Raw genomic sequence first — 72089 nt, forward strand, 5'->3', positions numbered from 1 at the left:
GATATAAATACTGCTTGACTCTCGTCTTTCTCACTTATAGGTGGGGGTTGCCTGTGATTGTTCTAACCCATAGGAACAAAACTATGATGTTTTAGAACAAAAAAAAAATCCCAACAGCCTGTTTGTCATATCTTGCAATGGACTAGTCAGTCTGTAGAAAAAGACTTCCAATACACATTATAGAAAAAAGAGGGGCTCAGTGCCACGCTAGTGTGGATACTAGTAGAAAGAATTTACCAGTTAGCACATTATTCCTAGCTGCGGCTTTAAAGATATCCATAGCAGTGTCTTTATTATTTTCATGCAAGTTATGATACGCTAACTGTATACACCATGTTATACTCTACATGGAAAACACATAAATGAATACCGGTATACATAAATTGTCTTATGGTGGAGCAGTCAGAGGACCCAAGTTATTAGTTAGAGCTCCAGCATTGACTTGAATAAAATTTCATAGGCTGAACACAGTTTTTGAATTAGTGGCCCCCATTAGTCTAGCACCAATGACTATTTTTCACTTGAAGTTGCTCAAATTACTTAATTTTACATTTAGAGCTATAAAGTTTGCAAAAACATATGTAGATCCACTTCAGCCTGTTTTCCTAGAACATAGATCCAGAGGAAGACAAAAAAAAACATGAGATAGAAGCCAATTTTCCTTCCTGACTCAAATTTCTTTCCTGGCTCTAGTCTGGCAGTCAGGATAAATCCATGGATAAGTGTCCCACCAAAAATCACTACTATAAAGTGTAATTCAGGCTTTTTTAAAAAAAAAAAAAAAAAAAAAACTCTTTTAGAGAATTCCCACTGACAGTTCAATAATCTCCCTGCTATTACAGTAAAAATCCCATTCTCTGTTTATTTAGAAGCCTACTTCCCTATAAACATAGGGGGTCCTCCTTTCTTACTGTTACAGTCTTGTAGCCATTTCCAGCATCATCTCTGGTGTCATGCACCCCAAGGTCACTGTGGGACATAATGTGGAGTTACCAACATCATAATCCAGCTTTGATCCAATGTCATGACCCTGTGGTGACCCTGGGGCACGGACATGAGAGAAGACACTGTAAGAAGACAGAAGAGGTCTCAAGATGATGAAGACTAGATGTTGGGAAAGGAGACTGGATCCCCAGGATATAGATTTTTTTTTTTTTTTAATTCAAAGTTTTTATTGCAAATTTTTATAACACACAAAAACAGTGAACATCAGGGCCAACCAGCGCCCAGAGATGTACAAAGACAATATACAAAAGCAAAATGACAAATAACAACTAAAAAAGAGAAAGCACCGAACAAAACGGAATCATCAGGGAGAATCCCTGGACAAACCAAGTAAGGCAAATTAAGGGATGAAAAGGGGGAAAAGAAAAAAAAAGTAACAAACCATGGCAGGAGAGTAGGAAAGAAAGAGGGGATAGAAAAGAGAGGAGGAGAAGAGAAGAAGAGAGAGAGGGAGAGAAAGAGAAGAAGAAAAAAAAAAAAAAAAGGGGGGGGAGGGAGAATGGGAAGGGGGGGAGGGGGAGTGAGCAGAAGACAAACCCGAAAACCCACGTACCAGCGAGACCTGCAGATATAGTGAAGGTCATCAGTTCTAAGAGAGAGGACCAGAACCCAGGAGCATCCGATACTCTCCGGTACCCTGAAACTGGAACCAGGGATACCAGGTCTTGATGTAAGCATCAGTCGAGTCCTGCAGGAAAGAGGTAAGTTCTTCCATCCGCATAATCTCATTGACCTTGGAAATCCAGAGGGATAGAGGAGGGGCTTCTACACGCTTCCAGAAGAGCGGGATACACGCTCGGGCAGCGATGACCAAGAAGCGAAGCAGAGAACGTTTATAAACTTTCACCGAGGACTCGCAATGATTGAGAAGAAACAGGGCCGGACCCAAGTGGTGGGGGGTATTGGTGAGTTGCAAGGTGACACGTTTGACTCCATCCCAAAAAGAGGACAGAGCAGGACAGGACCAGAAGATATGAAGCATGTCACCGTCTTCTTGACCACATCTCCAACACAAAGGAGACACCTGAGGGAAAATAGCGTGTAACCTCGTAGGGACCCTGTACCACCGTGACAAAAGTTTATAACTAGCCTCCTGGTAGCGGGAGCTGATCGAGGTGGAGTGGGAAAGGCGGAAAATTCTACGCCTCTGTTCCCGGGAAAGAGAAAGAGACAAGTCACCTTCCCATTTCAACATAAATGGGGGCACAAAGTCATCCGGAGGCTCAATTAAGAGTTGATATGTGAGCGAGAGAGAATGACGAAGGGGGCCATCCCCAACCAAAATCCTCTCCAAGGATGTAGGTTCAGAGCGGAACTCCGAGGGGTCGGGAAGAGAAGCCAGGAAGTGACGGAGTTGCATCTCCCGCCACGCATCCAAAGGGGGCAAGTCAGGAGGGGCTCGGGGACCCGACGAAGTATGCCAGCCCGTATCACTGCGGAAGTGGCACACGCGGTGGATCCCTAGGCGACGCCAGTTGCGGAAAACACGATCAACAAGTCCCGGAGAGAAGCCAGGGTTACCCAATACAGGGAAAAAGGATGAATTTCCGGGAAGGAAGGTGGACCGGATGAGACCTCTGGAGCAAACCCGAAGAGTCGGACCAATAGTGGGATGAGAGGAAACGGAAGAGAGAAAGGAAGAAGACAACCAGGGAGCCGCCTGCAAAGGGACCGTGGAAAACGCCTGTTCGATATACACCCAAGGTTTGGACGAACCGTGTCTGCACCAATCAACAACTCGCGTCAGGTGAGTGGCCAAATAATACGAATGCATGTCTGGGAGAGACAAACCGCCACAGTCCTTGGGGCGAAAAAGGAGGGCCTTGCCCACTCTGGCCGGTCTACCTGACCAAATGAAGTTCAGTTGAATAGATGTTAGGGACCGGAGAAAAGAAGTGGGGACATGGATGGGCAAAGCCTGCATGAGGTAGAGAAGACGCGGGAGAATATTCATCTTAAAAATGGCGCATCTCCCGAACCAAGTAAAAGCATTCAGAGACCACCTGAAACAATCAGCCCGGATGGAGGTAAGTAATGGGGGAAAATTGCAACTAAACAAATCTTTTGGGTCTGGAGTAAGGTAGATCCCCAAGTATTTAAGGGAGGAAGGCGCCCAACGGAAAGGAAGAGAGCGACTCAAGGAATCAACCTGATGGGTGGGGAAAGAGACGTTAAGAATTTCAGACTTTGAGAAGTTTATTTTGAAATTGGACAGCACCGAGTACTCCTGGAAAGCAGACATTAAGGCCGGCAAAGAGAGATGAGGAGAGGAAAGAAAGAACAATAAATCGTCCGCATAAGCTGCCACCTTATAGATCAGTGAGGAATGAGCAACACCTGAAATCTGTGGGTTAGCCCTGACCTGCCGAAGGAAGGGTTCTAGAGTCAGAACAAAAATAAGGGGCGACAGGGGGCAGCCCTGCCTGGTGCCATTAAGTATGGGAAAAGGTTCGGAAAGTAACCCATTCACTCTGACCATGGCCGAAGGGGAAGAGTACAAGGCCAGGATCCACTTCATCATACGATCCCGAAGGCCGATATGGAGCAAGGTTTCCTCCATAAAGCCCCAGTTGACCCTATCGAAGGCCTTCTCGGCGTCCGTGGAAAGAAGCACAAGAGGAGAGTTCGATAACCTGGCCCCATGGATGAGGTTAATGGCCTTCGTGGTATTGTCTCGAGCCTCACGGCCGGGCATGAAACCAGCCTGGTCCGGATGGATGATGTCACCCAAAAGAGGGGACAGGCGTGAAGAAAGGATCTTGGCCAAAATTTTCAGATCCACATTGATCAAGGAAATGGGGCGATAGCTCGGGCAAAGGAGGGGATCCTTGCCCGGTTTGGGAATGACTGTAATGTGCGCCCGTAGGGAATCACGACATAAGGCCGAACCACCGGCAACGGAGTTAAAGAGTTGGAGCAATTGAGGCTTAAGTTCAGGGCCGAGCTTTTTATAATAGACAAGAGGGAGGCCATCAGGACCCGGAGCTTTGCCCGAAGCCATATTAGAAATCGCCTGGGAGATCTCTTCCTCCCCGATGGGGGATTCCAGGGACTCCAGATCCTCTGGGGACAGCGAAGGAAGGCCCAAAGAAGAGAGGTAGGCACGGATGTTATCACGAAACTCAGAGTCAGGGGCCGAAGAGGAATCAGGATCAACAGAGTATAAGGAGGCGTAGTAATCTCGAAACGCCGCTGCCACTTCCAGAGGCAGATGCACCCGGGGCCCCTGAGTGGAACGCACACATGGAACATACGTGGAAGACCTCTGAGCTCGCAGGGCCCTGGCAAGTGAGCACCCGCACTTATTGCCGTGTTCATAAAAGTGCCGTCTACACTTAGCCAAAGTCCCCTTAGCCTTATCAAGAACCAACGTGCGCAACTCCTCCCTGGCGCTAGCCAGCTGAGCATATACATCGGCAGTGAGCTGTCGCTTGTGCAGAAGCTCCAGAGTGCGGATCCTTTGAAGCAGAGAGTCAACCTGAGCTCGACGCTCTCTTTTCAGACGGGAACCGTGCTGTATCAGAATTCCACGGACCAAACATTTGTGCGCCTCCCACACAACTGACGGATCAACCCCTGATGACTCTTCCCTCACAAAGTATTCCTCCAACTGGGTTTTAACGTCAGTCAGAACCGCCACATCCTCAAGTAACGAAACATTAAGCTTCCACTGCCGCTGAAATGGAATAGGGGAGGATAAAGAGACCGAGAGCGTGATCAACGCATGGTCTGAGAATGTGATGTTGTCAATTGATGCTGACAACAGAGAGTGAAGGTGTTGGTGCCGGATAAAAAGGTAGTCGATGCGAGAGTAGCGGTTATGCATGGGGGAGAAATAAGAGTAATCTCTGTCTGTGGGATGAAGCAGTCTCCAGGAGTCAACAAGCTGATGGGCATGAATGTCCCTCTTAATTCCCCGAAGAAGCGAGTAAGAATGAGAGGAGAGGCCCGTGGAGGAATCTACCAAAGGATCAAGGACCAGGTTAAGGTCACCCCCCGCTACCAGGAAACCCTCTGTGAAGTCATCCAACAGCTCAAGGTAGGAGCTGAGGGCCCTACCCTGCCCAGAGTTAGGCAGATACAATGAAGCAAAAGTAAAGAGTTGAGAGGAAATACGGCCCTTGAGCATAATGAGTCTCCCCTCAGAGTCCGTGCGAGTCTCCAGGTGTTCCCACGAAAGGGAGCGAGAAATCAAAATACTAGTCCCTCTGGATCTAGGGTCAGGCGAGGAGCTATGATAAGCATGAGGAAACCATGCATTTGTCAGATTAAACGGTCTACTAGAGCAATAATGGGTTTCCTGCAGGAACACCACATGAAGGCGCTTACCTCTGAGCAAGTTGAAGAGAACGGAACGCTTCTCCGGGCTGTGGAGGCCCCGCACATTGAGAGAGCCCACCGAAATGGAGGACAGCTGATCAGGCGGCATAATGGAAACAGGGGGGAGGGTCCTCCTCCGCTCGCTCCCTAAAGGGGAGGGAAAAAAAAAAAAAAAGGGGGGGGGAAGGGGGGTGGAGGTGAGAGGGGGAGGTAGGTACGAGGGAAGAGAAGAGAGGGAAAGAACGAGGAAGAGAAGGAGGAGGCGAAAAGGAATTCAAGAAATGGAAGGGAAAAGTAGAGCAAATCTAGATATCCCTAGAAAAAAACAAAAAACAAAAAACGGGGGGGGGGGGCACAGCATTTAACAGAGGGCACAGGAAGGAGAGCAGAAAAGAGGGAGAAAGGAACAACAGAAACCAGGAAATGAGCCCATGGGCTTCACGAGTGTACCAGAAATGAGAACCCGTGCCCCACCCCCCAGAAACCCGAGGGGAGGGGAGAAAGAGAATATGCAAAGAATAAGTAGAAGGCGGGTGCAAAAGACAGAACAAGGGCATAGGCAAATTAAACAACGAGTACAGTGCAAGTAACCCATATAACGCCAAATCAAAACCACCCACCAAAATAGAGCAGGAACCCAACATCACTAGCTACAGCAGTAATAGAAAACAGTGGGGGCTGTCAGTATAAACAGATTCAAAGGAACTCTGCAACAGACCCCAAAAGAAAAAAGAAAAAACACCAAAAGCTGACGGGAGAGTAACTGACAAAATAAACGGCAAACATCCGGAACAGTCCCCCACGGCTTAGGGTGAGACCACTGCGCTGAGGTAAAGCAGCAGGCCTGCCCTACAAGTAAACAGTCAAACAGAGCACCGACACAGGACGTCACACCTCATTAGGGAGTTGACGGGACAAATCAGGCTGGCTCAACAGAGGTGCAGGTAGATCAACCACAGAGAGACGTAGAGGGGAGAGGCTTCTCCGAGGTCTCTCTAGAGTAGAAGCCGGTGAAGTGCGTCTGGATCCCCTCCTACGACGGGTAGACGGGGGTCGAGAAACATCCAAGGCAAGCCAGTTCGGAACAGATACAGGAGCCACATCCAGAAGAGCAAACAGATCCGGTAAGTCAGCTGGGGAGCGGACCAAGACTGAAGAGGAGCCTTTACGGGCAATAAGGTGAAACGGGTGACCCCAATGGTAGGAACCTCCACTGTCTTTAACAAGGGCCAAGATAGGCTGGAGAGAGCGCCGCATGGCCAGAGTGCGGGATGACACATCCGGGAGAAGCTTGACCGCGACGTCTTCGAACTGCAGGGGTCCCATAGACCAAGCGCATCTGAGGATATGCTCCTTCTCGGAGTAATAATGAAGCCTACAAAGGACATCTCTGGGATTATCCGGGTCAACCGGGCCAGAGCGCTGTACCCGATGCACCCTGTCAAACATATAGGAGGCATCCACGGGGCGCTGTGTGACAATGTTAAAGATGGTGGACACTCTGTCATGTAGATCATCACGTGGGCCTCTCTCCGGAATGCCACGCAGGCGGATGTTGTTTCTGCGACCACGATTCTCCTGATCGTCAAGGAGGAGAGCAATGTTTTGCAAATGGGCTTCGGAACGGGATTGGTTATTCCCCAGGATATAGATTGACAAACTTGAGGTTATTCAAATTAGAAAGAAGACAATTACAGAGAAATATAATTACAATGCACAAATACATGAAGGGACATTACTAATGGAAAGACCTTTCTAATGGTCTTATGACTTCTAGATAGGTGACAATGATAATGGGACATCCTCTACTCCTAAAGGAAAGAACATTTCACCAATATCATATATACTGTAAGAGGAGTGAGGCTCTGGAACTCTCATCCACTAGATGTGGTGATGGTGGATACATGGTGAAAGTTCAACAAGGACCTGGATGCCTCTTTGAAAGAAAAAAAATATTAAAGGTTAAGGGTTTTAGTCTTTTGGCGAAGACAAGATGATCCAGGGTTTTATATTGATTGCTGGATTTGGGGTCAAATTTTTCTCCATGATATAGGGCAATGTTTTTTTTTGTTTTTTTTTACCTTCTTCTGGGCCAAGAGTGTAGAGTTATTACAGGTTATATTTCATAGACCTGTGTCTTCATTCAACCCCATTTACTATGCTACTATATGTGAGTAAAGTCTGCCAGTATCAGTGTTTTTTTTTCCGACCTCCCCTGGATCTCTGCCTATTATATTCCCTGAAGAAGCCTCAAAGTATAATAATACTGAAGAGCAAGTTTAGGCCAAACCAAAACTTGTGGGAGAAACTCAGGAGATGAATCGTAACTTATACTTCTTTTGACCAGTGGAAGAGTTAAATTCCTCGGACAATTACTAGTTACTAATCTTATATAGTTAACATAATGGGAGGTAGTCATCAAGACTGGCATATGTTATGTTGGTCTTGATGTCCTCTGCTCCCGTGGAGAGCACTCTGCTACACATAAGGAGCTTCCCTTGGGCTAAAGTCTAATATCATTTATGTCACTTTTGAGGTGTAAAAGATCTCAAAACTGCTGCTAGTTGAAGCTATGCCCCCAGCCACTTTCCGAAAAGTCCCCGAAGTTCCAAATCTCCCCATCCCCCATGTATTAACAACTATTAAACACAATACTATTCAAGCACAGTGGCATTTTCTTTGTGTTTGACAAATGAAGAGTAGACGTACAAAGATTTTCTTTCCTATGTTAGAGTAGTCAATAGTTTTATCTAGTGAACAGGGTTATTTTCAGAACTTACAGCTGAGGATGTACCTCTTGAATCACACTGATAAAAGACATCCTCTTATCAAGCTATTTCTAAAACAAGAAAGAAATAATACAATGGCCCTGTTTAATGAAAATCTGTCAAACACTGATACAATATCTTACATAGCGTCCAGTAAAACGTGAGAAAAGAGAAGGCACACGAAAACATTGAACTTTAAAACTATATAGTCAGGACCATTATTAACTTAAAGGGATTCTACCATTAAACTACCTTTTTTTTAATGAACAGGTCGGAATAGCCTTAAGAAAGGCTATTCGTCTCCTACCTTTAGACGTGGTCTCCACCGCGCCGTTCCGTAGAAATACCGTTTTTAACCGGTATGCAAATGAGCTCTCCGCAGCAATGAGGGCGGGCCCCAGCGCTGAAACACCGATGAGCACGTCCCCATTGCTGCCCAGAGCTCTTTCCTGTGCCGCCTCCTTCTTCTGCAGCAACTCCGCCTCTTCTGGCTTCTCTTGCTCTTGTAGTTCTATACAGGAGCATAGAGAGGCCAGCCCAAAATGGCCGCCGGCCAGCTCCTGTGTTGAACTGCAAGAGCGGCTACCCCAAAATAGCCGCCGGCCGGCTCCTGTATTGAACTGCAAGAGCGGCTACCCATTTTAGGGTGGCCTCTCTATTCTCCTGTATAGAACTACAAGAGCAAGAGAAGCCAGAAGAGGCGGAGTTGCTGCAGAAGAAGGAGGCAGCGCAGGAAAGAGCTCTGGGCAGCAATAGGGATGCGCTCATCGGCCTTTCAGCGCTGGGGCCCGCCCTCATTGCTGCGGAGAGCTCATTTGCATACCGGTTAAAACTGGTATTTCTACGGAACGGCACAGCGGAGACCACGTCTAAAGGTAGGAGACGAATAGCCTTTCTTAAGGCTATTCCGACGTGGTAATTAGAAAAAAAAAGTAGTTTAATGGTAGCATCCCTTTAACTTCCCACCTTTTCACTTTTTCTTGTCTGCAACAGAATGCCTAGGGTGAGAATTTTCTACTGCTCTCAGGTCACGTGCCGCCCATAGAGCACATATGCCTGTTAGCAGTGCCCACAATGAACGTGTTGTCATTCCTGTACTTATCTACTAGGTCCTTCCTCCCAGTGTTGGCTTCTCATCATGGGGATGGTGCTTTATTTGTCTCAACTTTATCACTCTGGACAGTTCATGGAGGAAGACAGTTGCAGTGCCAATACAGGTGCATGTGAGTGGTCGGTAACACCCTTGTTGACAAGGTGCTGCTTCTCACAAATACACACAAGAAGTTAGAGTATAATACTACACTTCACTTTACATACATTAATGAACTTATGTTTCCTTGGGGAGTGAGAAGCCTGCTCTGGATGCCACACTATACTTAGTATGTACCGTCATGTGGCTTCCATCTGTATATATCTGAGTAAGATATTGGCTATCGTTTATGTTCTATATACCATTCCCCCTGGACCCAGTACAGGTGGTGGGTGACATAAGGATACTGTCCATGGTGAGCTCCATACGGGAGAACAAATCCCACCCCATGTATGGGACCTTGATGGAACTTGGCAGCACTGTAGGTGACCATCTGCTTCACCCCAAGTGTGAGAAGGAGCGCTATCGCAAGTCCTTCTTCCCAAACGCGGTCAGGCTACATAATCTACATCAGACCAAGCGAAGATCACTCCGTACAGAGAACTAAGTGATCCTGAAGTCTTCCTTCTTTCTTTTTTCTCTTCCTTAGCTGCTATGAACTCTTAGTATATCTTCTCTTCTCAGCATATGTGTGTCTAATTCCGTAATATATTACTTTGTATTATCCTGTAACTGTATTACTATGCTGCTATAACATACTGAAATTCCGCCACTGTGGAACTAGTAAAGAATTAAAGGATTAAAGGATAAAGGATAAAACAGTGAATAAGAGATGATGATACTTTTTGACATGCACTAACTATAGACATATTGCTATAGAGGTCATATGGTCCCCTTTTTCCTATCACTATTACAGTGGAATTCGTGTGTTTAAATTTGGTGGCCATTAAGGAGCCAGGTCTCTGGCTAGAAATGCCTACATTAACTATCCCCTAATACCTTAGTCAAAGCTGAGCAAAGTGTCATTTTCCCAGCAAAGCGTTGACGCCGCCTAGAGATGAGCGAGTAGTATTTGATCGAGTAGGTAGTCGATCGAATACTACGGTATTCAAAATACTCATACTCGATCGAATACTACTCGCTATTCGAATGGAAAAATTTGATGCAGAACCAGCGTTGATTGGCCAAATGCTATACAGTCGGCCAATCAACGCTGGTTCTTCTCCTACCTTTAGAAGTCTTCTCCGCGCAATGTCCCCACAGCGTCTTCCGGCTCTGAATTCACTCTGCCAGGCATCGGGCCTGCGCAGAGCTGACTGCGCATGCTCGCGCTACAAGAAAATGGCCGCTTTGACTGTAAGCGGCCATTTTCTTGTAGTGCGGGCATGCGCAGTCGGCTCTGCCCAGGCCCGATGTCTTGCAGAGTGAATTCAGAACCGGAAGACGCCGCGGGGACGCTGCGCGGAGAAGACTTCTCGGAGAATCCAGCCCAACCCTCACTCGTGGACTTGGTAAGTTCTATTTGATCGAATGTTGCCTACCCCTGAATCGAGCATTTTTCCCCCATAGAGTATAATAGGATTCGATATTTGATTCGAGTAGTCGAATATTGTGGCGCTACTCGAAACGAACATCGAATAGCGAACATTTTACTGTTTGCTCATTTCTAACACTGCCATTTTCCCATGTGATCCATTACTATGACAGCCAGAGCCTATTGAAGGCTCCTAGACTTGTCTCCTATTCAGTTCTATTACAGGCTGCACAATGCAGTTTATAATAGAAGTGCTGTCATTTTTGCAATGCATTACATTAGTAACAAGACCCCCTTGGGTTCAAGACCCCTAGGAGGTCTAAAATTTAAATGTAAAAAAATAAACATATAATAAAAATTTAAAAAAACAAGTAAAAATTCTAATCACTCATAACTAAACATAATAACAAGTGAAAGAGTGATAAAATGCAGGATTTCGCAGAAAGTATTGAATTTTTTAAAATAAAGTACATTATAAAATTTCTTAATGACATAAATGCTGCTGGAAAATCAAAGCTATCTGAAAATTTAGTTACACACTAAGGGGGGGTGGGGGGGTTATATTGTTTGTGTGTGGGAATGCCACACTGCTGTGCATTATAAAAAGAAGAGGGTATGACCTGTAACCAGGGGGCATGTAAATAAAAAAAATATTTTCTTTGCTTCCTGATCTAGCCATTACAAAACACATTAGCAAGTAGTGATGCTGATGTAGACGTGTACCTCACCAGTAAGTTTTCTGACAGTATAGAAAAATATAAAACACACAGTAACATCACAGTGGAAGGATAACAAATATAGTGATGTCACAGTATACATAGCAGAGCCAACAATGACCCCACTATGATTTGGCCATTTGAATTTAGCACCAAGACACAGTGTTTTACATTGCAGCTGAAAAGGAAGTTCACACAATGGAATTTGGAGAAAAAAAATTGAGGTGGTCTTCTGTCTCATATTCTTCTTCAAAAACCAGTCCTATGGCTTTCTGCTGTGGAATTGCACACCAATTAGCCTTATGTACAGGCACACTTCAAACTCCTATAGAAAGCTCCCAAATAGAGTATAAGCAAAGGGGAATCAACTCCATATTAATGGATTTAGAATGGGATGACATAGAAGCTTCTTTAGGTGTAATGTATAGGTGTCTCAATACTTATATTCATATAGTGTATAAAGCTGAATAACACATACGAATGTACACACAAATAATCAGGAACTTTGTGTGCTTACGTTGATAAACCTTCCCTATAAAATATTCTATAAAAAGTATCATATGCAAACACATTACACGTATACAAAATAAAGATGCAATGTGTACACACATACTCACAAACATACACATGTTATATGAACCCACCACAAACATGGCATAAAGTACAATACACTCACACATTGAATACACACCATATACTGTATACACACACATCATGTTCAGTACATGCTACAGTACATGTTTGCCGCTTTTGTGGCATGAAAAACTGCACATTACAGGGCCTTTCATAATCCACAACACAAGATCTGGCACATGGAGCAGGTTCCTCAACCCTGACACAGCCATCACCCTCAGCAGAACATGAATGTGTGAATAACCACATACAAGACACACTCACAAATTCCAAATTCTCTCTTCATATTGAATGATCTTGTTTTTAATTTTCTAAACTGATAGTGTGGTTGACAATTATTCTAGTCCATTTTTACCTACGCATCGGATGAGTATTTGTGCTTACAAATAAATTCTCCAGTGAGATAATGTATTATATCTGGTAATTACACATCGCTTAGAGCAGGTATATAGAATGGTCTTGCAAAGGAGAAACAATCAGCCTTAGTCAAAAGTTCCCACAATGCTCCGGCAGATTTTAATTAACTTTCTAGTGCTTTCATGGCCCGCCAAGTTAATGTTTCATTAAACTGCATACTTGACTTAGTAGCTGGAGAAGTGTTTCAAATTAAATGTTTTCATGTATTATTTCATAGAAGCCATGAAGATTTATGTTACAGTGCAGATTCTGCATGACTAACATGTCTTTAAAGCTGAAGTAACAAAAAAAGTAACAAAAAAAAAAAAATGCTTGGTGTTCTGGTTTCAGTGGAAGTTGGTGTTCTGGTTTCAAAAGAAGATGAGTACTTACAAGGAACTAAAAATTTGCAAAGCAATTCAGTAGTTTTAAAGAAAATACACATCATAGGGTTTTTCCGGTCCCAAATGGAGTTTTCAAGATCTTGCCACAATCCAGATGGAGGAGACCAGAGGATGGGAGTTGTAGTGGTGGATGATGTGCAAACTGCTAGGCCTTGTACGTTCCACCAAGCACTCCAGCCCCGCTCCTGGGCCAGACTCCATTGAGGAGGGTCATGCAGCACTACCTGGATGGTGGTGGTAGTAGTTTTCCCTGAGACACTCACAGTTGGAGAGGGGACCTTTCCTCTCTGAGCCGTTGTGATGATGGTCAGAATGGTCCTAATGGTAAGGCAAGCACGACTCAGCATGCCAGAAGTGAAGTTCAACAAGGTAACAGTTTATTTACCAACTGGTACAGATGTAAATGGCAGTAGTAGCCCAGTGTCCAATCCCCCAGCCTCGGTTATAGGAGGGTGCCCAGGGATGCTACAGGCTATATGGTGGACTCCTCCAACTACTCTTCCTCTTGGGCCACTCCCAGCTATGGATACTGGGGATGGTGATACAGGGAGTCCTGACATGGATCTGGTCACCTTTAGGCTAGGCCTGAACACGTTCCTCCTGTCAGGGTCATCTCCTCCTCCTCCTAGGACGACACATAAAATGTCCACTCAAATGTACAGTTCAGAAAAGATTGCACAGGATCACTGCTACTACTGGACTGTGGTCTCAACCGACACCCTGAAGACCTAGCCCAGTGGTCTGTGATTGGCCAAGGCTGAACAAAGGAAAAGGTTTGAAACACTGGGAGGAAAACAGGGAAGCTGCAAAACAATGACATAGAACACAGAGGATGGGATCACGATGCACCTCGAATGAGGTGAAGTGAGGCAGCTGCCTCAGGCGGCACTATCATCACTGCTTGGAGGGGCGGCAATTTTACTATTTCCACACTGCTATGCCCCACTCTCTAATATGCCCCTCCCTCTCTCCCTCTCTTCACATGACCACTGGAAGTAAGCAGAATGAATGAAAGCAAGCAAAGAATCCACAAAATCGTGAGTACTTGATACAGAAAGTACATTGGAAAGTACAATGCATAATTTTTGTCTTTGAATATTTGTCAAACTCTTTAACTTCATACCACCTTCAGCAACAGACCCACCAGAGTTATGACCATTTACACCAGCAATTTCTCATTTTTTGTTGCCATTTTTTGTGCAGATTTTGTTACACTTCTTGAAAAATCCATGCACGAGGGAGAAGTATAAGCTCTTTATTGTTCCCATTCCCTTTGAACCCATTTCTGGCTTTGATTAAAAATCTGCTCAAACCCTTCTTGCTCCCCCCAAAAAAGAAAAAGAATGAAAACACTTCAGCTTAAATAAGTTGTCCAGCTAAAATTTGATAACCATTTAACTTTTAAATCAGCTAGGGCAGTGAAAAAAAAAAAAAAAAAGCATACTCATTCCACCTTCTAAAAGTGAAACACCTCATTGGCTGTGACGTCACGGATCCCTTTAACTGGGGCTGCTGATTGGCCTCAGCGATCGCGTGACTACTGGGACCAACTAGCAGGCCTCAGCAGGAAGACTTCACCATGAAGACTTCGGAGCATCGGGGGCAGGTTAGCATGATTTTTTTTTTTTTTTTTACTGCCCTGACTGATTTAAAAGTTAAAGGGGTTGTCCATTTTTGCCTGTACAGCAGCTTTAAAGATGAAATTAGGCATGCAGTGTTTGTGTCAGTTTTATATTCAGTTTTGATGCAAGTTATTTTTTTGCAGCCAACGCAAGAAATGAATGTAATGTAAATATAAAGGAATGATTTATAAGTCTCCTTCTTGTTGGATGCACTTCTAAAGTTAGGAAGGTTCACATCTGCACTGTGTTCCCTGTTACTCGTGTGTGTTAGGGGACCCAAACGATGGAGAGCCGGACTACCAAAATAGCAATAACCCACGGACATTGGAGGACCCTTTATACTATAAAGCGTCCACAGGCACTGAGAAAGCGACTGAGAAAAAAGTCCTCCAGGCAGAACTGTTCTCTAGGCCAAATTCTGGAATGAAATCTCCAACGAAGACTCCGACGCAAATGTCAACATAGCCGGTTTTATACTTCTTGGAGAGTTATCTTTATACCAAATCTGCTGTACTGTAACTACAGTAAAGAGGTATACACATAGTGATTCAATTGTTCAGTGTGTGTCACTTCCTTACCAGTAGAGCTCCAGGTGGTCTGCAAGGTGCAGAGGGTATGGTCAGTGGTTCCATAAGGGATGGACAGAGAAGAGGAACTTTGACTGCAGTGGAAAGAAAAGAGTGGTGCTAGCCATTAGTGCCATATTAACACCCTGTTACAGAGGAGTGGTGACTGCATGCAGTCATCTTCTGGATTACATATTATGTTCCTAGTGCACTGTCTGCTTTCTTTGTAGGTGCTCCAGTGCTGGAGATATCGGTGCCATTAATTTCTGCACCAATATCTCCACACTGTCAGAAGGGTGGGCCTTAGAGCTTAGCATCTTCGCTGGGATGTGAAGAATGCCCCCTTCTGACTGAACTCTATTAGCCTTGTACTGTCAGAGGATGTATTCCTCAATGGCCAAGCATTATTGCTGGTCGACTTTCTAGCAGTATATAACACTGCACATTGATGAGGAAGGTCTCTCACTTAGTGTAATGTAAAAATTACAATATGATAGCATTCTTGAGGCTTCAAAGTAACTCAGTAAGGCTTACGTTGGCATACGTTAAAACAGTAACAATTTACTTTGGAGAATCCATCACAGTGTGTGCTGAAAACCGCTAGACAAAAAAGTCCTGCAAGTCCAACTTTTTACATCCATTGGTTTCAGTGTCAAAGAATGAACACCCTATGGATCCCATTATAGTTAATGGGACCTGTCAGGCTCTATATGTGACCGCCTCCAACGGACCAGAACAAAGGCAAAGTTGATGTTACTGTGAACCTAGTGTAATGTACATGCACACTATTATATATCAAATCATTTAAAAAAGATTTTGGATTTAGCCTGACTATTGGATTTTGTGCTATCATCACATTTTATAAGATATGCTAAAATCAATACCATAATTGATTTAAACTTACTGTAATATGACTAAATAAAATGGTAACCATTTAATATCAATGGCCCCTCTCTATAAATCCGTCTTTATTTGTAATGTGCATATATGTGTTCAGTGTGCGCCATCTGCTGGCTAACTTAAAGTGTTACAATGTATTTGAAAAGAAAGCATTTACATGAAAAGTAAAATGTAGATAACTGGCTTAGAGAATCTCTCTGTCCTAAGCCATAGGTTTTATAATGTAGACATCATTTTGCTATAAATATTTGACATTTTCTGCATTATTTCAAAGCTTAAAGGACACTGTAACAGAATCTCTAGTTTGGTCAAATGTTCCTGTTCTACTTGTTATATTTTGGTTAAAAGTATTATGTAGTCAGACAGTCTGCAGTTATGGCATATTATATTATTGTAGGCATGACAAAGAGTAATCATCCACAACTGACGATGTGTTACTTAGGTACACAAAAATAAGTATACATACTAAAAAGCTAACAGTTGGTTCACACTAGTGTTCAGGAAATTCATCCCCCATTCCTCCGAGAAAAGCAGGACTTTTATCGCTGCCGATTTTAGGTGGAAATGGGGCAGAAACCCGGCGGACTCCATAATAGTCTGCTTTTTAAGCAGATAGGGTTTCTATTTTTCGGGCCCCCAGGTGGAAGAATGGAAATCCGAAAGCTAGTGTCAAGAGAGTCTATCGGGGCCAAAATGTCTCCCAAACCTATAATAGTCATGTGTAGAGGCCTTTAGCAGCTGGAACATACTATTGTGGTCACAAATATATACAAATCAGCCTACAAGTGCATCAGGGGTGGTCTAATTTGCTTATATGAAACAGCTAGTATGATTTTTATTCCCGCCAAGTGCAATTTTTTTTACATTAAGACACCTTACCTATGAAACCTTATCCTATGTCAATAATAGATGTATATGAAAAAGAATATTACCCAGGGGAGAACCTCATGGGCAGGGACGGATCCAGGGCCGAGTGAGCGTGGCCCGGACCTAACAAAATGGTCCCGGTTGGTGGGAGGTATATCCCAATTTCAACTCATCGGCGTCCGTAGGAGCTGAATACAGGCGTTTAAAGCAGGAGCTGTCACAGTTCAGCTCCTGCTTTAACGCTGCGCTCCGGCATTTGTAGCCGCAATGTGATGTGTGAGTGAGTGAGAGAGTGGAGAGAGCGGCGGGGGAGCGAGGGAAGGTGAGTTTTTTTTGTGTTAAACATTAAGATGGAACATAATGTAGGGGGCCCATGAAACTGGGGGCAGATGAAGGGGGAGGGGGGAGAACGGCATGACACTGGGGCGGATGAAGGAGGGGGAGAATGGCATGACAATGGGGCAGATGAAGGGAGGGGGAGAACGGCATGACACTGGGGCAGATGAAGGAAGGGGGAGAACGGCATGACACTGGGGTAGATGAAGGGGGGAGAACAGCATGACACTGAGGCAGATGAAGGGGGAGAGAACAGCATGCACTAGGGCAAATGAAGGGGGGGAGAACGGCATGACACTGGGGCAGAGACGGGGGGACATGAAATTGTGGACAAATGAAGGGGGGGAGATTGGCATGACATTGGGGCAGATGAAGGGGGGGAGAATGGCATGAAACTGGGCAGAAATGGGGGGACATGAAACTGGGGACAGAGATGAGGGGGGGACATGAAATTAGGGGCAAATGAAGGGTGTATATGAAACTGGGGAGAGATGGAGGGGGGACATATAATTTATGGGTGACTGTAGGAGGATTATACTGTATGGGAGCACATGAAAAATGAATGAAAATGGGCGGAGTCAACATAAAAGTGGGCGGTATGGGTTAGAAGCGTGAGGCCCTAAAAGGGGTATTCCCATGTCCCTTACTCACCAGTCTTCACTGCTATAAACTCTTCTTTCTTCCTGGTTTTCTTGTGTCAATTGGTGGGTGGGGTTTCATATGCAAAGCCAGCAGCGAGATGCACGCTCCCAATGCAGCTAATAGTACACAAATAAGGTCAGTTTTATAAGTTGGTCAAACACAGCTAACTAGTTAAAAAAAACAGCTCAAAATGCATTTTTTGGGCTAATTTTTTCAAAAAAAAGTAGGGCCCCGCCAAAGTCAATTGCCCAGGGCCCCACAAAGCCTGGATCCGCCACTGCTCATGGGACACCACTTACAATCTGTCTTATATCTGTCATTAACAGCACTATGATATTTATTCCTTATCCAATAATGAATTCATTGAACAGTCCAAGGAGGTTAAAAAAAAAAGAAAAAAAAAAAAAAGGAGTATTTCCATCTCAGTATTTATGACTTTACCAGTGAATGGAGAGGGGCTGTACAAATACATGACCTGCCTTTAATAAAGCTGTGCTATTTTGTACTAAATGGACAAGTTGCTGGTTTTTAAATTATCTTATTTTTCAGGAGAGTTTACTTTTTTTTTTACTTTTACTCAAAGCGAGAACCTGTAGCTGGTGAAAAGTCCTCTTTATGTCACCTCTTTCCACTTAGCAATGGATGTCGCAGTGCAGAACATTGAGACTAAACATGCTAAGTTGTGCTTAATCATATTTTGGGTAGGTTATAATACAAATAAGCTACAGTAAGTGAACTAATGTCCAGTTGGTAACCTTCATTGAACCTTTCCTTCTAGATATCTAATCATGAGTAGATCTGACACATGGCCAAAGCCTCTTAACCATCTATTAGTTTAAATCAGGGATTTAGGATTTGGAACTCAAAATGTTTCTCTTGACACATGATCATTAGCCATCATTCATGATATTGGATTATGGATTTTCATTGAACCTGCCCTTTTTGGAATTCAACTGTTTATAGGAGTTTTCTGGCCAGAAGTAAATATCACCTTCCTCTGTCACATACATTTGTTCATTTTAAAATCTATGGCACTGCTAAAAAAGCAGAGAACAACTAATATAGCATTTCCCTTTAGAGAATATACAACTTCCATGCAGTATTGGTGAGTGGAATATTTTTTTACTCAAATTAGCTACATTACTTTGCAAAAGTATTCATACCCCTTGAACTTTTTCACAGTTTGTCTCCATACCACCACAACGTAAAAGTTATTTTTTCTTTTTTGAGATTTTAAGTGATAGACCAACACAAAGTATCAGGTAATTGTGAAGTGGAGTGAAAAAGACACATGGTTCTATAAACTTTAATCAAATACAAATCTGTAAAATGTGACGTGCAAAAGTATTCAGCCTATTGTACTGTGATACCCCTAAATAAAATACAGTGCATCTACTAGTGCCCCATATTAAAGTGGCAAAAACTAGAAGGAAACATGAAACTGGGGCAGCTGGAGGGTAATATTAAATAGTGAGGGTAGTTAGAGGGCGACAACAAATTAATGGCAGCTTAAGCAGGTCATTAAGATGGGAGGAAAGTAGAGGTGGACATGTCCCCCTCCAGCTACTTCCAAGGTTTAATGTCCTCCTCCAGTTGAAGCAAGTTTAACGTTCCTTTCCAGTTTTCCTGCCCGCTGAATCTGGGATGGTTGGGAAGTATGAGAGTCCCTCAAGCAAATAGTAATGTCTCCCATTGGCCATACACTGAAGTTGTGTTATATAAATAAAACAATAACACTTACCCCTCCTCTTTTACTTGAAGTTGTGCTGCAGCTGGATTCATCAGGTCTTCACCAGGCATCACAAGCATATGCTTGAGTGATAGATCCAGCTTCCTTGTTCTACTCAACTACATTGGCATCCTAAGGATAGTGATTAGAGATGAGTGCAGGGTCGGACTGGCCCGCCGGAGCACCGGGGAATCCCCCGGTGGGCCCCGACTTAAAGTTTTCATTTTAACAATGTAGATGCATTGGTCGGGGCCCGATCGGATGGCCAGGGGCCCCCAACCGGGTACCTGGCCAATGCATCTGTCTCCACACACAGGGGCCCCTATTAGCTGATGCTGAAGCTGTATAGCATGTGCAGCTTCAGCCTCAGCTAACGGCCTCTCCCTTCACTTACCTGCAGCTGCTTTGCTGCTCTCCTGTGAGGTCTCTCCTGCTATCCGCACGCACTTCCTCTCTCCCCCCTCCCCCTCCTCCTCACACTGAATGCTCTTACATCGCAGCGTGTGGGGAAGACAGGAGCCGACTGCTGAGTTTGCTACTGCTGGAATAGGTGAGTACCGTATTTTTCGGACTATAAGACGCACTGGACTATAAGACGCACCTAGGTTTTAGAGGAGGAAAATAGGGGAAAAAAATTTTGAAGCAAAAACTGGTAAAATATTTAATATATGGGAGTTGTAGTTTTGCAACAGCTGCAAGGCCACATTGACAGGTGACCCTGCAGCTGTACGGGGATGCATAGAGCGTTTTTTTTTGCGGGGCCAGAAGTACTTTTTAGTTATACCATTTTGGGGGATATCTATTGCTTAGATCACCTTGTATTGAAAAAAAAAAGAGGAGGTGATTTAGAACTTTTATTTATTTCATATTTTTTAAGCTTTTTTTTTTTTTTTTTTTTTTTTACTATTTTATTCCCCCCCCCGGGGGCTTGAACCTGCGGTCACTTGATCGCAAGTCCCATAGACGGCAATACAACTGTATTGCCGTCTATGGGACATTCTGTGTATTAGTATTACGGCTGGTCATAGACCCAGCCGCAATACTAATATATAGCAGTGACAGGCTCGGGAGCTTCATTAGGCTCCCGGCTGTCACCCGAACAGGTTGGCTCCTGCGATATCGCCATGCAGGAGCCGGCCTGCAACTTTACAGGTACGGGGCCGGTGGGGACCGGCCCCGGGGGAGAAGGGGCCGCTGATACTGACCCGGCATCCGCTGTACTAGAGAGGCGGATGCCGGGGAAGGATAGACGCCGGGGCCTGAGACATCGCTACGATCCTCTCCCCTGCATGAAGCCAGCGGCGGGGGCACGGAGGAGCGGAATAGCAGCATCACTCCTCCCGCTGCTGGCTTCATGCAGGGCAGAGGAGCGCAGCGATGTCGCAGGCCCTGGCACCTGTAATGGCGTCTATCACTTGCCGGCTTCCGCCTCTCTATTACAGCGGATGCCAGGCGCCACCTTCAGACTATAAGACGCACCCTTCTTTCCCCCCAAAATTTTGGGGAAAAAAAGTGCGTCTTATAGTCCGAAAAATACGGTAAATTCTTTTTGTAAAATCTGTATGTTTAATATGTATGCATGTGTACATTTGTGTAAAGTATGTGTCCTGTATACTGTGTGAGTACTGTATGTTTGTATACAGGTATGTGTGAGTATATACAGTATGCTATAATAATGTGTATGTATATATGTGTGTATATATAGTATTCATACAAGTATATATATATGCCTTATATATGGTATATGAATGTATATAAATGTATATGTGCTATAGTATTGTATATGTGTGAGTATATATGGTATATGTATAAGGCCTGGTTCACATCTGCGTTCGGTGAGTTTGGGGAGTCTGCATGGGAACCCCCCCCCCCCCCCCGAACGGATTATCAAACGCATTAGCAAGCAGTGTGCAGTGAAAGTATGCGGACCCCATAGACTATAATAGGGTCCGTGTGCTTTCCACGCGGTGTCCGCACGAGTCATGTGGACAGGAAAGTAGATTGTGAAGTACTTTTCTGTCCGCATGTTCTTTGTGGACACTGCACAGAAAGCACATGGACCCCATTATAGTCTATGTGTGCTTTCACTGCATACCACTTGCTAATGCGTTCGGTAGTCTGTTTGGGAGGGTCCCCATGCGGACTCCCCGAATGGATTACTGAACGCAGATGTGAACCAGGCCTGAGTGTGTAGGTATATAGTGAGTGCAATCCCATCCACACATTGCAGAAAAACACACATGGCAGACACACTGCAATTTCCAAAACTGTTGCGGTTTTGGAAATCGCAGCATGTCACTTATATCTGCAGAAACACCTGCAGTTTCCCTGTAGGTATAAGTCTAAGTTCACACAGAGTTTTATGCTCCGGAACCTGAGGCGGAGGCTGCCTCAGGTTCCGGACCAAAAAACAGGTAGCCGCGACTGAATGCCGGTGCAATGCACCGGTATCCAGTCACGCACTCTGCTCCAGATTAGGCACAATAAATAGGCCTAGATGGGAGGAGGGAGTGTCTTCAGGCCGAATCGTGAGGCGAAATGACCTGAAGAATGAGCACCTCACTTCTTTTTCCAGGAGCTGGAACAAAACGGCTCCCGGAAAAAAAAGAACTGACCGGCTCCTATTGATTTCAATGGGAGCCGTCTTTTTGGTCAGGATTTTGAAGGTGATACGGCCTCAAAATCCTGACCACAAAACCCCGCGTGAACTTACCCTAAAGGAAACAAAGTCCTCAGAGGAAACCTTTGCGGAGTTTCTGCAATAAGCGCTGCAGGAAAAACTGATGTGTTGCCACCGGGGTTTTTCCGGCAGCGCTTTTTGCTTTGTCTTGCTACATGGGGCTTTAGCCTAAGGCTGAGTTCACACGGAGTTATTTGGTCAGGAATCCACCTCAAAATCAGCCTCCAAAAAAGCCTCCGGATAGAACCAAATTCCTGACCAGAAAACTCTGTGTGAACTCAGCCTTAGGGTGCATGCACACTACGTAACGCCGGGCGTGTATGAGAGCCGTACACGCCGGCGTTACAGCAGGGCTGCCGAACACTTCCCATTCACTTCAATGGGAGCGCTCGTAAACGGGAATTGGGAATTGAAGTGAATGGGAAGTGTTCGGCAGTCTGCCGTAATGCCGGCGTGTACGGCTCTCATACACGCCCGGCGTTACGTAGTGTGCATGCACCCTTATAGTATAATGCTCAGTATATTGAGATAATAAGGATGAGGCCCAACAGCGAGACGCAGCTAAAAAAAAATAGCTGTGGAATAAATAGCGGCGAATCTCAATGTATTTTTTCCACAGTGTTTTTTTCATTGCGCTTTTGATGCATTTTCCCCGCACTTTCTCCCAATTGCAATCTGAATGTAACCGGCCATGTTTTTAGAAGCGCGCACATTTTAGAGTTTGTGGCTGTTTCACATCTTTTTTTCCTGCAGTGTGCAGATGAGGTAAATTTGATTAAATTTCATTCACTTTGCTGGTTCCTTACACATTTTTTTTTTCCTGTAGTAGCCAAAGACCTTATGTTTCTGCAATGTGAGGTTTCAGGTATTTATGGCCTATCCGGAGTATAGGCCATAAAAAAAACTTTAACCCTGCACAACCCCTTTAATATGCCCCACACAGTTTAACATGCCCCTTCCGCACAGGATGTTACCCCATCACTGCTCCCACACAATATAATGGCCCCATCACTGTTCCCCATACATTATGGGGGACCAGTGAAGTGGCCATAAAATATTTGTCCCAGACAACCCCTTAAAACAGGTTGTCTATAAACTGGAGTGATCTGAACTGTGGTGGCCACCAGGGAGGTGTAAAATAATTTTTTTTTTTTTTTTTTAAAAGCCTACTCACCTGTCCCCCGCACCCCATTGTCCCCACCTGTGTCTGTTTGGTCTCATGGCTTCATTTCTGGAAATCCTGTACCTAATTGGTCTCAGCGATCACATGAGGTGCAGGACTCCCAGCATGGAGGCTCCGGCACGAAACCGAATAGACACTACCGGCGGACAACGGAGCACCGGGGACAGGTGAGTATTCTTTTTTTATTTATTTGTTTTTTATTTTACATCTCCCTCCCAGCACATGGGTCGCTCCAATTCCTGAACAACCCCTTTAAAGGATTTAGCCATGTTTCTAATATTGATGGTCTGTCCTTAGGATAGGCCATCAATATTACATATGCGATGATACAACAGCCTGGACCTCTGCAGATCAGCTTTTTCCAGGACACTTCAGCTACGGGTAATGGTAACATTTCTAGGAGCCATGCTGTTCACTTGCCATACAGGCTGTAGCAGTAGGTATATGTAGTGCACATGGTATAGTGCGTGAGTAGCATGGCTCCCAACATGTTATAACCTTTAACCACCCTGTCTCGGTACCGCTGATCTGCAGGGTCCTGGCGGTGGGCCCCTAGAAACAATTCCACTGGTGGGCCCTAGACACCCCAGTCCGACCCTGGATGAGTGAGTAGTATTCGATTGAGTAGGTATTCGATCAAATATTATGGTATTCGAAATACTCATTCTCGATCGAGTACCACTCGCTATTTGAATGGAAAAGTTCGATGCAGAACCAGCATTGATTGGCCGAATGCTATACAGTCGGCCAATCAACACTGGTTCTTCTCCTATCTTTAGAAGTCTTCTCTGTGCAGCTTCCCCGCGGCGTCTTCCGGCTCCGAATTCACGCTGCCAGGCATCGGGCCTGGGCAGAGCCGACTGCGCATGCCCGCACTACATTTTCTTGTAGTGCAGGCATGCGCAGTCGGCTCTGCCCAGGCCCGATGCCTGGCAGAGTGAATTCAGAGCTGAAAGATTCCGCGGGGAAGCTGCACAGAGAAGACTTCTTGGAGGATCCAGCCCGACCCTCACTCGTGGACTTGGTAAGTATAATTTGATTGAATGTTGCCTACCCCTGAAACGAGCATTTTCCCCCCATAGACTATTATAGGATTCGATATTCGATTCGAGTAGTCAAATATTGAGCGGCTACTCGAAACGAATATCGAATATCGACTGTTACTGTTCGCTCATCTCTAATAGCGATTTAGTTAAAAGGAAATAGTTAAAAGGAAATATGCTGCCATTTCCCCTAAAGAGCAACCCTGGGGTGTCTCCAAGGCACTCTGGTTAGGAAACACTGATCTATTGTATAAGTTAAACTTTTATTTTAATAGGCCTGATATTTCAGTGATTTAAAATAATGAAATGTGTACAAATAATAATATTAACCACTTCAGTACCGGGCCAATTTGTGGTCCAGGACCAGACACATTTTAGGTTTATTATGTATGTGCGGTTTTGAGGTCTGTAAAATTTTTCTCGTATGTCTTAGTCAACTAATTTTTGCGTCTTTTTTCGGGGACACATAGGGCTTTATTTTTATGTTATTTTTATTTTCAAATGTGTTTTAATTTTTTTATATCCAGGAAAATATAAACAAAATAGGAGGGAAATTGTGTCTGGTTTTCAATTTATAATTTTTTTTTTTATTTAATAACACAAAGTGTCACTGAAAAACTTTATAATATAGTTTTTCCTCTCCGTTACGGTAATTTTTATTTTGTATGGTGTCGTCGGGTGTGGGGCTATAACCTTTAATAACGGCATTTTATTAGCGTATTATTTATTTATTTTTTTATTATTATTTTATTTACATTTTTTTAAAACTTTTTTATTATATTTTTATTTTATTTTTTTCCCAGATTGTGTCCCCATAAGGTGATAAGAGACCTTTGGGGACATCTGATCACTTTTTTTTTTGTACTTGAGGCTGATTTCTCCTATAACTGAGGCTGCTACATTTAATCTCAGTTACAGGAGAAATCCAACCTCTTGCACACTGCTACATGGTATACAGAGCTGATCTGAGTCCTGTAGGACCCAGAAGCTCTGGCAGGACACTGAGCCCGACAGATCACGTGTCTGCCGGGTCAGAGGGCAGCTGATTTATGGCTGCGTCCATAGCTGTGTATACAGCGCTTATTGAGCGCTGTATACACAGCGATCGAGATAGCAGAGCAGGTAATAAACCTGCCCTGCTATCTCTCTAGGAGCTCCGGCTGAAGTTACAGCCAGCTCCTAGTGAAAGCAGCTGAACGATCTTGTGCAGCTGCTGTGTTCTGGCTTGGACGTACAGGTACGTCCTGGCAGAACTAGACAACCACTATCCGGACGTATATAGTCTATGGGCGCTCCGGAAGTGGTTAATATTATAATTGTTGTTATTATTTTTTACATTTTATATTTTGCTTAGATGCATAAAGAAATTTCTGAAGGACAATAGTTTATGAAATTAGGTTTTAGAAATCAACCACATTCTATTGTGTGACTTTTTGTGGCCCATTTCCTGTATTAACACCAAATCACAATTTTTGTCTCTCACAAAGTTATTAACTAACACCCAATTTGAATATGGTGAACTTTATAAGACTATGGCTCCTATCAGTTAAAGAGGACCTTTCACCCTCTCCAAGTTCTTAGCATCTGTTAATAGACAATGCTCCACTGATTCCAGCACAGTTGGAATTGTTTCTCTAGCCCCCACCATTCCTGAGCAGCAGTTAGTTTTGATGCCTGATGTGGTATTTAATCTCTGCAATGTCAGACGGGCAGTGCCAGGCAGGGGGTGTGATTCAGAGATCCAATCAGAGGCAGCCAGTGTCAGAGCTCAGAGTCACACCCATTGCCTGCTCCTTTCTGATACCGCCTCCTCATATGTCTGTTTTACAAAGATAGAGCATGTCAGTTTTTTTGACAGATGTGTAGAACAGTCTATAAAAAAACGACATTTAGGCTTATTGTTGTAAAAATTACTATATTTTTTCACTGTGATGTGAATAGGCCCATACAGTGTAACTCCCATTTTATTTATCTATTTACTTTGATATTGTGCCAGGGGTGTTTGGTGAACATTTTGGCAATATTCTTAGTTAAACCATTCTAACTTCCTTTTATTAGAAAATGGGCTCTAAAATTCTCCATAGCAACTTTATAATTGAACTGTTATCATGGGAAATCCATACTCATTTGTATTGCCAGTATGCCAAATTGGAGGTGTTTATTATATCACCTATATTCTTAGATTTCATGTGTGATCAAGATCATCATACTATTAGTTTAAAACAGGGGTGTCCAAACTTATTGCAAAGGGGGCCATATTTGGTGAGGCAAAAATGTGTGGGGGGGGGCAACCGTTCAGCCAGACATACTTTTAACCATTAACATTAAATACACAGGAACTATTTTATAATTTTTATTGCAAATGGCATAGTTTTCATTTCCTCACACAGAACACAAATAAATCTAAAGTTTCTACCTAAATCATTCTGCCTTTCATATTTGAAGACCAAAATCAATTCAATGACATTTTAGAATTTATTCACCTCAGAAGACTAAATAAATAACTTGACTGCGCTAAAATGAAGGGTGATACTGAGGTCTCGATTGTAGTAAATAGGCCAGGTTTGGCAAAAAATCAGTCCGCATCACTGCACCACCCCACAATATAATGGCCTCATCACTCCTCCCAATACAGTGTGGGGGACCAATGAAAAGGTCATTGTATGGGAGAGATCAGTGAAGTACCACTGTATAAGGGAGAATAGTGAAGGGGCCACTGTATGGCCCATATATTGGCCCCTTCACTGGTCTCCCATAAAGCTGTATTGGGTCATCACTTACCTGTCTGCTCCCCGGACCTGCTCTGTCTCCCTGCATCAGGCACATTGTTGTGCATGTGATCCTCCTCCACCCTCACTCTCTACATTTTACACACCCCATACTCCTGTGCACAGTAACATTTAGTGAGAGGCAGGAAAAGCTCTCAATACAGAAGCAAGGTAAAGAGTGAAAAAACACAGTATTTCACAGAAAGGAGGCGAAATTTATTAATGAAGTATATTTAAAAATGTATTAATGGCACAAATACTGCCAGAAAATCTGAAGTTGTCCGAAAGTTTAGTTATGCTTTAACTCTTCCATCTACAAACATAAAGTAATCCATCATTATCTAAGGACTGACACTTCCTTCCTGCCTCTTTTATAAGTCAGTTTCTGTAAGTATTAGCCATTTAAGCACGACTAGGTGCATGACTATACTGTTGATAAATCCACATAAAAAAAAAAAAAAAACTTAACCTTTTCGCTGCCAAGGGTCTCTGGAAATTTTGCACCTCCAGTAGCCTGAGCAATTTTCACAGTTTTGAGATGGACAAATCAAACCTAAATTGCAACATTAAAAAAGCATCCAACCCCCCCATACCTATATATTTTCTTAAAGTAGACACCTGCAGCATTGTCAGAATGCCACTTGGTACTGTATACGAACAGGCACCTTCATGCAATTTTGATTTAAAGTGAATGTTTTATGAAAAAATGCAAATAAATGTATATTAGTTGTTAAAAGCGGAAACCAAACAAAAAATTAAATGCACCAAACCTCCTAAAAATAAGAGTTCAACATGTTCAGAGTTCATACATATCACTATGGCCTGAACCCGCATGCACGTGTCTTCAGAAAATCGCTAGAACTGGAAGGAACAAAATTCTGCTTTGAAGCTGGAAATGTTAAAAAAGTATCATCCTATAAAATGTAGGGATTACACACCATGAAAAGTAAGTGAACCCCTAAACCCTATATATTTTTTGAAAGTAGACAATCTGAAGATTACAAATGTTTTAATGGGTCATCGATAGCCACATCCACCTTCATGCAACTTTGCGACCAACACAAATAATTTTTTGAAAAAATACGCTAAAACACATATTTACACCTAAAACTCATGTTCAATCTCAGATTCATATACAAAATACTTAAATAATAGCTTATGGTGTATACAATGTGTATATATACTATATGTACCGCAAACATCAACTACAACAAGAGCTTGGACTCCCAAAAACACGAATACAGAAGACAAGCAGGATTTTGCTGTTGTTCACTAATATGTTAAAAATCTATACTGCACCTACCAAACTGTGACTGTGATACCAAAATCTAACTTTTTTCAGAGTACACAGCATACCGTATATAAAAACACAATTTAATAGTTTATATATACAACCACCTTCATTCAACTTTGCCGCAAACAGAGATTGCTAGCAAAAATTGCGCAAAAATTCAAATTTGCCACTAAAGTGCGGCTCAAGAAATCCCTTGAGCCGCAAGAAATCAAACATAATGTACTGTCCATAAAACTGCAATATGTGAGGAGTTCATACATATCACACATGTATATATTTACAGGGGCGGGTGTTAAAGAATCGCCAAAATCGCAGAAATGCGCCATCCCATTTTGTGCATGCAAATTAAATAGGACTTTACATAAAAATGTTATTTTCCATCCCCCTATAATAATTTTAGCAATCTATACGTTCATCTCTAGTGATAATCATTATTACTATTATTTTAGTGTGTAACGGATATCACTAGAGACGTATTTTACTGTAGAAAGCTCAGGTATAAACAGGACAGGGATTGGGTGAAATGTAAACTTTATTTGCGACTTTATGTATATGTTGTGTAAGTGTTTGGTGCAACTTTTTTTTTTTTTGGCTTGCGACCTGGACAATGGTAAACGTCTGGGTCACAGTGCCAACAAACTTCCTGGTTATGTTCAAGAGGTATAACATAAGAATACCCCACTAGTAAAGCTCAGGGGGGAATTACATTATAACTGTATGTGACAATCAGAGACAAATGTATAGTATACGCTCTGATTGGCAGGAGAAGGGTTAATAGGGACAATAGAGTCCCTGCCACCCCCCTCCTGCTGTCACATACAAGTTATGCAGAGAGAGAGATCGTTTCTCTCTCTCTCTCTCTCTCTCTCTCTCTCTCTGCTGGGCTGCTCGTGTCCCTCTTCCTTTCTTGTTAGATCGCAAATTGCTTGCTTAGACAGGAGGGGGGGGGACAATTTGGAGCTCTATATCTTTGGACTGCATCAACATATCTTGATGCTTTCAATTGCATTTTAAAGAGGAGAATCTCATCTTTAAAATGATATCAAGAACTCGATGATTGGATGTACAATTTTGGAGAGATTTACTGTTGAAACGCTGTTGGGAATTGAGATCTGCAGTTGGATCTCAATGACAAATAGTGTTTTCAACAGTGAATCACTACAAAACTGTAAGTAAAATCATCAAGTCCCTGATATCATTTTAAAGATGAGAGTCTCTTCTTTAAAATGCATTTTAAAGCATCAAGATATGTTGATGCAGTCTAGAGATATCGGTATTAGTAGGGAGGACGTACTAAGTACGTCCTCCGCTACTGAAGTGCCACCTTGGGAGCACGTACAGTGTACGTGCCTGGCAGCGAAAGGGTTAAGGCAAAAAACAGATGCAGTCTTTAAAGGGATTCTACCACTAAAACACATTTTTTTCTAGTTAACACGTTGGAACGTGATTGCCGAACGTACTGCGCATGTGCGAAATTGCGGTCCCAGCCATAGTGCGGGCACTGCAATTTCGCGCATGCGCAGTACGTTCGGCAATCTTCGCCGAACAGAGCGTACTGCGCAGGCGTCCGACAGGACGCTGAAGAAGCAAGGGGAGGATACCCAAGACCATAGAGGTGGCGCTGCGGTCGGTTTTCGAGCTGCAATGGGGACGCCCCCATCGCTGCTCCTGCGATGGGGGACGCCCCCATCGCTGCGAGAGAACTAATTAGCATACCAGTACAAACCGGTATTTTGAACGAACGGCGCGGCGGAGAGCACTTCTAAAGGTAGGAGACGAATAGCCTTTCTAAAGGCTATTCCGACGTGTTAACTAGAAAAGAATGTGTTTTAGTGGTAGAATCCCTTTAATGTTACAAAAATGTATACCGTACATACTTGAGTATAATCCGACTTTTTTAGCACAGTTTTTTATACTGAAAAATCCCCCTCAGTTTATACTCGAGTCAGGCAGCACAGAACTGCAAGAACCTGCATAAATTAAACAAAGGGGGATGTCCTTTAGTGCTACTGCTCTGTGATTGGCTTGTCATGTAGGTCACGTGACTGTGATGTCACCAAAGGTCCTGTAGCCACTAGAATGTAACATCTGCAGATAAGCCAGTGGCCATTATGTGCAGGATTCATTGTGTGTTACAGAGGATGCCTGTCGTATCAAGGAGAGGAAGTTACAGTAAAGTGAAAGTAAAACACAGGTACCTGCTGGGGTTACTATTCCTAGTAATGTCAGGCATTTGGGGTTATTAATTTAGTTTCAGTAACTCCATGTGCCTCACATTAATAACAGTTAACCCCATCATGTCCCTCGTATTAACCACTGTGTAGCCCATATAAGGGTTACTAATATGTGAGACACATGGGGGTACCAATAAAGGACCTTAATTATGAAGATACCTAATTATTACCTCCATATGTCCCACATATCAGTAACTCTTATGTGACGCACACAAGGGGTTAATGTGAAGGACATGATGGGGTTAACTGCTATTACTATGATCCCCATGGAGTTACTAAGCTGTAATGCACATGACCAGACTTTGTATCTGCAATGGTGGATTTCCTCCCCTAGGCTTATACTCGAGTCAATAAGTTTTCCCAGTTTTTTTGCGGTAAAATTAGGGGCTTCAACTTATATTCGGGTCGGCTTATACTCAAGTATATACAGTAAGTTTCTGTCACATGTATGTTTTTTTTTAACATTAAAATCTGCATGGCCTATGTTTGCTACCATTTTTTGCCATACAATTTTTTTTAAATGGATGCATGAAAGTATAGTGAAGTAATGTGATGTGAACTAGCCTAAATAAAGCCATAAAAAACTTGCCAGTAATAACACACGTTCATTTATACAGAAATCTACCACTTGGTGTCACCCTAAGAAAAGAAAAGAATGTTTGCATTTTACACAAGAATAACATACAGTAAATTGGTGTGTGTCCTATAAAATCTTGGCTAATTTCTCAAGTATTACCAATATGTACTTCGTAAAATAATGTTATAATTTACTCTAGGTACATGCTTTTGACCAACAGCTCATGCAAATAAAAACTGCATTAAACAAGCAAAGTGTTCAGATAACCACATTTTAATTTTGACTTAGAGGCTAGAGAAAAAGTGAAAATACTGAATAAAAGGTTTTGAACATTATTCTAGAAGTATAACATTGTTGATATCGAGTACATTTTGTTTAAGGTGTTATTATCCCCATTAGAAGCCAAATAGTTATTATGTATGCACCCTGCCTTAAGGGTTGTGGCACTCTATGTGTTAACAATGTAAAATTATGTTGATACTCAACTTGCAGCAAACAATTTTTTTGACTACATTTTTAGTTAGTGTTGAACAAAAATATAGAAATATGTATAAAGCTTGATATGTAACATTATACAGTAGAGCAGCCCCCATTAGCAAATGATAACTTGAATTGGTAGAGGTGGTGAGTCTGTAAGTCTGGAATATTGTCCTCTAGTTGTATAGTTCGAAGAGGAAGATCAGACAGGGCTTCCCACGTATGATGTTGGATTTGAGTTATCTTCAGATAATAAAGCAGGTATGGAGCTAGCTGGAGTAAGAGGGGAAGGCAATGGAGCTAACTTATTCCTTCTTTGCATAAATGTTACTGGCTTCTATTGTTACACCCCCAAAAGCTGTGAAATACTCTCCATCTTTACTATTTTCCACCCAAGTTACCAAACAAGTTTGGATATTAAAATATGCCATGGTTTTGGTAGACAGATTGTTTCATATCAAATCATAAAAGCTAATGCTGACATACAGAATCATCCACAACCTGTCCCCTCCATATATCTCTGATTTAACCTCTTTCTACCTGCCCAGACATAACCTCTGATCCTCCAAAGACCTCCTACCCATTCTCCTCTTATCACAACCATCTCCAAGACTTCTGTCATAATACCCCACACTCTGAAACTCACTACCACAACAAATATGACTGACCCCTCCTTAATAATAATAAGCATCAAAAAGACCTTGAAGACTCCCCTATAAAGGAAGGCCTACAACCTCCAATAACACTACTGCCACCACCTGTACAGCCTCTACTCCACCTACTGTCTCTATCCAACTTCCCATATAAACCATTGCAGGTACAGCCCTCATTTCCACTATACCAGTCCGTCACTTGTTAATATTATATTTGTTTTGTATATTTGTGTACTGTATGTAAACCCTCAAATGTACAGCACCATGGAATTAATATAATAATGTACAGCACCATGGAATTAATATAATAATGTACAGTACCATGGAATTAATATAATAATGTACAGTACCATGGAATTAATATAATAATGTACAGCACCATGGAATCAATATAATAATGTACAGCACCATGGAATTAATAGTGCTCTATAGAGATGAGTGAGTAGTATTCGATCGAATACATTGCTGCCATAGGAATGCGTGTAAGTGGCGGATCACCAAGGGGTTAAGTGTATCAAATATTCACTGCGCTTAACCCCTAGGTGATCGGCCGCTTACATGCATTCCTATGGCAGCTAGGTATTCGATCGGATACTACTCGCTCAACACTAGTGCTCTATCAATAAACAATAATAATAATAATCATCATTCCAACACTCAATAATCCAGTCCAGGTTGTGGTGGGGGTAGCAGTTGGATATGTTTGGGGAGGTGGTAGTCTCTCTTTAATGAAGCATTTATGACAAGAAAAAAAATGTGTGAAGAATAATAACCAGTAAATACAGAGTAATGCCATTTTATTAAACATGTTGAATTGAGCACCATGCAGTTTCTTCAGTTTTCAGAACATTTGTACTTTACTATTCATTAAAAGATTACATTGCTTTTAGCTGGCTGTGGTGTTCAAAAGCCCCCAAAATACTTTTCCAGTTTAAGCTGATTAGAGAATTAATACCGTATTGTTGTATTTTATGTTCTATTCGGAAAAAATGTTTAAAATTGGAAGATTCATGAAAGGGCTATTTGAAAGTCTCAACACAGGTAAAGCTTACTAACTTGCACATGAATTATAAAGATTTTTTTTAATTTTTTTTTTCATGAAAATCAGTCATACATATAGTTGTAAGACTCTATTATCACCTGCTGTACAAGATTACATAGGGGTTTGACAGGCTTTCCAGTATATTTGACAGCAAGAACAGCATAGTCTGCAGTGCTCTTGTTATTCCTGTCTTCCATAAACAGCACACAGAAAAAATAGGAGATCCTGATTTCCTATCAGTCTATAGCAGAGACACACACAGTCACAGCAGCAGCATAAAAGTCATTATACAGCAGAAACCGCCAGTGTTACTGGGAATCTTGCACTGAGATGAAATAGATCACTTACTAGGAGTATAATTTCTGTGTATCTAGCCCTCCCTCTCTTATTTTCTATCATTGCTTCTACTCCTAGAACCGTAGTGGCGAACCTATGGCATGCGTGCCAGAGATGGCACTCAGAGCACTCTCTGTGGGCACTCATCTGTGGAACAGATTATGCTGTGTGGAGGCCACTTTGCAGCATATTGTACTGTGTGGGGGCTACTGTGGAGCAGATTGTACTGTGTGGGGGCCACTGTGGGGCATATAATACTGTGTGGGGACCCCTTCCCTATTTATATCACATATTGTCTGTTTTATAGCAGACATGATATTAGTACAGGCTGTAATAACATTGCACGGTCACTATAAAACAGATCCTGTGTGATGTATATAGTGAACATTAATTGTTCAAAATTATGCCAAAGTTAGTACAAAGTTGTTTTGTATCATGGAAAGCTCTGCAAAGTTCCATTCACACAACCATATTTTGCGGGTCTGTAATTGTCCGAAATTGTGGATCTGCGCAGTATTAAGGTTAAATTGCTGTGTTGGTACTTTGTGAAAAATTAGTGGGTCTTGGATTGCAGTTTGGGCACTCTAAAAGATTTGCCTTCACTGTCCTAGAAGAATGGGCTCGTCTCCTTTTGTCCAACAGTAAAACCACACATTAACATAAGACATATTCAAGTATTGCAAAGAAGTGAAGGATTTATTCACCTGTAGTTCACAGATGGAATGTCTCATCTCCACCATAAATTTAAATGTTCTATTGATTTATGGAAAATATTTAGACAATTCTTTCTTGTCTTATCCTACTAATATTATAAGTGTGAAAGTTTGTGTGTTTGGATGTTTGGATGTTTGTGAGTTTGGATGTTTGTTCCTCAATCACGCTAAAACGCCTGGACGGATTTACGTGCAATTTTCCACAAACATAGTTTTCCCTTAGGATTGAGTCACATGCTACTTTTGGTGCCACTAAACAACATGGCTTCCTAGCAGGAGACTCACAAAAGCAGGACTCCTAGCCCCAGCTATAGACTCACACACACTGCCTGGCATTTCCTGCCTCAACCTGCCTGCACACTCCTTACTGTCACCTCAGGAGTAGCCCTCACTCTACTCACTCACATTTACATATAGCTGGTACCCGCGACTTCGTCTGCGGTGATTGTAGAAGTGGGTATATACAGGCATGGGTAAGGTTTTCGTACTGTGTATAAGGTATGGGATATGAAATGTAACTTTGTATCTTGTATTTGCTGTAATTCAGACAATACATAAGACTTTTGTGTTGAAGTTAATTTGTATTTGAGCTGCTATACGGTGTTGTGAGAAACTTTACATAGTGACTTTGGGACAGAAGTATTTGAAGTTAACCCTTTCCCGCCGATGGCATTTTTTGATTTTCGTTTTTGACTCCCCTCCTTCTAAACCCCATAACTTTTTTATTTCTCCGCTCCCAGAGCCATATGAGGTCTTAATTTTTCCTGGGACAAATTTTTCTTCATGATGCCACCATTATTTATTCTATATAATGTACTGGGAAGCAGGGAAAAAATTCAGAATGGGGTGGATTTGAAGAAAAAATGCATTTCTGCGACTTTCTTACAGGCTTTGGTTTTACGGCGTTCACTGTGCAACCAAAATGACATGTCCCCTGTATTCTGTGTTTCCTTACGATTCTGGGGATACCAAATTTATATGGTTTTATTTACATTTTGACCCCTTAAAAAAAATCCAAAACTGTGTTTAAAATTTTTTTTTTGAAAAGTCGCCATATTCCGAGAGCCGTAACTTTTTTATACGTGCGTGTACGGGGATGTATAGGGCGTCTTTTTTTGCGTGACCGGGTGTACTTTGTAGTTCTACCATTTTCGGGAAATGTTATTGCTTTGATCACTTTTTATTCAAATTTTTATCAGAATCAAAACAGTGAAAAAACAGCGGTTTGGCACTTTTGACCATTTTTCCCGCTACAGCGTTTACCGAACAGGAAAAATATTTGTATAGCTTTGTAGAGCGGGCGATTTCGGACGTGGGGATACCTAATATCTATGTGTTTCACAGTTTTTAAGTACTTTTATATGTGTTCTAGGGAAAAGGGGGTGATTTGAATTTTTAATCCTTTTTATTTTTTTTTTATATTTTTTTTACTTTTTTTAAAAAAAATTTTTTGCATTTTTTAGACCGCCTAGGGGTATTGACATGTGTGTGGGGTGTCGCGGATTGTCAGAGCGGTGGGGGTCGGCAAACATGGCTGCTCCGGAGCGTTAAAGAGAGCCTCCTGGAGTATCGCTAAGGTGAGGGGCAAAGTGGTAAAGTATATGTATATGAGATTGTGTGGGGTTAGGGGCTAGGCTGTAGAGGGCAATATGAATTTTTTGGCTTGCTATGGTCCAAAGTGTGTGAGATTGCAGAGATGGTGGTGTGAGTTTGGGTTTTGTGGGGGTCCTGGCACAAACGTATGTGCGCTATTGTGACGAAAAGTAGCCTATTGTTTAATCGGGTGTATTAACTATGTTTGTGGAAAATTTCAGCCGAATCGGTCGAGCGGTTTTTCCGTGATTGAGGAACAAACATCCGAACATGCAAACATCCAAACACACAAACTCACAAACTTTCACATTTATAATATTAATAGGATAGCTTTCCACTACACATCACAGACATACACACTACAACACATCACATTGTCTGTACCACGACATACACAATACAACACATCACATTGTCTGTATCACTACATACACAATACAACACATCACATTGTCTTTATCACTACATACACACTCACACACACTGCCTGGCATTTCCTGCCTCAACCTGCCTGCACACTCCTTACTGTCACCTCAGGAGTAGCCCTCACTCTACTCACTCACATTTACATATAGCTTTCCACTACACATCACAGACATACACAATACAACACATCACATTGTCTGTATCACGACATGCACAATACAACACATCACATTGTCTGTATCACTACATACACAATATAACACATCACATCACATTTGCTAGCCCACCAAACTTTTTAAAGCACTTTTACAGTTTCACATGTCTGTGTCCGCCCAATTCTCAAATCACCGCAGACGAAGTCGCGGGTAAAAGCTAGTTCTTTTATAAGGCGGTTATGTAGGAATAAATTGCCTGCACTAGATAAGCTTTATTACAAATATATGATCACCCAGTAGAGCCCTAGATACTACTTTGCAGAGTGGAATGGGGGAGGCTTAATGTCTTGTCCAAAGGGAGGCAAAAGAGACCTGCACACTGCCTATTCATATATTAGTAATATACCTTATGCAGTGGTAACCCCATTAATACCTTATGGACAGAAGCAATATTGGCAGAATATTCTTTTTCATTGTTACCATCTAAGAGCAAAACCTTTTTTTTTAATTCTTATTTGTCACTGATTGTTTGCTAAGTGCAGAGTAAGTAATATTTTTAGGACACAATGTTATGGTGCATATATTGGAACTATTCTTCAAATAAAAAATTGCTCAGCACCAAGCCAGAAATATTTCTATAAAATATAACTTTTAATCTTCATGTAAAAATCGGTAGTAAAAAACCCCTGCCTATATATTTTGAGACAACATTATCTGTATTAGATCTGGCCTTATTTATGGGCACTAGCCTTTGCTTATAAGAGCTTTAAGCTGTTGCTTAATGTGAATTTTTGATGTTGTATTATTGTACATTTGTATACTTGTGTGGCTGATCCGCCCTTAAAGGGGTTTGCCACTTTCATACCAATATGGAGAAACAAATATTATTGTTTATACAATAAAAAGTTGTACAATTTTCTAGTATACTTTCTGTATCAATTCCTCACAGTATTTTTTATATTTGGGCTTGTTGTCAATCATTCTATTACTTCTAGGAGATAAAAGTCTAACCATGGTCATGTGACTTACAGTCCATGGTCATGTGATGAGCACACAGGTGCACAGCTGATTACCAGGCAGATGTCTGATTACTGTGCTGTGACTATAATGAGCAGCACCTGTGTGTCCATCACATGACCATGGACCGTAAATCACATGACCATGGTCAGAGTTTTATCCACCAGAAGTAACAGAATGAATGACAGCAAGCCGAGATCTAGAAAACTGTGAGGAATTGATACAGAAAGTATATTGGAAAATTGTACAACTTTTTATTATACAAACCATAACATTTCTCTCTCAATGTTGGTCTGAAAGTGGCCAACCCCTTTAAGTATTCCATTCATTGGTAATTTTATAATATGGATAGCTCTATATTGTATTGCATTGTAGTTTAACTTTGTAACATGTGTTCACACTGTTATGTTGTTCTCCCTGGATGCATCTTTATATTGTGCATTTTTACTCCTGACTAGGCTCGGATGAATGAGCGTAATCAGGAGGGAGTCTCAAGCTGCAGATGCTGCGGCTGACTCAGGCGTGGAATCTGTGTGAAGATAGGACATGTTGCATTTTTTTTCCCGCTAGCTAAACAAAAATGGCTAGCGGAAAAAAGCTGCAAATGACTCCCACTGAAGTGAATGGGAGGTGCTTTTGCAGGCGAATTTCAAGGCGGATTCCGTGTCAAAATCCGCCTGCAAAAAACTCTGTGTGAACATAGCCAAAAACAGAAATTCTGCAATAAAATTTCAAAAGCCAAAATATTTTTCTTTGCACACCACTCTATAACAGGTTGTCCTTGCCTTTTTTGTGCGGCAAGTTAATTTTTTGGGCACCATTTTGGGATACAGGTACTGTACTACATAATTTTTTATACTTTATTTTAAAGGAAGGTGAATAAAAATCCATCATTGTTTTTGGTTTTATTTTCACATCATTTACTGTGTAGTATGACATGAAAACTATTGTTCATACTCCTGCATCATCCTCTGGCCACATTGTACAAAGCAGGAGGCACGTCCACTCATGATTACCTGCTCCCGGACTCTGGTCATTCTGTGTTGGCACTGTGAGGGTTAACTGTTGTTCTTGTGATTGACAGCTTATCAACCAATCAAGCCTGGGGCGGATTTGGGACTTCCTATAAACAGGTCAATAGCCTACACATGGTTGCTGGCTATTGGGCCTCTGACCTTGCTAAGCATTTGTCCTTGCTTTTATATTGTATTGCCTACCTCTGCTCTTTGGTTTTTGACTACTCTTTTGGATTGTGATTTGGTACTGTTTGTCCCTCTGGTTTGACCTTGGCTTGCTTACTCCTCTTCTGTGTTGTATTCACTTGTCCTGTTCTGTGTAACACTTATATAGGGACGGGACTGTCGCCCAGTTGTCCTCTACTGCCTAGGGTAGTTGAGACAAGTAGGTAGGGACAGGCGCTGGGTCGAGTTTTGGGCTCACTGTATCTGTCATCCCATCCTCACAGTTTTCAGCAGCAGCTACTGGAGAATTGTTCAACAGGCAATTCCCTAACACATTGATTTACAAAAAAAAGGCCTTGTTTTTTAGGGGCACCCAGAGATTATGATTGGCAGCATTTTGGGGTACATACAGATGTAGGAAAGTTTAACGTTAACAACTACTAAGAGGTAGCATATCAGCATTTGCCAAAAGGGTGGTGGGCACTTCAAATGGCTGTATCCTTGGTATTATACCACTTAGAATCTTATGTCCTGTCATGTTAACAATACTACCTATAAAACAACTTGATATATCAGTAGTTAAAAACAGAGTTGGGAATTTGAGCTTTATATGCAACAATTTGTGAGAATCACAGTATTCATGAAAGAACCATTCTTGTAAGTTGTATAAAACTGGAGACAGAGTCATTTGAAGTGACCATACCCGCTTTGACATACTGTATGTTACAGCTCTGCAGTACATACTGCATTGAGTACAGGTGTATGGGACATACTCTCCCTGGCAATTCTTAGAGCATTGCTAATTTGAACTTTACAGCCGTTTTTCTGTTAAAAGGAAGTTAAATAGGTTAATTATGTATATTACAGAAATATTCACCAAATACCCCTGACACAATAGAAAAAAAGGGAGTTACTTTGGCTCTAATGAGTGGGAAGAAGGTCAAATCTGCTGCTGATGGTGTGAGCTCCGTTCTTGAGCAGAGTCCAACATGGTCTATTCATTGTAAAATAATATGAAACCCTGTAGTAGCAGACTATCAAATTGTCTTCGATTATGCCACTATGTATATGTAATGATTTTGTCTTTCATTATGTTTTCTTCTGAAAAGAGATGAGAAAAAAAGTTTTCAAATCTAAAAAGTGTACAATGGCATTATATACTGCTTGTGAATAATAGCCTGAAGTCCAAAGAGAATTTGTTCAATTTGCTCATAAATGTTGGAGAATGAAACTGTTGAATTTGTTGTTCCAGATAATTTTCTGGATTGGTTTTAAAATTGTTTGCAGCAGACTCTTGTGAGAGAAGGAAATTTTCCAAAGAAGCCTTTAGATAGTTTGTTTTTTCCTACAGGTAAAATGTGTAAGGATTATACATACTTGTCTTACTGTCTATAGCAATGAAATACAAAGCTATATGATAGTTTATAAACATATAAAATACCCTTTATAACGAAGATTAGAATATAGACATCAACTACAGATGGTAAAAGCTTTCGATAATGTATTTAAAATATTTATTACAGTCATAGATATTAACATAAACTGTGAGATTACAAAGCAAACAAAAAGGTGGAGCGTCAATTCTCTGTCCCTAAAGAACTCTTTCATGTCTTAAAAAAAATAATAAAATATTTCGGTAATATAATGCATAAGCTAACTGTATAAGACTGCAATATATATGCTAATTCTATATATGCTAATTTGCTTGTGTTTCCCTTTTTGCAAATTATTTTTTATGTTTTGCAGAAAAAGAGCAAAACATCATACTATAGAAAACTGTTATAAGAAATAACCAGGACCGAACTTCATAATTATTTTTTCATTGCAACCTTACAAAACTTTTACTATTATTTTTTTCCATTAATGTAGGTGAAGACTTTTTTTTTTTTTCAAAATGAATTGTTCACGACAATTATTTATGACCACTCTAGTTTTACACCTCCTCTGAGATGCCTCTATTGGGTCTATCACATGGTATGACCATGCTCTAATTTCAAAAGAGCTGCAAGCTCACTCGGTATGCGCTAGGGTATGTCACTGGTGGCTTAACAAGGGCCTACTGCAGAAGGCACAAAAGCATGAAGAATTCCATGGTCATTTGAAAGCTTTTGTTTTTTTTAACTGAATGAGGGATTGGTCTTGAAGGTGATAACGCCCATGGACTCCCCTGGGCACCCGTTTGAAGCGTGATGCTAATTGGTACCTTAAGGATCTCTTGGCCCAGCTGCATTGCACTAAATATTGCATAGCATCCCATCCAACTTGCAGCCTCCTTTAAAACCTTGATTGAACTCTGGGCTCAAATCAAGGAAATCCTTCTCCAGATGGTGAACAGGCTGTTGCTCTACACTAGACAACACTACTATGAGAGGGCTAATAAACATCATACCCTTCTACCATTTGAGGGACCTGACGGGGCTGTTGTCTATGATCAAGATTGCGCCCTTGTTTTATACGTTTTACTCTGATCTGTACTCCCTGCTGTCCACTTTCAGGTTTCCGTCTTCTGCCGACAGGAGACGAAAACCCGGCAGACAATGTCTGCCCGTGAGCCCCGATGAGCGTTTTGTTGTTTCTGTGGCGAAACTGGTTTTTTTTTTTTAACCGGACACAAAGTCCTGCAGGTCCGACTTTGTGTCTGGTAAAAAAAAATGGTTTCGCCACGGAGACCAGAAGATGCTCATGTGTGGATACTTTGCAGACCCATTCAAATGGATTTCTCAGGCAGAAGACGGAAACCTGAAAGCGGAGACCGGGGCGCAGAAGTGAACCCGCCCTTACTGCCACTGTATTACTCTTTCTTCTGCTGATCCTGTATTCCTAAACAAATCCAGTACGCAGATGAAATATCCCCAATGATTAAGAATCTCACTACTGGTAAATCACTGGGACCCAATGGCCTTACTTGGACCCAATGGCCTTATGTAGCACTGCTACATCTCAGATGCAGCAGAGCTGAGTGTGCGTTGAACCCTGCTGCACACTCAGCTCTGTTGCATCTCAGATGTAGCAGTGCTGAGTGTGCACTGAACACTGCTGCTGCATCTCTGTGTGTCCTGAGCTCTGCTGCTTTTCTGTGTAGCAGAGCTGTGTCAGCACTGCTACATCTGAGATTGGACCACAATGGAAACTGCTGTGGACTGATCTTAGACTCCACCTCCTCCGGCAGAACCAGCGTTGATTGGCCGAATGCTGTAGTCTGTATGGCATTCGGCCAATCAACACTGTTCAATGCATTCCTATGGAAAAAAAAGTCAGTTCGCGCATATTGCAAGCTGACAGGGATCCTGACCAGATAGAGCCCCAAAGAGCTGGGTGAGTAACATTCCCCCCTAAATAAAGGTAATCCCTAGCTAACCCTGAATGTAGATATGTCCCTGTCTCACAGTCACATAGTTCACAGTCTCAAATTAATCAAATACAGAGCAAATCAGTCCAGCCAGATATGCTGAACAAGCTTTGGAGGCAGTGTCTAGGGTCATTGTCTTGCTGGAAGGTGAATCTCTTTCCTTGTTTCTAGTCATTTGCAGCCTCCAACAGGGTTTCTTTCAGAATTGTATTTAGCACCATCCATCTTTCATCAACTCTGACCAGTTTCATGAACAGTTTCAGGGATACAGAGCAAATCAGTTCAGCCAGATACGCTGAACCCAGCTTTGCAGGCAGTGTGCCCTCAAACACCTAACAGGGATACAGAGCAAATCAAACCAACAGCGTCTACCATGCCTACTGCTCTGCAGCAGCAAGCATTGCGGTTCCCCACAGTCCCTGGCTTGATGGCCACATTAAGTAGGGTGCAAGGTAGAAGACTAACCAGGCCCGAGCACCAGGAACAGGTGTTACAATGGCTGGTGGATAATGCTTCCAGCACATTCTCCAGCAGCCAGTCAGCCTCTACCTCAACTCCTCCTCCTACCCAACAGCCTGGCCCTCCTTCCTCACAACATGCCCAATCTTCCCAGCAAAGTAAACCCACCTTTCCCACTTCCCTGGAGCTGTTTTTGGGTCCATTCACTGTCCCTCTCTCTGTCCCACCACGTCCTGAATCACCAGAGGTAACAGATGAGTTACTGTGTCCTGTTGCCCAAACACTGGAGCATCCATTATCTCCTGTTGTTGTTGACCAGCAATCGGCCCTCAGTGATCACGAGACACAGTTGCCATCAGGGCAGCCTGTTGCCATCGTCGATGTGTAAGAGATGGAGGAGCTGTCAGAGGAATTGGAAGAGGAGGTGGTGGACGACGAGGACACTGACCTGACCTGGGCAGGGCAGATGTCAAGCGGGGAGAGCAGTGTAGATGTGGAGGGAAGTGCAACACCAAAGAGGGTGGCTAGAGGCAGAGGCATGTCCAGAGGCAGAGAACAGCTGCTTCATCGAAGCCAGGCCACAGCCAGCAGGGCCCAAAATGTTCCCTCTTGTAGCCAGCCTAGAAAAACTCCCACATCGAGGCCACGGTCTTCATTGGTGTGGAATTTTTTTAATGTATGTGCGGCGGACAAATATAGTGCGGTTCACACACTCTGCAACTCGAAACTGAGTAGGGGTTCTGAAAAGAGCAACTTTACGACCACTGCCATGCGCCGTCATTTGGAAGGCAAGCACTGGGCTCAGTGGCAGAGAGCAAACGCAGGACAATCGTCATCCGGTGTTGCCACCACTGCTTCTCCCACTATTGCCAGTGCTGGAGCTGCAGTCCAGACCATCAGCCAGGAAACCTCCACATCTGCCTCCACCACTTTGGAGACTTCTCCCTCATCCTCCCCTTTTCCTGCCTTAGCTCCTTCTTCTGCACCATTATTGTGCCTCTTCACAGCAACCTACCATCTCCCAGACTTTTGAGTGCAGGCAAAAATACAGCACTACTCACCCCCATGCACAAGCCTTAAATGCGCACATCTGCAAACTGATGTTGCCGTTCCAGTTTGTGGAAACTCAGGCCTTCCGTGACCCAATGGCAAGTGCAGCACCTCGCTATGCCGTCCTTAGTCATCACTACTTCTCCCACTGTGCCGTGCATCAGCACGTGTCACGCAACATCAGATGGGCCCTAAGTTCCGCTATTTGCACAAAGGTCCACTTGACCACCGACGTGTGGACAAGTGCATGCGGACAGGGACGCTACATTTCACTGACGGCACACTGGGTGAATGTAGTTGAGGCTGGGACCGGGTCACAAAGTGAGGCGGTTTACCTCATTTCCCGGCCCAACATTCCTGGCAGGGGCTCTGAACAACCACCCTCCTCCTCCGCCTCCACCATCACATCGATCCCAGCTACCTGCTGGAAATGCTGCAGCACTGGTGTGGGGAGACGTCAGCAGGCCATGCTGAAGCTCATCATCTTGGGGGACAGACAGCACACTGCCTCCGAGGTGAGAGATGCCCTCCTCGATGAGACGTTGACATGGTTTTCACCGCTGCACCTGGGCCCAGGCATGGTCATATGTGATAACGGCCAGAAACAGGTAGCGGCTCTGGAGCTTGCCAACCTCCAACACGTTCCATGACTGGCCCTCGTGTTCAATTTAGTGGTGCAACGGTTTTTAAAAAACATACCCCAATTTACCCGAGCTACTGGTGAAAGTGCGGCGCTTGTGCGCCAACTTTCGCAAGTCTACAGTGGCCGTTGCTAGCCTCCGAAGCCTCCAGCAATGCCTCCATCTGCCAGAACACCGGCTGATGTGCAACATCCCCACAGGCTGGAACTCGACATACCACATGTTGAGTAGAGTGTGTGAGCAGCAGAGACCCTTGATGGAGTACCATCTCCAAAACCCAAGGGTTCCTCAGAGTCAGCTCCCGCAGTTTCTGCACCATGAGTGGCCATGGATGGCAGACTTATGCGAGATCTAGCGTGTATTTGAGGAGTCAGCCATGAGGGTCAGCTGTGACGACGCACTAGTGAATGTAACAATCCCGCTCCTGTGTGTGATGCGAGAATCCCTCATCGCCATCAGGGATAACGCATTGTACGCTGAGGAGTTGGGCATAGGAGCAGAACCATCCCAGCAGGATAGTCATGGCACACTCCTGTCCGCTTTACAGCGTATATTGAGGGAGGAAGAGGAGGAGAATGACGAAGTGGCAGATCTCATTGTCACACAGGAGGCTAGCGGGAAAGTTCAGTGTGTCCGATTGCTGCAGCGCAGTTGGGGCGAAATGTAGGGTGAGGAAGAGGAGGAAATGGAGAGTGACCATTCCGGTGGGGGCAGCCAAGATATGCCAAGTAACACTCTGGTACACATGGCTGAATATATGTTGGAGTGCTTTTCAACTGACAAACACATTGTCAAAATCCTGGAGAGCAACGAATACTGGATTTTTGCAATCCTCGACCCCCGGTATAAAAATAATATTTCTAATTTTATTCCAATAGAGGGGAGGGCCAGTTGCATCAGTGATTGCCACAAGCAACTGGTGCAGAATATGATGGACATGTTTCCATCAACTCTTGTTGGCGGCAGAGAGGAGAGTTGCTCCAACAGGCTAACAACTGCCATCCGGTCCACACCCGGCAGGGGCACACTCTCCAAGGTCTGGGACACGTTAATGGCACCGACTCACCAAACTACCGCCACTGAGGGGCCTAGTGTCACCAGGAGGGACAAGTATAGGCGCATGTTGCGGGAGTACCTGGCCGACCCCAGCCCTGTCTTCTCCGATCCCTCTGCGCCCTATACTTATTGGGTCTCCAAATTGGATTTATGGCTGGAACTTGCGCTGTACACCTTGGAGGTCCTTTCCTGTCCTGCCGCTAGCGTGCTTTCGGAAAGGGTCTTCAGTGCAGCCGGTGGCATAATTACGGATAAGCGCAGCCGGCTGTCAGCTGACAGTGCTGACCAGCTGATGCTGATCAAAATGAACAGCCACTGGATAGACCCATCATTTTCATGTCCACTGGTGTCAAGCACCCCGACATGAAGTTTCATGTGTGTGCTTACCCTCTACAATTCCTCCTCATACTACTCCTCCACCATCAGCGTTGCACAATCCTACTAGTCTCAATCCACCCTGATTCCCCCAAACTCTGCTGGTTAGAGTCTCAATCCACCCTGATTCCCCCAAACTCTGATGGTTAGAGACTCAATCCACCCTGATTCCCCCAAAACTCTGCTGATTAGAGTCTCAATCCACCCTGATTCCCCCAAACTCTGCTGGTTAGAGTCTTAATCCACCCTGATTTCCCCACTACCGGTGGAAGGCTCTACTCACTCCAAGGGCCAAAAACACTGCTTTTTAAAGGCTCTACTCACTCCAAGGGCCCAAAACACTGTTTTTTAAAGGCTCTACTCACTCCAAGGGCCAAAAACAATGCTTTTTAAAGGCTCAACTTACTCCAAGCGCCAAAGACACTGCCGGTGCAAGGCTCTACTCACTCCAAGGACCAAAAACACTGCTGTTTAAAGGCTCTACTCACTCTAAGGGCCAAAAACTAAATCTCTGCTGTTTACAGGCTCAACTCACCCAAAGGACCAACAAATCTCTGCTGGTGCAAGGCTGAACAAAGTTAAAAGGCTTAAAACTCTGCAGGTAAAAGGCTGAAGTCACCTGAAGGGCCTCAATCTCTGCTGGTAGCTCAGCTTAAGGGCTTCTAACTTAATTTGGAAGGGCTCATATTAAGGGCCAGAAAAGTGAATTTTTGAAGGTCTCACCATATTACACACACATAAACAATGACAGTTAAGGGTGGGGGCTTTTGGATTTCCCATTGCCTGTTCCATCTGTAGTTGTCATGGGCAACGTGATTTAAAGGGGTGCTTGTTAATGTTTGTTTAGCTTTAAATTTGGGTTTCTGTCCATCCAGTTGTGGAGGAAAGAAGGTTTCCAGGTATTTTTCTACTTTCATAGTGGTTTTTTTGAATGTGGAAAGTGTGTAGTTGACAGGCTGTGATGGTGGGGTAAAAGTGTGACTTGCGCTTGTTAGATGCCCCCAGGCATGCTTCCCCTGCTGTCCCAGTTGCATTGCAGAGGTGTTGGTATAATTTCCTGGGGTGTCATAGTGGACTTGGTGACCCTCCTGAGTCGAATGGTGGGTTCCCCTGAAATGAAGCATTTTTCCCCATAGACTATAATGGGGTTCGATATTTGATCGAATAGTTGAATATTGAGCGGCTATTCGAAACTAATATTGAATATTTTACTGTTCGCTCATCTCTACTGGCTACCCATATCCCAGTGATGAGAGTTTAAAATATTAGTTCTCACATACAAAATCATCCATAACCTGTCGCCTCCATACATCTCTAACCTAATTTCCTGTTACCTACCCACATGTAACTTTCAACACTCTCATGATCCCCTACTCCACTCTGCTCTTATATGCTCTTCACACAATCACCTCCAAGATTTCTCCCATGCATTCACCATACTCTGGAACTCACTATCATGAGACAAAACCCCCACAATCACAAGCGTGAAGAAGAAGCGATGATGCTGAGTGGTGAGGAATGCCCCCCTCCCCCTCTGTACTAGTCCATGGGCGAGTACTGTCAGGAGGCAGGGGGGTGTTCCTCAGCGTCAGAAATACTACGGTAACGGCACCGATAGTTCTTCACCAGGAGCACATAATGGGATAGCCTATAGTGCGCACTGTCGGTTTTTCTAGTGGTATATAAAACCACAGGTGCCCAAGGACCTGAAAGGTCCTCTTTAATGAATGGCCTGACATGCATAGGTAATAGGATATTAATTTAAAAAAGTGTTGGCCTCTTCAAAAATCAGTTTGACATCCCTGCACCAAAATTTAAATCTATACCAGTTAAGAACTGGCTTAGATTTTCATTATAGTTCACGACAAAAAACTGGCATGAGATATAATTAATCTGTTGTGCTAAGGCATCCAAGTACTGGCACACACACATTTTTTTTTTAATTCAACAATTTTTATTGAGAAGTTTTTAAGAATAAAGCATAACATAATGTAATTCAGTAGACATTACATTTTGACATAGATCATATAGAATAAACAGACCAGTATTCTTACATAGCGGTAATAACAGATTCAAAGTGTTACTGTCTATTTCTGTAAGGAACATGAGAAGCTGTAGAACATAGCCTTGTATTAGTAATCACTACTTGAGTAAAGGTAAAAGAAAACATCATCACAGCTGAGTAGGAGCAGCATTCCCAAAATAGATGGGGGGGGCAAAAGAGGGTGGTGGGGGATTGGGTGGGTGAAGAAGAAGGAAGAAGGAGAGAAGACAGCAGAGACGGGAGACGGTGGATGTTAGTAGAGAAAGGGCAGTAATAACAGAAAGGAAGAGGTATTGGTAGCTAGAAATGAAGAAAACAAAAGCAGAACAAATGAGGGGACTTAGAGGACCAGGTTTAGACAATACCTGTTGTCAGGGCTAAAGGAAAAAGTCTAGTGACAAGAAATTAAATGTCAGGAGACTAAATGTCTAAATCAAAAAGGAAGCATGTGGGGTAGGGTGCAAGTAACACTTATCACAAACGATTTATCCAGCGTGACCATGTCTTAAGAAATTTGTCATGGGATCTATTGGACCAACTAAGAAGCTCCTCAAATTTCATCAATTGGTTCACTTTATCTTTCCAACAAGAAATCGTCGGAATGGTCGTTTATTAGTCGGAGTCGGAACCGACAAGAAGATCATAGCTGGGGTAAGTTCAAAGTGTTGGTAGCCAATAGATCTAATGACCCTCTGCACATCTTTCCAGAAAGGTTGGATGTTCAGACAGGACCACCAAATGTGAAGGTAAGTGCCAGTGGGCTGGAAGAATCTCCAGTATTTATTTGACGTGCTGAGTCCATGCCGATGCAGCCACTCCGGCGTACGGTACCAAGAGTACGCGTACGGGAGAGTAGTTTGTAATGACATTCTTGTAATCTAATGCATCTGGACCGTGTGAGTGGCTCAGGATACTGGTAGATTCCTTTGCAGTGAAGACAAAGCCTAATTCCTTTTCCCAAGAGAGTATGAATTCTGGCTTCACTTGTTCAATTGGATCCACGTACCTTTGAAGAAGTCTAGAGGTTTTTCTCAGCAGAGACGTTCGGGATAATAATAATTTTTCAAAGTCAGTCAGCTGGGTCTGGAGCTTAATTATCTTCTGTAGCATGTCCAAACCTGCTTGCAGATGTTGTTTGTGAAGAAAGATCAATGAGAGGTTCGGGAAGAGTTTAAGAAGATCCTCTAACGGTATGGGTCTCGACGGGGTTCTAATATCTCTTAGAGTAAGGACCTCCTTCCATATGTAAGAGAGCGGGAATTGTTTCTATAGGCAATAATGGAGAAGGATGAGGAGCCAGAGTTTCTCTGAATTCAGACCATATATTGTCTGGGCGTTGCAAAATAAGTTGTGTCTGGATGCCGTCCCTCTCTGGGTGTTCGTGAGCCAGAGATCAATTAGAGGAGAGGAAGGTTGTGCATTTTCCAGGCAACAAATTGGAAGGCTGGAGTTATTCGGAGCAACCAGTTCTGTCCACCACGCGAGTTGCACTGCCCTGTAGTATTTTCTCATGTCAGGGAGACCAATACCTCCAGACTGCTTTTTCTTATTCAATTTATCTCAAAAGACTCTCGGGGTTTTGTCTCTCCAAATAAATTTCGAGAAGAGGCTCTGCATACAATTGAAAAAAGCAGAAGGGAGAAAAATCTGCAGCATTGCAATCTTGTATATAATCTTCAGGAGGAGGTAGGTCTGAATCAGATTTTTTTCTCCCGAACGAGGAGAGAGGCACCATATATACACCGCAAGAGCTTTAGAAATGTCATCAAGGAAGGTAGGAAGTTATGTTTGTAGAGGTCTGATATATTTGGCGTGATGGCACACACACACATTTGTACAATATGGTGAGTGAGGTGCGGATTGGGGCTTGTGGCGTATGTTTGGTGCAAGAAAGGACCTTGTGCCAAATGTGCACCACAATTTCATCTCTTTATACTAGAAACTGGCATAAAAGGATTGACTTCCAGCTATTGTGTCTAACTGCTGATTCTAACATATGTATGGGCTGTTTGTACATTCTCCCCGTGTTTGCGTGGGTTTCCTCTCGGTACACCGACATGCCAAAGACATACTGATAGGGAACATTCTATTGTGAGGAATGGAAACACATAAAAAAAACTGTTCAGATTATAGAGTAAAAAATCTACAACAAAAAAATAAAAACAGATTAGACAACAGTAATATGTTTCACTATTGGGTTTTAAGTAGTAAATATAAGTGATACATTCCTTTTAAGCCAGAACTGGGAGCACCTACCGAGTTACTCCTTTTTAGAAACACTAAACTACTGCACGAACACTAGAACATTCACAGATCTTTTGGTGTGTGTGATAAGTTAGGGAAACATACAGACATTTTGATATATCTCTCATTCTGGCTGGATTTCTGCATAAAGGTATAACACTCAACCTAGTTTAACTGAAAAGTACAATGAATGGAGCTCCTACAACTTCCATTTATACTATTGTTCTTTGTATAAACAGTGGTGCGGTGCATTATTCCAATAGTCATTTTTCAAACAGTTATTGTAAATTGTGTGCATTGAACAATATCAATAGAGACCTGACTATGTTTTGTTAAATCAGAAAATAATATACATTTTCTATTTACCATAAAAGTTCTTTGTGTTTTACAAACTTTTCTTATTACCCCCACAACTGAGGTCAGCCTCAGAGCCATTACTATAACACTGTGAAACATCATACCTTCATATTGTTTTCCACATATCTGGTATTACTAAAGAATTATGTCTAGATAAAGTGATATAAGCAAATAATTACTTTTCTGAAGAGGATACTTGTAGTATCATATTTGACAGATTATTTGTGAAGCAAACACGCCCTTCAGATAATGATGTCCTTGCAATTTACCTCCTTCTTATCCACTAGAAATAACTATTTGGATTTGAAAAACAGACACCGAAAACACATTTCATCTGCTCAATGAGATTTCATCTCAGTTATTTATTTTATGCTATGTTATATTTATGAAATAAACAATAGAATGTCTTATTTTTTAATGTTATGACCACAATTATAGACAGTTAAAAATATGAAAAATCTTTATTAATACCAGATTAGAGGTCCAGTTGCTTCAGCCTCGCTAACTTTCCCTAGTTTCTACACTTCACTTCTCCAACAGCTCACTGGGATTTACCGTATTTTTCGGACTATAAGGCATACTTTTTTACCCCAAAAATTTGGGAGGAAAATGGGGGGGTGTCTTATAGTCTGAATGACTCAGCAGGAGTGGGGCTTTGCTTCGTGCCCTGGGCTGCAAGGACACTCATCCCGGGATCCACCGTGCTATTACAGCAGATGCTGGGTCAAGAACTGTGTGGAAGGGTTTGGGATGCGAGGATTTGCTATGTTTTTGCTATGTTAAGAAGATCCCATTCAGATATTATCTTTATTTATAGAAACACATTTTTGCCATTGACACATCCCCTATCATATACTGTATCTTATTCCTTCTATGGTTCCAGTGCAAATATACCTCCTTCTCTGTGTTAGCATTGCCTTCCATGAACCACGTCCCTTTCAAACTCTTACAACAATGCTCTGACCTTGAAGGCTATTATTTATTTCTGATAGTCACTATAGTTAATATATATACCCCCAACAGTTGATCCAGGCCCTGGATGAGGTATCGAACTTTGCAGAGGACAATTTGATTATCAAAAGTGACCTCGATTTGGCCCTCAAGCTTCGACTGATGCCAAAACATTGAGGAAACTTGACATGCCCTTTCAAGATTACACCATCCAGATGCTTGGAAAACACTTAACTCTGTTGTTAAAGGTTACACATTCTTCTCTGGCAGGCACCAAACATACCACAGAGTAGACTATATTTTTATTGCCAAATGATTTCTCCCAGCTTCCTCTGATGCTACGGATCATCCCCCAATCTCTGTTTTGCTTCAGCCTCAATCTCTCCAAAGTACAAACGTTACCTGCAAGAATTAGAGCTATGCTTGAGCTGTAGGCTGATATCTCTATTGATCATAGACCTTAAATGGTGGGCTAAGCTACTTGATAACAAAATTGCTATGATTCTCAATATCTTGGTTGGTCCGGGAACAAATAGGATTCAAGCCAGGCAGAGATGGTAAATTTAATACTTCAAAATTGATTCACCCAATCTACTTTGCTAAGAAAAAACACATCCAAATAGTCCTTCTCAAGAAAGCTTTTGATACAGTCAGAGATTTATGAAATCTACAGTTGATAAATTCAACTTCTCCCCATACACATATCCCATATCAAGGGTAATGGCTCCCTATCTAACCCATTTCTTATAATAAAAAAGGGCGCCAGACAGGGATGTGCCCTCTCCCCTGCTTATTTATTCTTATAATGAAGACTCTGATTCAAAAACTAAGACAAACCCCAAGTATTTAGGGCATCACGGCTGGGAACTTTCTCCATTTGCTGATGACTTAGTAGCATTGTTAAGCAATCCGTTCGTAGCTACACAGACAGTCCTCCACATTTTTGAACATTTCGTCTGGCCTCAAAATTTTAAATTAAGTATAGTAAACCCAAGATTATAAATGTTTCTGCTCTGACACATCGCTGTGTTACACCAGAAGGGTTCTATCTCCACACAACCTATTTTTCGGAAAATTGATCTTGAAGTTTTGAAAGTTATAATTGTTAAATAAGTGTATTGGACTGATTTTTTTTTTTTTTTTACTGTACATAAGTAATGAAAGTAATTATAGAAAGAGTTTTTTTCATCTAAATTGTTTATACTTTAATTAACATAAGCAATGACTTTTGGAGATAGACCCTTATTGTTTCAGAAAACGTCAAATATCGTCACTTTTACCGTGGAGATTGAACTTTTTTGCTTTGTAATAACATAATGAATGGGAAAACTATTATTATTATTATCATTATTATTATTTTATTATTATTTTTTATACTGCTGTTGGTGGAGCCATAAACATCACAAACAAGTTCTGATCTCTCGTTTTTTTTCGTCTGTGTATAGACCCCAGGCCTGTTTGTGCCAGGTGACTGATGCAGCCAATCACAGGCCTCAGTGGTCACCTCTTCACAAACAGCATGTCAAAGAGGTCATGAGACCAATCCCCTATCACAAATTGTTCGTTATTGGTGAAGTCAGCCAGAGGACCTGTGTACATTCAGACAGAGCTGCCCGGGGAGAGGTGTGTACTGGGTTGCACCTTTTTAAATAAATGTTTCATTTCTAAGGGTAGACACACAGTTTTTTTGGTGCTGATTTGAATCCGCCTCAAAATCAGCCTCCAAAAAAAGCCTCCCAATAGAACTCTATTCACTGTGTGAATGGACCCTTAAATTAAAAAAAAAAAAAAGCATCAAAAACTGTACCAAACCGACATGCAATTTTATCTGCACCTTTGGGTCTGGTTCACATGGTGTGAAGCAACCTTTATAAAATTATTGCAAAATACCAATATTTTGAGAAAAAAGCAGTAAAACATTCAATATGACTGTACACTATACATATACCCTAAATCTTCTATAGCTGACTTACAGTGAGTGTTCAAGCATACACACATAATAAGAATTCACATCAATGTTAATATTTCCTCTCTTCTGCTCCGTCTGCAAAACAGCGAAAATACCAGAAGAACCAAATCCATTTCATAACTGGCACAAATATCACCTGATAGATCCTCCTGGACATCCTATTGGGTTTCCTGCAGGATGTCCAGCATTTTTCTGGAAAATCTGAACTAAAGCTTAGAGGTCATAGAAGGAGCCCACAAAACTTTCAGGATGTGATGACGAATGAGCTAAAACCACACCTGTCATGTTGAATACTTTTTTCACCCGCCCTATATGATCAGGCTAGTATGTTATTATAAGGGTAATAGCTTCTCCTTCTGCTCTATTTTCTTCATTTCAATGCTATAAGAACATGCTCTTTTATTATCACCTTCATTTCAATTGATAAAACTAGTAATATAATAAGCATATTAATTTGTGGTCCACTTTTTTATTTTTTAATGTACAATGGTAATGTTACAGCCATTTAAATTTAACATTAAATCCCAGAAATATGTGAAATCTTATTGATAAAGTCATATTACCATCTGCTTATTTTATTATTTTTTTTTAGTTGTTCTCTTTTATTAAATGAGCTCAGTGAGTGTAAAATTAACTCACTCCCTTTCCTTCCATCTGCTTTCTTATTCTCTTTGAACTAAATAGTGTAAAAACAGCATAGAAAGTGACTTGCTGTAGATTAAACATAATAGGTCACATTACACCCACTGCTGCCATTCTAACAAATGGTGCTCTTCTGCTAGTGCCATCAGTCAGTTGTGTAGAGAATCAGGAGAAAAATACTGTAAAATGGTGAGAACACAGTGGGAAAGTTTTGAAATCTGCTACATGGATTTCTTTTGTTAAAGTTGCTTTTTGACAAATGAATAATTAGGAAACTTCTTCCGAACTTTCTTCAGAAGTAGCTTTTAATATGCAATAGAAGTACAATTAGCAGGGCTGACATTTGTAGAAGGCAAGGAGGGCAATGGCACTTACAGTATCATTAACTACTCCTAACTGTTTTCTTTCAAGACCGATTCATTTTAGTTTTTTTTTTTGACATTTTCTCACATAACTTTTCCTTTTTAATACATAAAATGATAAGAAATATAAAATGATACATGAAGCTTTTAATACTTAGGATTTTTTTTTTTGTGTTGCAATGTGACTTTGCGTTGCAGTCTACAACAAAGAGCTTGCTGCCAAAATTCTTGAACATCAATTCTGAACTGGAGACATTTATCCATTAGCGCATTGGCTCTTTGCCCTATGGTTAGCAAAATCAAGTTTATTTGCTATATAAATTTATTTTGGGAGCAAATGCTTTTCAATGTTATTTTATGATGGACTTACACGTTACGCAACAAGATCTTTTCACAAATTTTAATATTATAAGCTGAGACAATGTAGATTTTCAGGTCACTTTAGGATAACACAGAAATATTGCAAATCTATCCAAAATAAATTGGTATATAATTGTTTTTTGTGTGAGCCTTGGAAAAATGTATTAATATGAATTCATGAATTTTGTATATTAATGAATTAATATACAAAAACACATTTTCTTCATAGACTAGGTTGGCCAAACAGACATGTGCAGTCAGCTCTGCTCAAAGCCCGATGGCAGAGCTGACTGAGCATACATAGGATTTCGATCCCAAATGCAGGCTCGACCAGATGACGTCGAGGATAACATGGTTAAAAGGAACAGCTGAAGAAGATGGAGGTGTCGCTGGAGAATCTTCAGGCAACACAGAGGATGCTACCTGTGTTGTTTGAGCACAGGGGGAACGCCCCCTGTGCTGTCTGGAGACTCATTTGCATACCTGGAAAAACCGGAATATCAACAAAACGGCGAAAAAGAGCAAAATTATAAAGGTAGAGGACGTGGTATTACCTCAAAAAAGTATTATAATCATAAAATCCCTTTAAGTATGCGAAAGGGGAAGATCAAGAGTTTTAAATACAGCATACTTCAAATGTACAACATTTTGTTTTCTTGGTTTATCATTTCCCTTCTATGAATAAAGTTTGAATTTAAGGATTATTATTATGATAATTACTGTATTATGTTTTGATCACAACATTTTAAGCAATACAAAGCATAAAGTCTTATCTATAAGTGTAATGACAAGGACAAACTCTATTGAATAACTAGGTTATGAGGTTTGGAACACTTGCAGCAAGTAATTACATATAGACTATAATATGAAAACATTGTGACTTATCCTATTTGCAATCCATCAGAAGAAATGTGAATGCATATTAAAAATATTCAGCTAATGCTTCCACAATGTCAATATTTTTCATTTGTATTCAATCATGATTTTTTATTTAAATTAAAATCTGTCAGTCACTTATCGTAAGTTCGATACTGTTAAAAGTTTCTCTACACTCTTTTAGACTCTTGAAACTCCATTGTAATTAAATGCCAAAGTGGTCTGCATACACATTAAAGAATATCTGGCAAGGTGTAATGAATCTGGGCGGGGGGGTTACAGTGAATTAGTAAATTATTGGGTTGTTGATTGACACTTAATTATTTCCATTAAAAAAAATATATATTTTGCACAATTTTTGTTTAGAGCTTTAGAATGCAGTTCAGTTAGTAAAGATTCCTTCATTTCTTTACTTAATGAGCATCATTTACAGAGAGCACTTCTTCGCCTCAACCAACTTCAGTTCTTAGCATCTGATAATAGACTCTGCTCCTCTGATTTTGGCACAAGTAGAATTTTTTTTCTCTGGCCCCCACCATTCCTGATCAATAAATTCTGTTCATTTTGATGCCTGATATGCTATTTAGGCTGTATATGTCAAGAGGGTGGTGTCAGACAGAAGCAGGCAAGGGTGTGAGATATGAATCATGCCCCCTGCCTGACACCACATGCCCCCTTCCATTCTACACTACAGAGCCTATATAGCACATCAGGCATCAAAACTAGATATGTATTCTCAGTAAGTAATTAGTACATTCTGGTTCATTTTCAGTAAGTGGAGCACTTATTTCCTGTACGGTTCCTGATGGCAATAATTCGGACACCCAAATTCAGCAAAGCCGGTCTGGCATTGTGGCTAGCAATGGAGAATGCTTTTGGGGGTCTGTCTCTGTCTCATACTGTAGTGCTGTACTCATCTTAAATAGCTTGTTTTTCTGCACCCTGTTATCAGCCAGTGTCTGTGTTGTGTGGAAATTGCTGTTGCTGCTCAACCAGAACAGTCTCAACTTCCTCACAAATCAAGGTAGTAAAAATATCCCAATTTATGAAACTTCTTTTATTACAGCCACCATTTGTTAAGCATATGTCATATATGTAAATGTGGTTGTGTTATCAGCTTGAAAGACTCAGCCAACTGTCAAGAGTTGAAACAGCGTTTTACCTAAATGTTGCTTTCGGCATAAAAAAAAAGGAAATTTTATGATTCGGGATAATATTGCTGCCTTGTATGAAAAATAGATTTTGGGATTGAGAATTATTATTATGCATTTTTACTTCCTGACACTTGAGCTGTCTCCATATCTCACCATCCACTACAGATTAGAATGTGAAACTACCATCGTTTTATAGACAATCAGCTTGGCAATTTCATATATAAATTTGACTTGGAACTATTTAGCATATGACTAGTTATGCAGAGTTGTGTCATATAACTGCATTGCTGCTGTGTTGCACTTGGTGGTAGAAAAATCTTTTTCTTTTTGGGTACTACAAATTGCAACCTATTTTCACACTCCCTAATAGCTCAGTGTGTTATTAGGTTAATTCCCAAGCGAAAGGTCACTGGTTCAAATCAAGGATCAGCCATGGAGAAGATTTCCCAAGAAAAGTATAAACTGCATCACCGAGCTCATTAATAGAAGTCTATCGGCCAAGAAAATTACCAAACTGCATCGTGTGAATGTCATGACAGTTGGAAGAATATGAAATGAAATTCGTCCATCCATTCAAAATCCAAGAGCTGGACACCCAGGCAAAATATTGGAGTCAATAAGTCGACTCATTACAAGGTCTATCAGTTTTGGTGCATCAAACATGGCAGGGGAGGTGGCTTATATGCTTTGTAATAGTGAGATCACAGACATCCAAGCAAGAACCGTATGATGTGAATTAAACGAGTCTGGAATGGTGGCCCTAAAATAGGTACAGAATCATCGACTTCAATATCATCATAAGAAACATTTCCTCAAGTTTGCAAAAGAGCACAAAAAGAGGACAGTAGAACATTAGAAATGATTGATTTGAAGCGATGAGATGAAACTGAATAGACTGGGCTCTGATAGGTGCAAAGGGATCTTGAAGAAACAAAAGAACTGTCAAGTATGGTGGAGGAAATTTGATGATATAGGGTTAATTCACAGCCAAAGGCGCTGAATATTTGACCAGGATAAATTTGTGATCACAATGCTGAGCTATATGTAAATATCCTACAAGATGAGTTACTTTGTACACTTGAGTACTATATAGTGTTCCAGCAGGAGAATGGCCCAAAACATATGCTGAGAAGTACTGGTTCAATGATAATGAAGTAGAGGTATAGGATTGGCCCCCACAGTTCCCAGACCTCAACCTAATCGATCACCTCTGCGTAGAGTTGAAGAAAAAGTTTTTATTTGTATCCAAGTAGTCGATCAGTATGCACCAACATTGGGAAAATATGGAAGAGATTTCGGTTGAGACATGCTTGAATCTGATAGAAAGCATTCCCAGAAGGATTCTGTCAGAATTGCCTGAAGGTAATTCCCAATATTATCTGCTAGGAAAAGGGAAGACAGAGCTAGTGAGCCCTAAAACGTGCCCCCCCCCCACACACACACACACACACGTCCCTACCTATTTGTCGCAACTGTCCTAATTACAGGGACAACAAACCCTACTCTAGATAAGTGATACACAGAACAGGACAAGACAACACAATACAGAGGAGGAATCAGCAAGCTAAGGGTCAAACCAGAGAGAAAAAACAGTACCAAATTGCAATCTGAAAGAGTAGTCAAAAAGCCAAAAAGCAGAGGTTTAGTAAATACAATACAAGAGCAAGGGATATGCTTATCCAGGTCAGAGACACAATAGCCAGCAACCATGTGTGGGCCAATGGCCAGTTAAGGGAAGTCCAGAAACTGCCCAGAATTGATTAGCAGATAAGCTGTCAATTACAAGCACATAAAAGTTAACCCTAACAGTGCCATTACAGAATGACAAGAGTCTCGGAGCAGGTAATCATGAGTGGACATTCCTCCTGCGCCATACAATGAGGAGCGAGGACTGTGCAGGAGTACAAACGGGTAAGGATGTAACAGATTCAGACAGTGTTGAAAGCAAAAGGTGGATTTACAAAATAATAAAAATAAATGTAATTAAAAAAAATTAAATTTAGATTTTTAGGAGTAAAACAGTAACCATACAATATAGTTATATATTACATGACTGTCTGTTTAGCCACAGGAAAACGGCTAACGGACATGCACAGTCTGTCAGGATACGGAGTCGCCGCGGTCTCCTTGCTGCGTGGCGTCTCCCTGGGAGATGTGTTAGGAGTTCTATTGGGTGTGCTTAGGTCATTAATAGAGATGAGCAAACAGTGTTCTATCGAACACATGTTCGATCGGATATCAGGGTGTTCGCCATGTTCGAATCGAATCGAACACTGCGTGGTAAAGTGCGCCAAAATTCGATTCCCCTCCCACCTTCCCTGGCGCCTTTTTTGCACCAATAACAGCGCAGGGGAGGTGGAACAGGAACTACGACACCGGGGGCATTGAAAAAAATTGGAAAAAGTCATTGGCTGCCGAAATCAGGTGACCTCCATTTTAGACGAATAGTGGATTTCAAATCCGGGTCATATGAGAATGTGAACTTTGTGACTATGAGACAGGGATAGCTGTACAGGCAGGGATAGCTAGGGATAACCTTTATTTAGGGGGGAATGTTATTAAAAATAACTTTTTGGGGCTCTATCGGGTGTGTAATTGTGATTTTTGTGAGATAAACTTTTTCCCATAGGGATGCATTGGCCAGCGCTGATTGGCCAGAGTACGGAACTCGACCAATCAGCGCTGGCTCTGCTGGAGGAGGCGGAGTCTAAGAGCGCTCCACACCAGTCTCCATTCAGGTCCGACCTTAGACTCCGCCTCCTCCATCAGAGCCAGCGCTGATTGGCCGAATTCCGTACTCTGGCCAATCAGCACTGGCTAATGCATTGTATTGGCGTGATGAAGCAGTGCAGAATGTGTGTGCTTAGCACACACATTCAGCTCTACTTCATCGGGCTAATAGAATGCATTGGCCAATCAGCGCTGGCCAATGCATTCTATTAGCTTGATGAAGCAGAGTGTGCACAAGGGTTCAAGCGCACCCTCGGCTCTGATGTAGCAGAGCCGAGGGTGCGCTTGAACCCTTGTGCAGCCTCGGCTCTGCTACATCAGAGCCGAGGGTGCGCTTGAACCCTTGTGCACACTCTGCTTCATCAAGCTAATAGAATGCATTGGCCAGCGCTGATTGGCCAATGCATTCTATTAGCCCGATGAAGTAGAGCTGAATGTGTGTGCTAAGCACACACATTCAGCTCTACTTCATCGGGCTAATAGAATGCATTGGCCAGCGCTGATTGGCCAGAGTACGGAACTCGACCAATCAGCGCTGGCTCTGCTGGAGGAGGCGGAGTCTAAGATCGCTCCACACCAGTCTCCATTCAGGTCCGACCTTAGACTCCGCCTCCTCCAGCAGAGCCAGCGCTGATTGGCCGAAGGCTGGCCAATGCATTCCTATACGAATGCAGAGACTTAGCAGTGCTGAGTCAGTTTTGCTCAACTACACATCTGATGCACACTCGGCACTGCTACATCAGATGTAGCAATCTGATGTAGCAGAGCCGAGGGTGCACTAGAACCCCTGTGCAAACTCAGTTCACGCTAATAGAATGCATTGGCCAGCGCTGATTGGCCAATGCATTCTATTAGCCCGATGAAGTAGAGCTGAATGTGTGTGCTAAGCACACACATTCAGCACTGCTTCATCACGACAATACAATGCATTAGCCAGTGCTGATTGGCCAGAGTACGGAATTCGGCCAATCAGCGCTGGCTCTGCTGGAGGAGGCGGAGTCTAAGATCGCTCCACACCAGTCTCCATTCAGGTCCGACCTTAGACTCCGCCTCCTCCAGCAGAGCCAGCGCTGATTGGCCGAATTCCGTACTCTGGCCAATCAGCACTGGCTAATGCATTGTATTGTCGTGAGGAAGCAGTGCTGAATGTGTGTGCTTAGCACACACATTCAGCTCTACTTCATCGGGCTAATAGAATGCATTGGCCAATCAGCGCTGGCCAATGCATTCTATTAGCTTGATGAAGCAGAGTGTGCACAAGGGTTCAAGCGCACCCTCGGCTCTGATGTAGCAGAGCCGAGGGTGCGCTTGAACCCTTGTGCAGCCTCGGCTCTGCTACATCAGAGCCGAGGGTGCGCTTGAACCCTTGTGCACACTCTGCTTCATCAAGCTAATAGAATGCATTGGCCAGCGCTGATTGGCCAATGCATTCTATTAGCCCAATGAAGTAGAGCTGAATGTGTGTGCTAAGCACACACATTCAGCTCTACTTCATCGGGCTAATAGAATGCATTAGCCAGCGCTGATTGGCCAAAGTACGGAACTCGACCAATCAGCGCTGGCTCTGCTGGAGGAGGCGGAGTCTAAGATCGCTCCACACCAGTCTCCATTCAGGTCCGACCTTAGACTCCGCCTCCTCCAGCAGAGCCAGCGCTGATTGGCCGAATTCCGTACTCTGGCCAATCAGCACTGGCTAATGCATTGTATTGTCGTGATGAAGCAGTGCTGAATGTGTGTGCTTAGCACACACATTCAGCTCTACTTCATCGGGCTAATAGAATGCATTGGCCAATCAGCGCTGGCCAATGCATTCTATTAGCGTGAACTGAGTTTGCACAGGGGTTCTAGTGCACCCTCGGCTCTGCTACATCAGATTGCTACATCTGATGTAGCAGTGCCGAGTGTGCATCAGATGTGTAGTTGAGCAAAACTGACTCAGCACTGCTAAGTCTCTGCATTCGTATAGGAATGCATTGGCCAGCCTTCGGCCAATCAGCGCTGGCTCTGCCGGAGGAGGCGGAGTCTAAGGTCGGACCTGAATGGAGACTGGTGTGGAGCGATCTTAGACTCCGCCTCCTCCAGCAGAGCCAGCGCTGACTGGTCGAGTTCCGTACTCTGGCCAATCAGCGCTGGCCAATGCATTTCTATGGGGAAAAGTTAGCTTGCGAAAATCGCAAACTGACAGGGATTTCCATGAAATAAAGTGACTTTTATGCCCCCAGACATGCTTCCCCTGCTGTCCCAGTGTCATTCCAGGGTGTTGGTATCATTTCCTGGGGTGTCATAGTGGACTTGGTGACCCTCCAGACACGAATTTGGGTTTCCCCCTTAACGAGTTTATGTTCCCCATAGACTATAATGGGGTTCGAAACCCATTCGAACACTCGAACAGTGAGCGGCTGTTCGAATCGAATTTCGAACCTCGAACATTTTAGTGTTCGCTCATCTCTAGTCATTAAGGGTTAATCTTTTCCTTACCTTCAGTCCATGTCATTAGCCATCAGGTGTGTTCTCTGCTGCTATTTAAACCCCACCCAGGCATGGATCCTTGCCAGCCATTCACCTTGTGGTTCCTGGTCCCCCTGCTCAGTCTGATTCTCTGTCTGTTAATATTCGGTCTGTTTTCTTGGTTAATCTGCCCGGCTTGTATTTTTGACTATCCCTTGTCTTTTGATTTGGTACCTTTATTACATCTCCTGGCTCGACCTCTTGCTCGTCTGACCTCGCCTTCTCTTCTGTGTCTTGCTGGGACTTGTGGTCCTCCCTGGTTCCATGCTGTTTTAGTCTTTTGTTTTGCATTGCAGTTACACTGTGCTTTCTGTTTAGGAGTGACCCCCGTGACTCCAGTCCCTAGGACTTTCAGGGCCTCCTCTCCCCTTATCCTAGCTGCCGGATAGAAATGTCAGGAGCCTTGGTAGGCGCACTTCAATTAGGAAGTGCATGGGTCTGCCTCATCTCAGATATTACAGCATAGTTATAGCTGCAGGACCTGCGACCCCTTTTGTCATTAGTTGCACAGTGTTGCTTTCCCATCTGTGTCACTTTGCACTGCCTGCCCCTGACTCCAATCCTTACATAATGGCTGGCCCTTACCCTAGGCAGGCCGCCCGGCGGTTTAGTATGGATGCCGAACACTCCGTAATTGACCGCCTGGACGAACTGTCAAGGCAGGTGCAGGGCATGGCTGGGTTAATTAACCAAGTCTCGCAGCGTCTGGAGGCTTTGCCTGATCCAGCATCAGCCGCTGCAGGTTCCTTTATTCAATCACCAGTTTTTCCCACATTGAATACCCGTCAGGATCCTAAAATGCTCTTGCCTGACCGTTTTGACGGTAAACCAGACAGATTCCGAACATTTCGGGAATCTTGCCGTTTATTTTTTCGTTTTAATTTCCTTTCTTCTGAAGCAGAGCAGGTGGCGCTGGTGGTGTCCCTTCTACGAGGGTCACCACAAGACTGGGCCTTGGCTCTACCTGCTGGAGCTCCTGAATGGAATTCGTTAAAAAAGTTTTTTGAAACATTAGGTCAGATTTATGATGACCCTAATAGAGTTGCCTTGACCGAGTCCCATCTGTTGTCTATTCAGCAGGGAGTTAGAACTGCTGAGGACTAGTCTACGGAGTTTCGCCAGTGGCGCTCGCAGTCAGGGTGGACAGACAGACCTTTGTTAAGCCTTGTCTAAAAAGGGTTATCAGATTCTGTAAAAGATGCTCTAGTAAGTCATCCAGTCCCTGAAAATCTAGGAGACTTTATGTCCTTGGCTATTTCTTTACTTTTACTTTTTGGTAGAGTTGGAAGGGACCTCAAGGGCCATCGGGTCCAACCCCCTGCGAGTGCAGGTCTTCCTAAATCATCCCAGCTATATGTTTATCCAGATTCTGCTTGAAGATTTCTATTGATGGAGCGCCCACCACCTCCCGTGGCAGCCTATTCCACTCTCTCACTACCCTCACTGTCAGAAAGTTTTTCCTAATCTCTAATCTGTATCTCTGGAAGAACAAAAGGACGGCGCTCTCAGGTCCAAAGGAATTTATTCAAAAAGAAGAGTGCAATCTTCTTTTTGAATAAATTCCTTTGGACCTGAGAGCGCCGTCCTTTTGTTCTTCCATTGGTGCATCCTCCTGGTTTTTGACCAGTGTTATAGAGACGTGCTGCCACTCTCACTCTGACGAAGCCTAATATTGCTGAAAACGGAGTTGTGAACGAAGTCACAACCCGATCAGGTGAGAGGCCACCAGGTCCTGAGTTCTTTTCATAAACACCAGATAATTCATCTATATATTTATAATAGACCATCTACACTATAAGTGTGCTCTGTATCTCTCTATTCTCTAATCTGTATCTCTTTCCCTTTAGTTTCATCCCATTGCTTCTTGTACTTCCTTGTGCTAATGAGAATAGGGTAGATCCCTCTGCACTGTGACTACTTTTCAGATATTTGTAGACTGCTATTAAATCTCCCCTCAGCCTTCTCTTCTGCAAACTAAACAATCCCAGTTCTTTTAGCCGCTCCTCATAGGACATGGTTTGCAGACCTTCCACCATTTTGGTTGCTCTTCTCTGGACTTGCTCCAATATATCGATGTCTTTCTTGAATTGAGGCGCCCAGAACTGTACACAGTATTCCAGGTGTGGTCTGACCAGGGAAGAGTACAGCGGAATAATGACCTCTCTTGATCTAGATTCAATGCTTGTCTTAATACATCCCAGAATTTTATTAGCCTTTTTTGCAGCAGCACCGCACTGTTGGCTCATGTTGAATTTGTGATCTACTATTATGCCCAAGTCCTTTTCCCCTATGCTATCACTTAGTTCTATTCCTCCCATACTATATATGTTTTTTACATTTCTGTTACCCAGATGTAGAACTTTGCATTTGTCCCTGTTAAATACCATTTTGTTCGCCTCAGCCCATTGTTCCAGTGTGTCTAAGTCCTTTTGAATACACTCTCTCTCCTCTCTAGTGTTGGCTATTCCTCCTATCTTCGTATCATCTGCAAATTTTATGAGTTCCCCAATAATTCCATCGTCCAGATCATTTATAAAGATATTAAAAAGTACTGGGCCCAGAACAGAGCCCTGCGGCACCCCGCTTTTGACTTTCTTCCAGTTCGATGTGTAGCCATTTAGTATTACTCGTTGTGCCCTATCATTAAGCCAGTTGCGAATCCACCTAACTGATTTTTTGTCAAAGCCATACTTAATCATTTTTTCAATAAGAAGGTTATGTGATACTTTATCAAATGCCTTACTGAAGTCAAGATATACTATGTCCACGGCATTCCCTTGGTCCAACCATTCAGTGATTTTGTTGTAGAAGGAAATCAGGTTAGTCTGACAAGATTTATTGGTCATAAAGCCGTGCTGGCTCTGGTTAATTAATGCCTTCCCATCCAGGTACCGAAGTAAATGTTCCTTGACAATTTGCTCAAAGATTTTTCCTGCTATCGAGGTCAGACTTACTGGCCTGTAATTTCCTGGATCGTCCCTTTTCCCCTTTTTGTAGATGGGGACAACATTTGCCCTTTTCCAATCTAAAGGGACCACTCCTGTTTCCCATGACTTACCGAAGATTATAGCAAGGGGTTCTGTTATTTCCTCTGCTATCTCTTTCAGGACTCTAGGGTGTAAATCATCTGGTCCTGGGGACTTGGTTTCCTGTAACTTGGCTAAGTGCTCTCTTACCAGACCTTCGCTTATAATCAGCTTGGAGTCCTCCTTCCCCTCATCTCCATAACCATTAATGTTGATATTTCCATTAGTTTCTTGGGAGAAGACGGATACAAAATATGAATTTAGTAGCTCCACCTGCTGTTCCACCATGTTAACTGTTTCTCCTTTGTCATTCTTCAGGACTCCAATGGTCTCCTTCACTTTTCTTTTGCTTTTAACATATCCCCAAAATCCTTTTACCTTACTCTTTACCTCTTTTGCAAGCTTCAATTCGTGTTCAGCCTTAGCTCCTTTGATGCTTGTCTTGCAGAGTCTGCAGACTGCTGTGTACTCTTCCTTAGGTATAGTTCCCATCTTCCACTTTTTGTATGTTTCCTTTTTCCTTTTTAGCAGGTTATGTAATTTTTTGGTCATCCATCCTGATATTTTTAGGTGCTTCCCATTTTTCTTCCTTCTAGGTATTGTTAGTTCCTGTGCTTTAATGATTTCCCTACGGAAGATTTCCCACCCTTCATGTGCATTTTTGTGCTTAAGAATTTTGCACCATGGAATTCTGTTAACCCTTGCCTTCAGGCTCTTGAAGTCTGCCCTGCTAAAGTCGAGCCTTGAAGTCTGTGTCTTCTCAGGTCTTCTTCTTGCAACCCCAAACTCAAGTATAGCATGATCGCTCAATCCCAGTGTCCCTGCTACCCGTAGTCCCTTAACCATGTGCTCTTTGTTGGTTAGGACTAGGTCCAAAATGGATGTTCCTCTCGTGTTTTCTTCTACTAGCTGGGCAATGAAGTTGTCTGCTAGAGAGGATAAAAATTTGATGGAGCCTTTACTCTTGGCTGTGTGGGTTTCCCAATGAATGTCAGGGTAATTGAAGTCTCCCATGATCACTATTTCATGTTTCTTTGAGAGCGTGGTCATTTGCTGTGAAAAAATCTCATCCATGTCTTCTGTCTGTCCTGGTGGTCTGTAATAAACGCCTAGTATGATGTCCTTATCATTGTTTTTCCCTTGAATTACTACCCAAATAATTTCCAGTAGATTATCATTCTGTAAAACTGTAATTTCTGTGGAGATGTGTTCTTTTTTAACATACAATGCAACTCCACCCCCTCTTTTATTAGTTCTATTCTTTTTGAATAAGTTGTATCCTTCCATCTGTATGTTCCAATCATGCATGTCGTTCCACCAGGTTTCTGTGATGCCGATGACGTCATAGTTTTCCTTGTGTATCATCAGCTCTAGTTCTCCTTGTTTGTTTCCCATACTTTGTGCGTTTGTGTAAAAACATTTCAGATTGTGCTCTGTTGTATCCTTTTTCGAAATTTCCTTCTGAGTATCCTGTCTTGGGTCCTCTTTACCACATCTAGTAACCTTGTTTAGTATGTCTTTTAGCTGCATGTTCTTGTCTTTCTTTTTTCTTCCCATCCCCTCTTCTTCTAGTTTAAAGCCCTTCTGATGAGTGTGGCAAGTCTTCTGGCAAATATGTTTTTCCCAGGTTTTGTGAGATGTATCCCGTCTCTAGCAAGGAGTCCATCATAGAGGTAATTCACTCCATGGTCCAAAAATCCAAATCCTTGCTCTCGGCACCACCGTCGAAGCCAGGTGTTTACCTCTAGTATTCTATTCCATCTCCTGATGCCATGACCATCAACTGGGAGGATTGATGAGAATACTACCTGCGCATCCAGTTCCTTCACTGTCTTCCCCAAATTTTCAAAGTCTTTATAGATAGTTGGTAAATCATTTTTGGCCGTGTCGTTTGTACCTACATGTATCAGTAGGAATGGGTAGTCGTCCTTGGCGCTGAGGAGGCTTGGTATCCTATCGGCCACATCCTTGATTTTTGCTCCTGGGAGGCAGCATACTTCTCGTGCGGTTAAGTCTGGCCTGCAGACAGCTGCCTCTGTGCCTCTTAGCAGTGAGGCACCCATAACCACTACTCTTCTTTTCTTCCTTGCAACACCATTTCTTGTTGCTCCTGATTGTCTCTGGGTGACGTTTGTTTCTTCTTTTGCTGATAGGTTATTTTTGTCATTTTCATCCGCCTTCATGAGAGTTTCATATCGGTTACTTAGCTGTGTGAGTGGTGATGGCCTTGTGATCCATTTGCATCTCTTGGTCACATGTGTCCAGTTTTCTGCCTCTATTGATAGGAGGCTTAGGGAAAGGCGTAGAGAGAAATTAAGCAAACCTGGGTCCTCAGCTAAATCCTGTTCTGTCCTTTCGGAACCTATACCTCCTTTTGCTGTCCCTATCTCTAGTACTATACCTAAAGAAGAACCAATGATATTGGGGTCCACAACCGCCTCCAGGAGAAAGTATCACCTAGAAAATGCTCTGTGTCTGTATTGCGGCAAACCTGGACATATCCTGAGAAACTGTCCAACCAGACCTAAACCACCGCCGGGAAACGCCAATGCCTGAGTGATTTCCGGGAGGGTCACTCAGGCACACAGGTACCTCCTAATAATATTGAGAAATGTTTACTCCCTGCTATTCTTGTTAATGGTAATAAAACTTTTGCATGTCAGGCGATGGTGGATTCAGGTGCCGCCATGAACTTCATCCATGAAGTGGTGGCACAAGCTCTAGGAATTGAATTGATTCCCTTGAAATACCCATTTCAGGTATCTGGAGCAGATCTAACCCCTTTGGCTGAAGGGAAAATCTTAGCCTGTACTGCTGAGGTGCAGTTTTTTGTCGGCAGTTTACATGTTGAAAAAGTGTCATTTTTTGTTATGAAAAAACTTGCTGCAGACGTTATTCTTGGTTTACCCTGGTTGCGTGTACATAATCCAGTGTTTAATTGGGAAACTTCGGAGTTGGTTAGATGGGGAGATTCCTGTACTTCTCATATTAATACTGTTTGTACTATCAAAAATGATATCAAAATTCCGGAATTTATTACCGAGTTCAAAGACGTCTTTGACGAGCTCAATGCGGAGGCCTTGCCTCCACATCGACCTTATGACTGCGCAATTGATTTGGTTCCTGGAGCTAAACTACCCAAAGGTTGCATTTTTAACCTTTCAGCTCCTGAGCGCGAGTCCATGCGCCAGTACATTAAAGAGAGCCTATCTAAAGGACATATCCGACCTTCAGTTTCTCCTGTGGGGGCGGGGTTTTTCTTTGTTGAAAAAAAAGATGGTGGCCTCCGACCTTGTATTGACTACAGGGAGTTGAATAAGATTACAGTCAAAGACCAACATCCTCTGCCACTCATTCCGGATCTTTTTAACCAGGTGGTGGGGGCTCGATGGTTTTCTAAAATTGACCTCCGCGGAGCTTACAACTTGATTCGGATAAGAGACGGGGATGAGTGGAAAACCGCATTTAATACCCCTGAAGGTCATTTTGAATACCTAGTTATTAGAGATGAGCGAACACTAAAATGTTCGAGGTTCGAAATTCGATTCGAACAGCCGCTCACTGTTCGAGTGTTCGAATGGGTTTCGAACCCCATTATAGTCTATGGGGAACATAAACTCGTTAAGGGGGAAACCCAAATTCGTGTCTGGAGGGTCACCAAGTCCACTATGACACCCCAGGAAATGATACCAACACCCTGGAATGACACTGGGACAGCAAGGGAAGCATGTCTGGGGGCATAAAAGTCACTTTATTTCATGGAAATCCCTGTCAGTTTGCGATTTTCGCAAGCTAACTTTTCCCCATAGAAATGCATTGGCCAGTGCTGATTGGCCAGAGTACGGAACTCGACCAATCAGCGCTGGCTCTGCTGGAGGAGGCGGAGTCTAAGATCGCTCCACACCAGTCTCCATTCAGGTCCGACCTTAGACTCCGCCTCCTCCGGCAGAGCCAGCGCTGATTGGCCGAAGGCTGGCCAATGCATTCCTATGCGAATGCAGAGACTTAGCAGTGCTGAGTCAGTTTTGCTCAACTACACATCTGATGCACACTCGGCACTGCTACATCAGATGTAGCAATCTGATGTAGCAGAGCCGAGGGTGCACTAGAACCCCTGTGCAAACTCAGTTCACGCTAATAGAATGCATTGGCCAGCGCTGATTGGCCAATGCATTCTATTAGCCCGATGAAGTAGAGCTGAATGTGTGTGCTAAGCACACTCATTCAGCACTGCTTCATCACGCCAATACAATGCATTAGCCAGTGCTGATTGGCCAGAGTACGGAATTCGGCCAATCAGCGCTGGCCAATGCATTCTATTAGCCCGATGAAGTAGAGCTGAATGTGTGTGCTAAGCACACACATTCAGCACTGCTTCATCACGCCAATACAATGCATTAGCCAGTGCTGATTGGCCAGAGTACGGAATTCGGCCAATCAGCGCTGGCCAATGCATTCTATTAGCCCGATGAAGTAGAGCTGAATGTGTGTGCTAAGCACACACATTCAGCACTGCTTCATCACGCCAATACAATGCATTAGCCAGTGCTGATTGGCCAGAGTACGGAATTCGGCCAATCAGCGCTGGCTCTGCTGGAGGAGGCGGAGTCTAAGGTCGGACCTGAATGGAGACTGGTGTGGAGCGATCTTAGACTCCGCCTCCTCCAGCAGAGCCAGCGCTGATTGGCCGAATTCCGTACTCTGGCCAATCAGCGCTGGCCAATGCATTCTATTAGCCCGATGAAGTAGAGCTGAATGTGTGTGCTAAGCACACACATTCAGCACTGCTTCATCACGCCAATACAATGCATTAGCCAGTGCTGATTGGCCAGAGTACGGAATTCGGCCAATCAGCGCTGGCTCTGCTGGAGGAGGCGGAGTCTAAGATCGCTCCACACCAGTCTCCATTCAGGTCCGACCTTAGACTCCGCCTCCTCCAGCAGAGCCAGCGCTGATTGGCCGAATTCCGTACTCTGGCCAATCAGCACTGGCTAATGCATTGTATTGGCGTGATGAAGCAGTGCTGAATGTGTGTGCTTAGCACACACATTCAGCTCTACTTCATCGGGCTAATAGAATGCATTGGCCAGCGCTGATTGGCCAGAGTACGGAATTCGGCCAATCAGCGCTGGCTCTGCTGGAGGAGGCGGAGTCTAAGATCGCTCCACACCAGTCTCCATTCAGGTCCGACCTTAGACTCCGCCTCCTCCAGCAGAGCCAGCGCTGATTGGCCAGAGTACGGAATTCGGCCAATCAGCACTGGCTAATGCATTGTATTGGCGTGATGAAGCAGTGCTGAATGTGTGTGCTTAGCACACACATTCAGCTCTACTTCATCGGGCTAATAGAATGCATTGGCCAGCGCTGATTGGCCGAATTCCGTACTCTGGCCAATCAGCACTGGCTAATGCATTGTATTGGCGTGATGAAGCAGTGCTGAATGTGTGTGCTTAGCACACACATTCAGCTCTACTTCATCGGGCTAATAGAATGCATTGGCCAGCGCTGATTGGCCGAATTCCGTACTCTGGCCAATCAGCACTGGCTAATGCATTGTATTGGCGTGATGAAGCAGTGCTGAATGAGTGTGCTTAGCACACACATTCAGCTCTACTTCATCGGGCTAATAGAATGCATTGGCCAATCAGCGCTGGCCAATGCATTCTATTAGCGTGAACTGAGTTTGCACAGGGGTTCTAGTGCACCCTCGGCTCTGCTACATCAGATTGCTACATCTGATGTAGCAGTGCCGAGTGTGCATCAGATGTGTAGTTGAGCAAAACTGACTCAGCACTGCTAAGTCTCTGCATTCGCATAGGAATGCATTGGCCAGCCTTCGGCCAATCAGCGCTGGCTCTGCCGGAGGAGGCGGAGTCTAAGGTCGGACCTGAATGGAGACTGGTGTGGAGCGATCTTAGACTCCGCCTCCTCCAGCAGAGCCAGCGCTGATTGGTCGAGTTCCGTACTCTGGCCAATCAGCGCTGGCCAATGCATTCTATTAGCCCGATGAAGTAGAGCTGAATGTGTGTGCTTAGCACACACATTCAGCTCTACTTCATCAGGCTAATAGAATACATTGGCCAATCAGCGCTGGCCAATGCATTCTATTAGCTTGATGAAGCAGAGTGTGCACAAGGGTTCAAGCGCACCCTCGGCTCTGATGTAGCAGAGCTGAGGGTGCACAAGGGTTCAAGTGCACCCTCGGCTCTCCTACATCAGAGCCGAGGGTGCGCTTGAACCCTTGTGCACACTCTGCTTCATCAAGCTAATAGAATGCATTGGCCAGCACTGATTGGCCAGAGTACGGAATTCGGCCAATCAGCGCTGGCCAATGCATCCCTATGGGAAAAAGTTTATCTCACAAAAATCACAATTACACACCCGATAGAGCCCCAAAAAGTTATTTTTAATAACATTCCCCCCTAAATAAAGGTTATCCCTAGCTATCCCTGCCTGTACAGCTATCCCTGTCTCATAGTCACAAAGTTCACATTCTCATATGACCCGGATTTGAAATCCACTATTCGTCTAAAATGGAGGTCACCTGATTTCGGCAGCCAATGACTTTTTCCAATTTTTTTCAATGCCCCCGGTGTCGTAGTTCCTGTCCCACCTCCCCTGCGCTGTTATTGGTGCAAAAAAGGCGCCAGGGAAGGTGGGAGGGGAATCGAATTTTGGCGCACTTTACCACGCGGTGTTCGATTCGATTCGAACATAGCGAACACCCTGATATCCGATCGAACATGTGTTCGATAGAACACTGTTCGCTCATCTCTACTAGTTATGCCTTTTGGTTTGAGCAATGCTCCGGCGGTATTTCAACGTTTTGCGAATGACATTTTTAGGGATCTGTTAGGTAGATATCTAGTAATTAATTTAGATGACATCCTCATATTCTCACCGGATTGGGAGTCACATCAGCAACATGTAAAAGAGGTTCTTCTTAGGCTACGTCAAAACCATCTCTGCTAAGTTATCCAAGTGTCAATTTGGAGTCCAGGAGATAGGTTTTTTGGGATACATCCTTACTCCTGGT

The sequence above is a fragment of the Leptodactylus fuscus genome, chromosome 2 (assembly GCF_031893055.1).
Source record: "Leptodactylus fuscus isolate aLepFus1 chromosome 2, aLepFus1.hap2, whole genome shotgun sequence".
NCBI lineage: Eukaryota > Metazoa > Chordata > Amphibia > Anura > Leptodactylidae > Leptodactylus > Leptodactylus fuscus.